This window comes from Euwallacea similis, chromosome 13 (assembly GCF_039881205.1).
Source record: "Euwallacea similis isolate ESF13 chromosome 13, ESF131.1, whole genome shotgun sequence".
Taxonomy (NCBI): Eukaryota; Metazoa; Arthropoda; class Insecta; order Coleoptera; family Curculionidae; genus Euwallacea; species Euwallacea similis.
Genome location: NC_089621.1, coordinates 2,887,458 through 2,959,335, shown reverse-complemented (window position 1 = coordinate 2,959,335; position 71,878 = coordinate 2,887,458). Strand labels below are relative to the sequence as shown.

Below are 71,878 nucleotides of genomic sequence, written 5' to 3'. Positions count from 1 at the left end.
CCTTGCAGCCAATTGGAACCCAGCACTCCTATGTCTGCAGCCAATGGCAATCCGGCTCTCCTACCCCCTTCTACCCTAATATAGGAGATACTAAGGAGTTATGTGAGCTTCTGGAGCAGTGTGCTCTGTACACTTTCTCTGTCTTCAAAGCACTGTTTTCACGGACAACCACCTGAGGAAACGTATTGAGAAACAGGTTTTTCAGTTGGTTCCAGTGGAATAGCAGGAGGGTGAGGAGTGTGGATACGACAGGAAGGGTCTTCTTTGGTTGTACCTCTGAAGGCTCAAACTGAGGGACTGGAATCGGTTATTTGTGCCGAGGTCCGCTGTCTTTGGAGAAGGCTTAAGATTGTGGGATTCGAATGACCTAATAAGGAGAGTGTAGCCATATTGGCCGCCCCTTCCAATGATTCCTCCGTTTTTGTTCCAAAATCGATTGGTTTGCAATGTGTTCTAAGTGTTCCGCATTCCCTTCTCCGTTTATCTTCATAAAATCAAATAAATAAATTCGTTCTTGCACTAACTTTGCTCAGTTTCCAATAATTCTAGGTTTATGACCTGCATTAAAACTCCACTGGTTTTAAATAATCATGATAGCTGTAAACAGCAAATTGTATAGTAAACAGCAACAGTAAAATAACAGTAGTGAATTCCTACATTACTAATACGGTTCTAATTTAGCCTTCTGAATTTTTTAGCTTTTTAATTAAATTAAATCAATAGAAAAGTTCAATAACATCAAAAACCTTCAGGCCTTGCATTCTCAGATAAATCATAATCATTGTAACTCAGTCATAATAACAGTGCTGGAATGTGCATTTATTCCAGATTTGAAATGTATTAGATCAGAGCTGAATTGTATAGCTGAGTGTATCAATATTTATAGTTAGAAACCTTTCAAAAAAACCTATAGGATATTTAAGCACTTCAAATCTGGTTCGCTGCTTTGTCTGATTGATGCCACCACGTTATCTTCGTGCCTTTTCTGGGGTCAGGTCCCCTTTTTCAGGCACGTCACTGATCGTTATCATTTCCAATTTTTTTCGAGTTATTGAACGTCAGTTTGACATAATTCCAATAAAAAATCCTCTTAATAGAATTTAAGAAATAGAAACCTTGCTTTTATCATAAAGTTGCATTCGCCATTTCGTCAAAAAAAAAACAATTGTCAGCGAAGAGAGCTTCCTTGTACCAGCCCTATCACTAAAAATTCAGATGATCTATAATTTTTATAAAAAATTGTTGCTCAATACCATTCGAAGATACTTAAAAATCTGCCTAATTAAGATTATTGTATAACAAGTTTTTAACTGTTATGTAATAAAATTTTTACATTTTTACAAAATTATAATTTAGTTTATTTCACCCATTTTGCTGACAACTTAATGTTCGGACGAGCTTTTTTAGATTACGAGAATTTCTTAAAACGGGAAATGTTAATATTTCAACTCATAATCAATGGAAATTTCTTAATATGTGATATCGTCGGAGTTGTTAATGCCACAAAATCGACTTTTTTTGTTGTGAAAGACGAAGAAATGCCTAAAAATCAGATTCGTCAACATTCCTCCTGAGAATCTAAGAATAAGATGGCATATGATCTGAATTTGTTCTAATTACTCATTGGAACATCATTAAAACTTACGGGGAAAACAAATGTTCGTGTTAAAAACTTGGGATAGTCAGCGATGGCCATTGAAGTAGAGACCTAATTCTCTTCAAAAAGTACTAAAACCAAAGAAGAGATATTTTAATTAACAAATAAATTGAGCATAAATAGCTGCAAAATAAAGATGATTGAAGATATTAAACATTAGCGTTGGTTTGAAAATGTGAGTTAAAGTCAACACGATAGCAATACGTTATCCTGGGACACCCTGTATGTCAAAAACTAAGAGCTTTTCTTCGTATGTTTACGATCAGGACTTCAGGAATGGTGAGAAAAGGACATTTTCAAGTAAACTGACCTTTTTCTTTTAATTTCCGACTGTTTTTTCCCAATTTGAAATGTCCAAATTTTTTTCATAATTCGTCACGAGGAAGAGCAGTGGCGTACCAAGCTTAGCGACAAGTTAATCAGGAGGCAAATCTGACCTGGTAATTCTAATGTAAAGAATTAACATAAAACTGTAAACTTATGCTCCGCGGATTTTTGAAAATAAGTCCAAAGTTCTCTTGTAATGGCATCTAATCTCTTCGACATATACTAAAAGAGATTAACACAAGCCATATGGTTGCTATCTGGCATTAATAAACAACTAATCTTTAAAATGTTAGACATTTTCCCGCATGAAAACCGCAAAATAGGTATAGAAAACATGGATGTGGGTACGCATGGAATGTTTTTTATGCAACTGGCAATACATGAATACATGCAGCTAGGACAACTACCACTTGCGGCGCTGCCATAATGGCATAAATAGTCATTGAAGCTGCCCAGCGGCAATCTCGGCCAATTTGAATTTTCATTAAAAAAGTATATCTATCTTTATTGGTATTTGTAGCAAGTCTTTTTATTAATTGTTAGCTTAGGATAACACCTGACAGATGTCGCTAGGATACATTACATCCCTGCATTATTAATGTTACGTGAGAAGATCCCTAAAGTTCCCAATCATCCCATTTAGTTTGCGGGTCTGCTTCTTTACCTTTCATATTGCTGATAGCACGAAATGGTCAAAAACTAAAGTTTTCTTTTGAATATCTTTATGGGCATTTCCAATAGAATTGAATAATGACTGTGATCTATTATTCAAGATCTCTGTTTTAAGCACCAGAAAAGCTGCGCTGTCGGGCTATTGCTGGGAAAATCCTGAGCATTGTTGTGTTCAATTGGAGGTTAAACGTCGCCGCCCTGAAGCGTGGGATTGGGAACGCTATCAGACAATGCCAAGTGAAAACTCATTGTTTGGCAGGGCGCAAGCCCGGCAGGAACAATAGAGTTTGCAGACAACGGCGGGCGGAGCCTCCTGCTAATAGTATTGTTCATTTGTCGGTCTCGCAGGGCTCCCCGACCAATAACTATCACCAACTTGCATAAACATTGTTCTACCGTATAGGAGGGCTATGTACATTTGTTAATTAAACTCCTGCTGCAAATAGCCGAAGCACAAGTGCAAACCTCGGTTAATGTCTTCGTGCATAAATCTCACTGCATATACAGGTAGCCAATATGTGGTATTAGTGGTGCAATAATTAACGCTGCCTAAAACCTTTTACTTAGGGATTTACGAGAGTTGATATCGACGGGGGGTAATTAATTCTTACTTTTGATAAAGTCTCTACTGTTTGCTGTCCAATCTGGGCAGACACGCAACCGAGTAGAAACCGGCATGAAAACTCTGCCGGCTTTTGCTTTTGTTTTAGGAAGGCCGCTTCTTTGTTTAACATGCAATTAGCCGTCAAGGTTGTCTTCGGTTACATCAACCTTGAAAACAATTTGGGGTGGTAAAAAGAAAGGGAAAGAACAACAATCTCAATCGGAATACCTCATAATCTGAAAGAGTTGCATATAAAATCTTTCAAAATCCAAAATTTTTACATCTCTTGTACCTACTTATTTTGCCCTAAAATTGATAACACAGTTAGGTACTTTTACTGGTCTACAAAATTCTGGAAACAACATACTCAAAACACAGAATTTGATCCACTCTAGTTTAAACAGCTTCTTAATGAAATTACCACAAGTCTCCCGTATCTATTAGTGTATTGTGTGTTGCTGGCTGCAGGAGTGAGTTGCTGTGGGAGGGTGCCAGACAAGGACGGCCTTATCCAAAACTAAACGCGTAAAAGTGAAATCGATTGCAAAGCCTGAAAGTGCAGAATTAAATTACCGGGGGCGTTTAATAAATTTAACGTTGGATTTTCCCGAACTTTGGTAATTTAGCGTCTCTCAATTGAAGGTGATTTTTGCATCAACTACGAAAAATGTCCTTGATATCTTGATTCTTGGAAAAATTGAAAGTTAGTATGCTAGTATTATTGTTATATGTAGTGTTATTTCTTGAATTTTCTGAATTGTCCTAGGTTTCTCTTCCCCTAGCTGGAAAGCTCTTTCAGAAATTTAGGAAATTTCAATGACTTCTCAAGACTGATAGTCTAAATCAGACTTATCGCCACCTTTTATGCAGCCGGAAGATACACAATAAATGGTGCTTTGGGATTCCACAATCGAGAGAAGTAGAAATATTTATTTGAATTCAAAGAAAGAAAATTTCGGAGAGGTGTTTTATAGTATACAAAAAAGAAATGATTTCTTTTTCTTTCACGAATTTTCAAGTTCCTCAAGGACTAGAGACTGAAAAGACAATTTAAGTTAATTAAATTTACCTTCAGCTCTCCTCAAATTTCATCAAGCTCTGGTCAACTCCTGATTCCTTCAGAACTCTTCTGCAGTTTAATCATTTAGGTTTTCTCTAGTCACGGTAAATTTTCAAAATTTTTTTAAACCTCCTTCAGATTATTTACTCTTCAGTTTTCCCGGATGAAATCGCCCTCAAATGTGCGTTTCAAAAACACAGCCGTCTGAACCGGTCTAATTCGAAAAGTGATCTATAGCCTGCCCTCTATAAACAACCCGTCGAACTGCTAAAAAACCCTTAAAGCAGGATGTATGGAGAAGGGTGAATATCCCTATCGATTATCGAAACTGAAGATTTCGATAATCAGTTAGAGCTACACTTGGATGCATGGTAATTCGGATTTTGATGAGAGTTGAGCACACATAAAAACGTATTGCGCTTGTATTATTTATAAGGAATAAATTCGTTTAAAATGATGTTTTTTTCTTGAACGATGTAATGGTAATTAATAGGACTTTTAAATAGGTTGCAGGTTTCGAAAGTCAATCACGTAAAGTAGTGAAGGAAAAAACAATCAATTGGTGATTAACAGCAGTTCCAATTTTTAATTACTTTTTTAACTACCTGTGTTACTTTTTAACTACTTAAAATCAGCAAGATATCATCAAGAAGACATCTGTTATACTAAAAACGATTTATTGGTCGTATATCGATTTATTAATTACTTTCTTTTCTTCTAGACTGAACTTTTGCAGGGATATGTAAGGCCAGAGATAGATAACCCACCATACGTATGTCGATTGAAAGAAATAAAATTTAAATTACGATTCTCCTACCGCCACCTAGGGACGAGAAGTCAAAACTCATTAGCACGATTCACAGAAAGCTTTCATTACATCGATTTGTTTCAGTGGAAACGTATCAGTTTGGCTTCGCGCTGAAAGATGATGGTAAAATATTTCAAAAACTTAAAGAAGTCTATTACGGTATTGAAATTGAGGATGAAGATTGGGGTGAGTTCAAAGTACTCACCACCAATAATTTACGACTATTTCGAGGGGTGGCGCTGTTTGTATCATACTTAAGGGATTGTTTTGGGAAATTTTACTAAATAAAGTATTGGGTATGTACGGATAAGAGGGTATAAAAGGTTTGAAAAAGGAAAGAGAAGTCCTCTTGAGAGTTTCGAAAAATGCAGGGTGGTCCATTAGGAAAATTGACGGGAAAAATATTTAACTTTTTCAAATGTACCAGTTTTCTTGAGGCCATGTTGTTATTATGTAACCTTCAAGATCAGCGCCTCGATTCACTAATGATCATGCATCGAGATTCTTTTTAACGGCCGAAAACGGTGATTTTGCCCTGAAACCACAAAATAATACAAAATATACCTAAATCGCCCGAGCCGATCAACAGTGACCAACGGCGAAAGTTCTGTGTTTACACCAGACACTGAACACCCATCAATATTTAATGCATCTTTCCTTGGTCCGTTTGATTAAAAAAGAAATTGAATCCTTGTTAACATGGGTGGCCCACTACATCTGATTCATCCTTCCATCCGCTTTTCTGCGTCTTCCTCCACGAGCATCCCCACATACCCGGCAATTAAGTATTCAAAACATCCAACTCCTGCATCTGCATACGCATAACATATTTAAATTTTATTCAGGAAGAGTCTTTTAAAACCCAGCAAGCAGGCCAATAAAAGAACCTCCGAAATGATTCCGTATATATATCCACACAGCAATGGGCAAGTGCCCAATATCAGGGCATATATGCGCGGAAGCGGATGGTGAATGCTAAATGTACTGGAACTTTCTCCCAGCCGTAAGTGATTGATGGGAAAATGCCCTTATACCTACTAGTGCAATATGTGTTATTGAAATATGAGATATATGGCCCTGTAGTTGTACAATCAATTATAATATTACGCCACCGATATTATTTGCCTGCAGCATTTGTGCTGTTGTGAACACACGCACTTGGTGGTGCGATCAACCGATACGCTTATTTTCTATTATTTTGACGTTGGGGTCGTAGAAATGTTAACGATAGATGAAATATTAATTTCGATATCATCCAAATTTGACCCCAAAGGGCCACTCGTTAGAACCATCGGCGGAGTCGGAGGAAATTCCCAAGGGCGTGTTCTCAAGTGTTGCCAAGTTCGACAATTGCGGTGTATTGTAAAACATTACCCTAATGATAATAAAGTTGTATTTTATATCGTTAGGATAAGGGTTCTCAAATACTGTCCTTTGTGTGCTGTAAAGGACGCACAGGGGTGGATTTGAGTAATTGGCGTTAAACACGCTCGTTTTTCGAGGTGTTTTGAACTAGCGATTTTTCCTGCTAATAAAAATTTAATGAAATTCTAAATGCGATAATATTCTGGAAAATATAGAGAAAACTGTGCGTTAAATAATTTTTCCTTGCGACTGGCCAATTCCTATTTTCCGGTGATATACAGGATGTCGCGGGAAAAAAACGAGTTTCGACTACTAAAAGGAAATTACGTCAAAAAGTATCATTAAAATTTTTTTTAGCCCCCCCGTCCTTTCGCCCTCCCCTGTTCCAAAACTAAGACGAGAGATGGGTATAGGGATGCGCATATTTATGAATGAACTAATTTTAATGAGCTGCAAATGCAAAAAATCGCATAATATACTGAGTCTTCCATTGTAGAGTTATAGTGACCCGAACGTAGCGAAAACAGTTATCTAAATTATTTATGGCCTCACAAATGCTCAAATTGCTCGAAAGCCTATAGGAACAGATATGGGAAAGTGTGTCAAGGAATTGCCTCTTGTAATTTGTAGGGCCATAATGTTCAATAATATATAGGGCGTTTCATGGGAAAAAGTTGAGTCTCTGCAGTTTAAGCGAATCACGGCAACAACTCCTCTTAAAAGGTATTGAAAAGGAGTTTGCATTTAGCTTAAAATGGTAGGGTATGGGAATTCTATAGGTAAAATAGTTTTAACTGCAGACAAAATAAGTAAATTCAATTATGCAGATTCTACACTAAATAGCGGAGTTTTAGGGTCTCGAACGTGGAGAAAATAGTTTCCCAAAATTTCGAAATTTTCGCCTCACCATTAAGGCTGAAATTACTCGGAAACCGATGACGATGATTGCAGGAAATTTATACGCAAAAGTTCTTCGCGGCTGGTAGGTTCATAATATTTAACGATATATAGGGTGTTTCAGAGAAAAAACTGGAGTTGCAAGCCTCGATTGCTCAGAAACATGCATTAAACAGCATTGAAAAGTGCTCTTATCAATATTTTTATTGCTCGAAAAGTAAGAAAGGAGGGGGGTACAAAGAATTTTATACAGGGTATGCCTAAATATCAGGTGCTTACGGAAGAGAGTAATTCTTTAGCTTATTTCATGATTAAAAATTCATATAAACATAGGCCTGCGAATGCTTCGTTACCTATTACAGGATGTTCAAATTTCAGAACATTTTCAGTTTTTTCTTAATAGCTCCTGCAATTTTTGAGACATTTAATTAAAATTTAGAAAATAGTTTGCGCTGTAAGACTTACATCACTGAGTATATGTTATTGTTTTGATGATCTACAGAGTGATATTTTTTCAGGGGTCATGCCCCCTTACCTCCCCCTGAACTTTTCCGCGGTGCATCGCTAGTAGATTCTAAAATACAAAATGACTCTTTTATTTTGTTTAGAAACTTTTTGATTGCTTGCAGTTTTTTGTATCTACGTCGGTTATCGAAAAAAATATGTAAAAAACTATTTTCTGTAATTCGCCAGATGAAATTAAAATTTATCACGGATGAGCAATTATTTATTGTCGATAATCCTCTATTTTTAAGAATTTTGAGAGTTTATTTGGAATTAATTGTTAAAAATTAGAGGCGGGAGGATCCTAAATAATAATAATAATAACGTTAACAAGGAGGGTACATTACAGCAACTGTTAAAAGTGACCTCCCCCAACCCTTACACGTGCATCCGTCCTCCCTCTCATTGATGTCTGTACTCTTTCGGATACCCCTAGAGTATTTCCTACGATTTCAAATTCATCTAGTACTCGATTTCATAACTCATCAACGGGATTCACTTTTAATTTTTTAAATTTGAACACCCTATAGATAGGTAACGAGGCGTTTGCGGACCTGTGTTTATTTGAACTTTTAGTCGTGAAATGAGCTAAAGAATTACCCCCTTCCGTATGTACGTGACATTTAGGAACACTAGGTAGACCAACAACTTTAAAGAGGAAAAAGGTCGCACGATATTCAGGGTGTTTTATATGAAAAAGAGGCATTTTAGTTGTTGGGAATTTTAAAAATGCGGTCTCGCGAAGGTCGAAACGACCCAAAAACCCATAAGGATGCTGGTTGCCCCGCGGAAAAATTGGAGTTTTGCTTAATGTTGCGTACAGCCGAATTCGCTCAGATCCGTCTAGCAATCTCTCTAGTCCGGGCCTGTCCTTTTCAGATATAAATTGAAGGAGAATGACTAAAGTTTTGCATACATCGAATGAAAAGGGGGTGAAAACATTGAAAACAACATCATTATACAATGGATATAACAAGTTATTTCTCCTGTATTTGATTTATGATTCCCAGTAGCGCTGCCTATGCTAATAGCAACATTTATATCCGTCCGAAATTCGAGTAAGTTATGGCTTTTTGAAGTTAATTTGTTAGTTTGATTTACGGCCGGTCTTAAAAATGGAAAGAACTTTCGAATAAAAATAAACCCCCGGCCCTTTTTTGCTATATGCCGTTCCTTTCGGGAAAGCGAATTAAATTTATGGAAAATGCAAAACAGCTGTTGATTTATGCATCAATCAGCTCATTTCCCAGAGCCGGAAAAAAATAGCGAAGCCAAATCGGATATTCTTAATTGGGGGATGAACATAAGGGAGAATTAATACGACCGCATTTTGCATGAGCTAACCCGAATTTCACATCTGCCAATGATATATCTGCGACTGAATTAAGTAAACTATGGGCAGCCTTAAACGCGTTAACATTCAGGTCCCCCTGAGCGGAAAGGACTTTGTATTGAAAGAGGGCAGAAAACTGTTGAGGGTGGTGTATACGCAATTCCCCGCATGTGTTAGATTACATGCTGGATTAGCTCGGCCTGGACAAAAGTGCATTATTTGATACTTAGATTGCATGTTTTATTGCGGCACTGCATAACCAATTACAGCCTCGCCAATGATTCTGCAATTTAGGTGTGTACATGGAACAATGTAAATCCTATCCAGGACAATTCCGGCTTGGCTGGAATTCCCTGGATTCTCTCTCCATGAGTGAAGGTTAATCGGATTGATTTATATTGCGGAAATGCTCCTGATTAATGGGATTGTGTAATTGCAAATTCTTTATGTTGATGACTATAAATTTCCTAGAGAGTGTTTGAATGATTTTTTTGTTTGTGCGTTTCTATGGTGTTTTATTGTGGGAGCAGTAAAATTTTCGACCATATTCCCGGCCATAACAATCCCGGGGCTTTAATGCCCCACTCACAGAGATTTTTACGGCCGATAACAATAAACTTGTTATTGAAGTCGGGGCTTAATAAAGCGGTCTCAGTGTTTATAGACAACTCGAGCCCCAAAATAGGATTTCGGAAGCAAATATCTTGACATTTCTGACAAATACACAAAACGGGCAGTTATTGGTTTCTAGAGTGGCCTGACCACCCACAATAGGTCGGATTTGGCTCACAATATGCAGCAGACTCTATGCGGTCTCTGACATAGACCTGACAGAGATCTCATTACAGATAGGGCAGATAAGCCCAAACAAAGGCAATACCGATTCTATATAAACAGTGGGTATAGCGGCGATATGCGTCAGGGAAATTACACACAATCCCAAAATCCGCCTCCATATTTATGGGGTTTGTACTTATCTGATTCGGTAGCAAATTGATTTTATATGCTGACCTCTATTAGGCCCTATAAAAATTGCTTCGGGATTGGATTTCTGGGACTGGACGTTTTGAATGAATAACGGTGTGGGGGACTGCTTTCATAAAAAAATACCACGACTGAAGATGGAAGCGCCGCAGATTTTCCGAGCAAAATCAAGATGGATCTTCATTTAAACGTGCACGATTTCATCCCCGGTTCTTCAGATGACCAGCTGAAATTTTACGCCCCACGTAAACGTCCGCCAGGAGCCATTTTTTTCCCGATCGAACCCCCTTTTGCCATTTCAAGCTTTTTATGATACGCCACTGGCCCATGCTTGGAAACCTGAGTTCTCGTCACAACTTAAACGATCTTTGCCCCTTGAGTCTTTTGTGTCGCATTTGTTTCCATTTTTGAGTCATTTGCGTGAGAACGTGGACTTCCCGTTATTAGTCGTTCTTTGCAGCTCTCCCGCTTTCACTCACTTCTCACTGCAATCTCTAGGAATATGATCGATTGAGGAAATTTCGGTTTGCTCCTGAAAATTTAGGGCACATCATTAAAATTCTCTGCTCGCTAATTTAAAAGGTCACGATCTTCCGCAGCAGATTGATGACGCTTTTTCTCACTCTTGGAAATATCTCCAAAAACGATGAGCAAAAAACGCGCCACACCAAAAACTTCCTAAATTTAACAAATAATAAGTGTGGTTTGCAGGATATAAATGGTCAGTGGTCAGAAAAAGTTAACGCGATATGAGGAAGCCGAGCCCCAGAAAAACGCCCTGTAGATTTTTTGTGGGTGTTGTCTCCTTCTTTGAAAGGTGAAATATGTTGTTAGGATTTTGGGATTCGAATGATTGTAGTCGCTTTTAACCTAAAACTATCTATTAACTCCGCAAATAAACTCAACTGCTATTCGCCAACTTTTAATTCACTAATAAATCACTTTAATCAAGTTGATATAAAATTTTTTGCAATCGGTTCGTTTTTATAGCAGTATCAGACTTATGCTATACATAATAAATAAAATAAATAATAAATACATAATATATAATAAAACATAGATAAAAAGAAGCAATAAATCACACGTCTATGAAGCGCCGCGGCAGACACTTTTTTTCCTGCTTTTACCTACGTATGCCACTCGCCATGACAATATGTGGAAAATTTTAGCTTACAATATCTCAAACAAGCGTAGGAGGTATAAAACAAAAATCTGCATTACTCTGTTAACACCCTGTAAATCAGCAAAAAATCATTTGCTAACATCAAATTTCAATGAAAGATCATCTTCCTAAAGAATCTGATTAACCGAGTTTTACTTTTTTTCGGACACTCTACTCTGAGACTGAATATCTGAGACCTTTCGGTTTTTGCTTTTTTTTTACGTTGCTGTGGAATTTTGAGAAACGTGATTTTGGAACCAGTTGAACTTGAGCTTCCTGAAAAACGCCTTACTTCTAAGTTTGGTAGATGTTCCTCTAGCCTTGAGATAATGTGGTTTATACAAGACGATTCTCTTGCGCATTACCCTGTACATGCAAGGGAGTTCTCGAATATCAATTTTCCATATCAGTCAATTGATCAGGGTAGTGAACGTCTATGGCCACCAGGAAACCCCGACTTAAACCCATTAGATTTTTTAAGTATTTTATGGAGACATATTTGACGCAAATTCATTTCGTCCTCATGTACCTCTCAGATTTTCTAGATTACAGGACAACCAAAAAAAATCATTGAATAGGTCTCCTCATGAAATTCTCCGAAACCACTTTTCGCACGTGCACCCTCGAGAAAACCGTCTTATCTAGGTAGAAAAGGGGCGAAGCGGGTGTTTTGATATTCAGTTCACAAGGAAAAGATGAGAAAATATGCTCTATACTTTTAAAAGATTTCGCATTTACTCATGATTGCACTCGAACGGATGGCCCACAAGATCTGGAGGGTGCTGCATTGTCCGTCCATCTGCTTCGCCTTCTCGATTTCGTGCTTTTCGGTTATTTCCGCATCGTGCACTTGAAAAGTCGCCCTGAGAGCAAGATGATGCTGCTCCCGGTTACCAAACCCATCCATCGATCTTCTTGTTAATGCGAACTAAATAAGGGGTAGATGCAAATATCTCAATTACACTGGCTTAACGTTTTTCGGCAATCTGCGTAAGCCGCAACACGTGACTTCACGACCGATTTCCCTCGATTTATTGCCAATTCTGGCAAATGCAAAAATGGCCAGTACTGATGCCGGATTCCAGAGTCGCGTGCCGACGCCATTTTTGCGCGGCGCCGTTTCAACACATCAAAGTCCGAAACACAATAACGGGACACGTGACACTTTGGCGGCCACGTGGACACAATGGCGTCAACCAGACGCGAAATGAAGGTTTTTTAGCACCCGACGTGGAAAAGACGTTAATAAAAATTGATAGTTTGCATGGGTTGCTAACGAGGAGATGGTATGCAAATACCACAAAATTGGGGACTTTTTAGGGGGAAAAACCAGGGAGAAGTGAGACCTTAATCCTTGAAATTTTCTGCTTCGATTGATTTTGGCTTAGTCAACAATTTAGTGGTTTACAAAAACTTCAGATTAGTTCCGTTTCAGGGTTCCTCTTTAGAGTTTTAGCATTCTGCATAGAGGAAAAACTCCTGAAGAATCGTAAGAAATTGATGACTTTACGTGGAATTAAATACCCAAATTGGGTCAGGCTAAAACAGGCAATTGAGGCGGAATCCGCAATTAGTCTCAACAAGAGCTCTTGCAGCACGCGTAACAAGAATAGGCGTCGCAAAGAATTCGATGCCGAAATAAATCGTTGTTTTTTTTTTAAATTTCACCATTCTGAACAGCGGACTGAAAGTGATCAAAAGCAGACAATTTTACTCTAAATGCCCAGAAACCACTACCGAACCACCCGATCGCCCCTGGGCAGCGGGTGTCCCTCACGCATCTCTACTCAAACTTTCCCAACATCACCCAAACTATTACAAAAACTTCTCTTTTTTACATCCCTAAAACAAATTGCACATTTCTCAAAAACCCTCCTATCTCATTCTATTCAGCATTTCCATCGTTAATATAGTGGAGTATCCCATTTAAGGATTACCAGCGGATAATGCGGCAGTCAAGTAGTCGCAGGTTAATTGAAGTTCATGCCCTATTCAGGAGCGTCTAAAGCCAGCAGGTACGCTCGTCATCCTCATTGCTGCACAAAGATAAAGCAGGGCAGGCAATCAGGCGAATTAGCGTGCAGCAGGATTACCGAAGAGAGCAGCGTGAATGCAGCCAAGATTCGCCACAATTCACAACTAGCGATCCGTATACGATTCATCCTGTGTATATTTTCTGTGTTTCCTAATTGGCTACGAAAGGATACTAAAAAGAGCTGCACCGATATTGGGTGATATGACTGGAATTCATGAAACGGGGTGAAGCCGGGGCAAGGGGGAAGTCGCAAATATACACAATTACTAATCGAATCTCTCTACAATATGCACGCACCACTGGCTGGACAAATTGTTTTATAAACTGATTATGGACGTATTATTGTGGCTATCTGCGTTAGAGCTCTTAATCAGGTTTAAGAGCACTTCAAAGATTTATCAAAATATGATTTGTCGAATTTATATTGCTGCTTTATTGCGTGGGGTTGCGTCAGATGGCGAAGTGTCCCCCGAGATGGTTTAGGCTCGTAGACAGGGTGTTCATCATAATTTGTCATCATTTCAAGCGGATCTATGCGTGATTCCAAGCAAAAAAGGTCATGTAAACATACAGCTGTAAATGCTCCGCTACGCAGCTACAGGGTTAAGGCCTTTGCGCCCCACAAACGCTCCGCTGCGTGTCGGGTTTCTGCTTCGCAACCTGTCGCGAGTGCTTTAGAGGCATTTTTCTCTAAAATGCTATGTTCCTCAAAATCAAGCTCGACCATCTTGATTAATGACTTAGGCACTAACACGGGACACCCTGTATAATTGAATAGGAAAATTTCATTCATATCGCATTTTTTAAACGCTCCAACGAGGTGCATTCAGAAGGGCTCAAGTTGCTGATTGGGGAATCTTCAGATTGCTCCAGTCAGTTGAGGGTTTGCAGCAAGAGGGCGCCCGCATTCGGGCCAATACAGGGTGGCGCAAAAAATTCAGTCGAGCCAACTTAAAGTCCCCAAATTGGAGCTAAGTTGTGGTGTGTGCGCTTTAAAAGCCCACTTGATTCATCAAAATACGATTTGCCCAATTTGTGTTGCTGTTCTGTTGCGTGGAGTTGCGTCAGATGGTAAAGGGCCCTTGGGGATGATTTAGGCTCATATACGCGGCACGCATAATAGTATGTAATTATTTAAGACGGTGGATCTATACGTGGTTCTAAACAGAAAAGCTCATACAAATATGTGGCCACAAAGGCTCTGGTACCGAACTGCAGGATGTTGAAATTTCGAAGTACGGTCTGCTTTAGTTCTAATGGTGTTCACGATTAAATGCAGCCGAAAGCTCAATATCTACAGTATCGAAACAAAAATAAACTGTTTCAATTCAATTCGCTTTTCAAAAGAGGCATGGTGGCGTCCTGCAAAAGGGTTCAGGAGGGGGCGGGGGTTGAAAGGGGCCTCCCTCCTAACAAATATCGCTTCCCAAACACTAATTTGTAGATCATAGTGAGTAATTTGTATCCCAAATTTAAGGAAGTTATGTCAAGAAATCCAGAAGCGCTAAGGCAAAACTGGAAAGTTTCGCACACCCTGTAGCTAGGCAGCAAATCGTGAGCCAATTGATTCAAAAAAACTGCTGGTTGCAAATGTTTGATATTTAATTTATACGGGGGTGTCCTCTAGGAACCTCAGTGAACCTTTCGCTCACAAAAATATACAGAGTGTCCACGAAAACTTCATGCCAGCGAGTCTGGGGGCAGAAACTAGAGCAGTTCACCTGAACGTGTTTTACAACAAGGCTGCCATCCGTTTTCCGGGAATTTTGGCGGGGAAGCGCAACCGAGAGCTTTCCCAATCAAGTCAAGAGATGGGGAGACTGATACTCCCATTATTCAAACTCTAAGCAGCTCAAATGATTTCCGGACTCATCACCGACACGTGCGGGCATTTTTCCTCCGCTTCCTGTTTCATTTTCACTGACGCTGCTTAATATTTCTTTGGAATATCACACAGTGACCGCCCAAAAAAATCCCGTCGTTGAATGGACAAAACGGCATTTCAACCACCCCCCAATTCTGTCGATGCGAGGGTCTCTTCTGAAGGGTCTGTCACGAGAAACTGCAGTTCCGGATTATGCTTTAATTGATTTGAGCATGCAGTCTGAGGTCGCTCGCGCGTGAATCTCTATCATTGTGCTCCAATCATTATCTCTTGCCATTCACTCTCCTAGTTAATTGCATGTCTCTTCTCATTGGTAAATTACTTTGTGAAGGTTTCTTTTTGGCCGCAATAAATTCGCAATGAAATCTGGCAGTTCCAGTCAGGGTGGATGTTTAGTTTCGCGTCATTAGCTCGCCAATGCGGTCTCTAAACAGTTTCCTTTCGGCGGATCCAACAGATATTATGGGGTACGAACTTCTGCGTTCTATGACTTTTTGTGTCCGTAATGTTCGTGCCATTGACGTAATAGCTTGTCTTGTTGCGGTAAATTATTACCCTCAGTCCCTGCCGTGCTTCCGGGAGAGGTTTCCTTGATGTATAAAACTGTTCCAAGAGCAGTCAAATACCATAAATATTCATTTAAATCTGAAATTTACCTTCATCTGGTATACCAAAAATTATTATTTCAGTCGCAAAGTTCCGCGAGTTTAATGTTTGCAAAACCCGAGAGGGCCTCGAGTTCAAGTTTGCTTTGTAAAGAAGAAGCTCGGGTATTTAAAATTTCGGTTGGTCCCCTTTAAAATAATTACATTTGCAGAGGGTAAACGTGACCTCAGACCTCTGTTTCAAAGGTGAAGTTGTTATTAAATTAATTCCAGCGGCGCTAACAAATAAAAACTCCATAGACGAGGGCTATTAAAAAGAACTTTTAACTGAATATAAATTATAATTTGGAATAAACCCCAGTCACCCCCTTGTTGGCTCTGGCATTATAAAATCATAACTGACATCATAAGTAGTTGGGGCAAACAAAAGAGCGACAAAAGCCTTTAACGCCCCAAGTTTTAAAGATAGTATCCATGACAGTTAATTCTCTTTCTGACTCCGGAGTCAACCCTCATGCAGGAAGTTTCGCTGCGCTGGACCATTATCTTTTTATCCAATTTATCATAACTGACATCTCGAGGGTGTTAATATGAGGGACCAACTCATACTTCTTTGTGCTAGGAAACGCTTTCAAGTGCGCGTTTCAACCCTTAAAAGGCACCTAATTGTTCATAGTGCATTTAAACACTTACGCTTACTGACGTGATTTCATCTCAATTCAGAGTGATTGAAAGGCAATCGTAAACTTCTGCGGGAAGTAGCCCTGACATGAAAATAACAAAAAGTCTCCGCAAATGGATTCTGCTCTTTACAGCTTCTAAAGCTTATAGGATATTTAGGTCAAGTTTGGGATCAGTCCTGGGAGTAGTGCTCTTATACACGCAAAATCTACAGTTTAATAGATGGTCTAGGGCATAATACGTTCAGGAAAAAAAGGGGCGTCCCGGCCTAAAAGCACCTGTCCCAGGGGCATAGCCAGCTTGAAACGCGAGGAGGTCAACTTTCTCAATTCCGCCTCTTATGTGTTGGGGGGAGTTAATATCGAGCACAAAATTGTCAATAACAGAAGCTAGAACGCCACATTCACTAGAAACAAGTACAGTTTTGCACGGCAACGAGTTCAGGCTTGTCTCCCCTGGATACGCCCTTCCCTTACCCTGTAGATTATCGCCATCAACTGAGGTGTTATCTTTTACCGTTAAAAGTAGTACTCCCCCAAATTGTAACTAAATATCATATAAACTCCAGAAGCTTTAAAGAAAAATTTGAGAACCATTTTCAACGTCTCTGTGAAGAACCTGCTCGTTCACGCCCCGTCTTTCCATAATGGATTTGATGATATAAATAATAACTAAACGCGCACCGATGCTGATAGCTTTTTTTAGTTTTCGTTCAGGTCGGGAACCCGTTATATTTACTTTTGAATCACCCCGTATGCTAATATTGTCTGACAGTCGCGTAAAACTCTGAAGGTCATTACTATGTTAAAGTGATAGTACGCCAATTCTAATAGACTTACAAGTGACAAATTCTGAAACGTGAGCTGCACTGTATTCTCCATTTGGACGGAGCCCCCTGGAATTGAACTCTAGAAGGGAAATTGAAATGGTTGGAAGGAGCCTTCGAAACTTTTTTGTCCATCCCTCAGAGAGATCGCGACACCTGTCGGATGTTATCCTAAGTTACCATGTTTACATGAATTGAAAGAAAACGAGAATATATCGATTTTTAGTCTCGTTGTTTTTTTATGTAAATCGGAGGTATACAGGTTGGCCCAAAAATTGAATATTGAAGTTATTTTAAATTTTTCAAATGACAACGCCACAAAAGGAATTTTTACCCAGGAGAAGTAGCCAAACAAGAACTGACAGCACGCGTCCGTTCCATCACAAATTTGGTGGGCACACCACACAACCGTTATCTGGATCAAACATGTTTAACTTTTCAATATTTTCTGAGTTGAGAGGTTGAACTGTACCATAATGAAGTCTGACGTAAGTAGCTACTTCGTTGTAATCCTTTAATTTACAGCAGTGTTTAAATCCAATAAAGGAAAGCCTGAAAAGTGGTAATATTAGCGATAAATTTTCATCGATTGACTGGACCCGAACAAGCTGTTCGTTGATGTGGCATTCTGAGATTGACCGGTATTAGGCGAGGAACGGACGATCGGACTGTTCTTCATTCACACACCGTTGAGCAAATCCTCCAAACGTCACATGTCTATGGCTCCAACCGGACGACACGTAATACTTTTCCTTCCACTCGGATTTGAATGAAATATTACCCCTTTTTGGGAAATTACGATCATCCCGGTCCTCGTCCATCTATTAGACGTACGGAATGACGCACAAAACACCTCAAAGAAACTAATGAACAGATGGAGATCGTGATGGTCATGGTTAAATGAACATCAAAGCGACTGCGGTATATTTAGCGCTGATTCATTATAAGAGAAGGCATTATGCGGGTGTGGTACCAAGCTAACATCAAAAGTAGGCGGCATATTACAACTTACAACAGTTACAACACATGGGCTTTTTGTACGCGTTAAATGTGCTTATTAGACCGCAAATTTAAATCCTCAAGGCAACAAATCGAGGCTTAATAGTGTCGGTTTCTCCTTGAGGCATAGATATTGAGCTGTAAACAATTGAGCTTAGAGGCTCTGTCATTACTTAATAAAGCATTGACGCTGCGGGTGTCGAAACTCATGCACATTTTGTACCTCTTCTTTCATTCAATTCCTTACACTACCTGGCCCACTTTTGTTCCCTATCACATGATCTGCGGTCATCATTCATGCGTGCACTGATCGAGATTAGTTTTTTGAGACCCTCAGGTATTCTTATCAAAAAACCGTTGCAGCTTTTGTTGCTGAAAATATAACTTTTCATCAACATAGAGTAACAGAGACTTATCCACGTAAGTGGTCTTTATTGATTTGTTCAATGCTGATAGTGTCAAATGAAGACGTCAAAAGAATCGGCGAGTCAAAGACACGTGCCCGGCACGTGCCCGGAATATTAACATTGACGCCGATAGGGGAGATTTCGATTTGACGACTAAGACCCGTCAAATTACGTCGTAGAGCGATTTGATACGAATTAAATCGTTACACGACGCTAAAAATATTTGTTAAATAAGGTCACGTGGCATATTTTTGTTTTAGACCAGTTGGTATGGACCGTGGGAACAGTAACAATTATTAATACGGGGACGATTTCTCCAGCCGGGTGGTCGGCGCTTATTAATATTTTTGTATAATATTAATAATTTTTAAAATTGGCGTGCAAATCGCCCATAAGGAAAAAGAACATCGATGACGATTGCGGAAAATCGAAACGACGGATTTCAAGGGTGACATCGCCAGGTTGTAAAGGAGGAAATGTTACAACGATAAGGTTTCGGTCATTTCGAATCATCTCACCAAATAAGCTGAGGAAAAAATAAAAAGGTTTCTTAAAAATTTAAGTTTTTTTCGTACATCTCCGAAAGTCACCATGATTTTGAAAAATTTGAACCCGCACTTCTTGAGCTCGAAACTTTGTCCCAATTTAACCGACCTCGTATCTTATATGGTGAACGAGATCCTCATCGGTGAGCTCCAATAAATAACACTCTACAAAAAGACCCGCAAACATTTCTTTGAAATTCAGTACAAATTTTCAAAAAATCATAGTGGAATTTTGGGGAAAATTAAAAAAAGCCTCAAAAGCCTTAGTAAATCGATGAAAAATCCTCAAAGTTAGTTGTTAAATAGTCCTTCTGGCACCAGAAAAATGGCCCTAAGTAAATAACTACTAAAACGCTCACTCAATTAATGTTAGATCCTCACATTCGAATCTATGTACAAAAGATTTGACAAGTTTTGAGAAAATCCCTCGGATTTCTTGACTTTAAGGAATTGCCCAAATTGCTTTTCTCTTTCCATAAAAATGTTCATAAAAACCCCAGTAAAATTTATTTGAATATTTACAAAGGGTGAATGGTAAAAGTCTTTCAATGCGCGCACGAAAATCTCTTAAAAATCCCAGAAATCTCCTGTGGTTTCAATAATTAAAAACTTTTACAAAGTTTGTAAAAATAAAATTTCTAAAATATCCTGGAAATACATATTATACATAGATAGACCTCAAGTTCCACTGCAGAAACGCCTCAGAAAACCCTCCAGAAAACTATAGAAACCTCCTGAGATTTAATAAATTTCAAGTCTTTATGAAATTTCATAACGGATTATAAGAAATTTGTTGGAAGTAAACGGAGCCAATTCCCTGGTTAACACCTTTTGAGGGGTTTGGCCGATCCCGACAAAAAGTTTTTCAAACTCTTGGAGGGCTTTGGGCCCATCTTTTGGATTCCGCTAAAGCGTCTTCAGGTATTTGAAGCTTTCTTGAAATGTTTGGACTTTTATTGGATTTTCAAAGTTCCTAGAAGTTTCTCGAACCATAGAGAACTCGCAGTACCATCCTAATTGCTATCTAATTAAGTTGCAGGGCCATACTATTTGCTTATAGTTTATAGGATTTTTATTTCCATAAATCGTTTGAAATTTTTCTCAGTTTTGTATGAACTGAAATTTTGCATGACCAGTGGAAAAAAGTTTGGCAGCAATTTCAAACGAATTACTCACGCTCCACTGCTATTGGCTGGGGTTGTTTGGGGGAATAAAGGGTGGGTAAGGGCCCGTTTTGCGCTCGACGTGTGTCAAGAACAGGCAAGACGCCACTTCCAATACGATGTTTTACGGTAATTGGATTAAAATTTTAATTAATCCAAAAATCGCACCACACTTATTAAGCTCGACAACGCTTCGGCTTGATTGGAGCTTTTCTCCCTTTGTTGATTTCCAGTTCAAATCAAATTTCAATTAGTCTCTACAAACTTTACTAGCATTCACATTAACTTAACATTTTACTGTTTAGGTTTGTTTTTTGGTGAAATAGGTATTGACGAAAGGGACCCAAAATACTTTACCGATATCTGTTGCTCCAGTCTGCTTGACGGCTGAAGCCACGAACTCTGGAACCTCTGCTTGAGGGATCAACCCCTCATTAGTGGAACTGGAGGTATTGTTAAAAACCCCAGAGAGTATAGAGCTCGGTTGTTGGTTCAGGAAGATGGGAGGTAGAATTTTTGGCAAATTGGAGAAGGTCGGGGTAGGTGCGTCAGTCTTGTCGGCAGGACCGGCGTTCTGCTGAAGGGTCGAAGTGGTGTCGTCGACTGATAGGACTGGAGCTGTTAAATCTGCAGGAGCTCCGAGGGCGGTCTACGTATTTAAAAAAAACTTGGAGCAGGTAGGAACTGACTATTTCACTGTTTACTTACTGCTGTAAGGTAGCAAACCAGCAGAGCTGCACCTTTCATGTTCATTCTTGCTTGTGTGTTGAAAAACGTGTTACTTACTAATGATCCGAGGAAACGAGCGTTATATACCCTTTCAAAATATAACAAAATCGGCAATTTGCCATGTTCCTACCCATTATGTGGTTTTACGGTGATTTAAAGCGCTTCCTTACTCACTCAATTTCCCGGAGATTTTCTAATCTCTACACGTTAATGTTTAAAAGTTTCATTTCTGATAACCAAATTACGCATTAATTATACCTTTTCTCGCTGACTTTCTTCGCATCATTATTATTTTCCTTTGTCGGATATCGAGAAATGCCCCGCCCTCGCTATTTCCCTTCCACTGATGCGTGCTTAACGAACGCAAACCGCCCTCCGATCCCGCCCTGCTTTCATATCTTTATACAAAAAGAAACATTCTCCTTTGTGGAGATGCACTCCTTAATATGAATATCTCAGGGGGCGAGTCGAGATTAGGGATGTATCCGTCCTATAGGTAAAGCATGAGAAGATAAAGCTTTGTGTTGAGTTGGGATACAAAGTAAAAAAGAAAAAAAATGTGGTGGATTTTTCCGATTTGATGACTGTTTTTGTGACTTTTTGGATTTGGAAGTCAATTATTGTGCTTGGAGCACCTCATTTACCCCATTCAAGCTCATTATTAGAGAATAGCGGTAATCGAGAATTAGTACCGATCAGTTCCTACAGAGGTGAAGACGGCCTCCAGCTTTTCAGAAGAAAACATGAGGACCATATGTCGTTTGAACATTTTCAGGAACTAAAATAACCTGTCGTTTCGTTGTTTCGAAGCCTCAAAGACGACTTTGCGTAGGAAAAATTGCTGCAAATTTTCCCTTCAATTTTCCATTTTTCTATCGCCAAACAGTCGATTTTTTTCGAATAGATCACCCTGTATATTTCTAAAGATTCAGAAACTGTTACATATCAAACACCAACTCAATCCGAAGAGATGATTTCTGATATATGTGTCTTTAACCAGTTACCGAGGCTCAAAGAAGACCATTCTACAGATTTTTTAACTTCCTCGTTAGTTCTCTCATCTTCTACAATCCAAAAGGCGAGTTTTCAAGCGGAGTACCCTGTATATTTTTGAATATTCGAATAGATCCATTAGAAAGGGTCGTTTTCTGATATGCTTCTCCCTATACTTGGCTCTAACCGTTTCGTAGATCGGAATCATAAAGATGTCCTTTGCATAAAGACAATTGCCACAACCTTTTTCAATTTTCCCTTCTTCCATTGTCCAAAAGTCGACTTTTTCAAATGAAACACCCAGTATATTTTTGGATATTCATAAATCTTAATTTAAAGGAATGATTTCTGTTATGCAAGTCGGTATGCCTTATTGGGGGTTTCACAGAACCTCTACGAAAATGATTGAGTTATTAAACTAAACGTACTTCCTCGAGAGTTATTTTGACGCCCAAGTTGCAGTAAATAGATTTTAGAGCGATTGCCCCGAAATCGATCTACTCTCCCTCTTGAAACTACGCAATTTAAAATAAATTTAAAACAGAGAAATGCGCCCCTCAGGGGGTGAACTCAACCACTATCGGTCTCCACACACAGAAAACGTGGGCACAAGACATATTATTCGACATAGGAAATAAGCCCCGTTTCTGGATTAGGCTGATTGAAAAGTTAACCCCCAGGGCAGGTGAGATAACACGGGGTGGATCCCTCGCCGGATAGGGGGAAATAGATAGGGACGAACAAAGTATTTGTTTATTGACGGTTAAATCTAAAACGCATCGCCAATGCGGCTTTTTATAAACCACAGATGCCATTGTGTGGTTTTGCGGGTAAAATGGCCGCCATTTTATGGGTTTCAGGGGGTGAGAAGGGCAGGTGGTGGGATGCGACCCTATAAGGAGCTTGTTAGTTAATTGATAAAAAGGAAATAGTCCGAATTTTCAAACGCAAATGGCAACGTCACGCTTAGGTTTTGTTTTTAAACGTGTCTGGTTTACAATCGGGGATGCCAGATTGGGCTCGAAATCTCTGATTTAAGGAGTTTTTAAATGCACTAAATCGGCTCAAAATTTTGAACGTTTCGTGTCAATTCACAAAAACAAAAACTGCCGATTTCGAGCTGCGATTAGATTCTTTCCTTCAGAGGATTTCGCTCCTTGTTTTCAAGGGATGTTATTCAAACTGAAAACAAATTCTCAGTAGTTCTAATTTCCTAGAACTCACCCTTTGAAACGAGTAATGACGTCCTTAAAACGAACAATATTGCCACTACTACCGATTAGTAACTTGCAGCAGATTGTCAACGACCCTCGACTATAAACATTTAATTCCGAAAGGGCTTTAAAAGAAAGCAAATGCACTCTCTACGATCAACATACCTAGTAACATCGATAATAGAAATCTACCCATACCGAGGTTGATGAATGAAATATCCAGAGGCGTATCGCATAAAATAGCCTTTATGGGAGACATCTCTCGCTACAAATCACAAAATGTTAATTCTGGAATTTCCTCCTAATCCAGTTTGGAAAAGCAGTTCAGAGGCGCCCCTGTGAGCCGGCACAAGAGCGAATTCGTCCCCCAATTGCAATTAGGCCTTCATGACTTGCGATTGCTATTAACTCAATTTGGTCGCGCGTTATTTGCTTGTATTAAGTGCTTGACTGGCGACCCTTGTAGGTCCTTCTGTCTGCATCAGCCACATCTCGTCGTAGTCTGCACAGAGCATCGGAAAATTAATGGGATTTCGAATTGAAACTGCTCGAATTTTTGTTCAGAGCATTTATTATGTTTTAACAGAAACCAAAGAAACAATGTTTAGCGCTTAGAGTCTAAAAACATGATGATATAGTGATATGATAGTAACAATTTCGCCGAAAATATAACATATATGTCATTCCAATTTATAAAAAATCACGGTTCGATAGGAAAAGCATTCGTCGCAATTTGGTAAATAGTTGAGGTTGGGCCTTCAGCAAACGTTAAATTACCAGTTGCCCACTAAATTTCTGACCTCGCTCGTTCAATCTGCCGAGGTTCTAACCTCACACACTAGTCAAAGCCGGTCGCTGACGCTTGTTTTCAATGGCGAACCGAGATTTTTACTATTTTTGAATAAAATATGCATGTCCAGCAATTGTACTGCTGGCTTGCAAATACACACATTACATCATTATCTTTATTAATATAATTTGACACTGAAATCTAATAATTTTGAACTCTGCTAATGATAAACTTTGAAGCTTCTATTATAGTAACCATGTCTAAACATTAATTTTAAATAATTTACCAATGAGCAACTGCGTCTGTTTTGCTTGATTGCACAGAAAATTTTAATAGGAAAATATCAGAAGTCGACAATGTAAACTAAATTGGGATATAAAAGTAGTTTTATGTCAAATCTAAATACATTGCTCCCCAGTATCAGTATAGATGTTTGAGCATATTATTTGAGAGGGACATCTACATGTAAAAACTATTTAATATCGCCGTGAAGATTTGGTTGCCTCATATTTGATTAATTAAGTGCAGCAACCAAAGCCTCAAAACGATATTCGTTTGCTCTATTATTGCTGAATTATTTACATACCTCAAGGTGGAAAGCGGGGAAATGTTTAGTAAAAAAATTTGGCAGTTGTTTTAGCAAACAGACCTTGGAAAATACTTTTGGACTTGTTCAAAAAATCGTTTTTATAGTCCAATTATTGTATATCATCATAACGTATATCAATATTTATATATTTAGTGTCATTTACACACATATCAAATATGTATATTATATAAGCTAATATCAAGGTTTCAATATGTATTAAATATTTACTTTAATTATTAAAGTTTTAATATATATATATATATATATATATATATTCAAGCTTAATTTTAAAGCGGAATGCTGAGAGATCAACATGTAAATATTGCCACAATACTAATATGCTATTCTTATGTATCTCATTTTGATAAGAGTTCGCATCAACAAGTCATAAAGCTTTTAATTTTAGTCAAGCATACAGGGTGTTTTTGAAAATCCCTCCAACGTGCCTTGTTACCCAACTTTTTTAATTTCGCCAGAAAATTCTGGAAAACGCGAGAACGCCAGTTCTGCTTTACGTTGCCCATTTTAAATGATTGAGGTCGCTTTTTTTTGGATCTGACGCTGACATAAAATTAAAAAAAGTAAATTACCACAATATGGCAACATCGCCACACGTTTGACAACAAATGGCGGTATATTTGTCCAAAGTTGACGACTTTCTACTTCAGGAAAACAGCAACGTCACACCGATTTGGGGGTTGATTCCGATATGGTAATTCAATTTTATTTTCAAAATAAAATTGCCATGTTGCCAAATTTGAAATGCTTCACTTTCTTCTGACACTTCAGACTGCGTACCTTTCATAGAAATGAAAAAGTAAATTTGTCAAAATAGCTCAACGTGGCAACGTCGTCTGCGCTTTGACAACAAATTATTTTACTCCGCCAACTTTAAATTTCGGGACTTACAGTTGATAAAAAATTTCTGGGAAACAGGACATTAACAAAATGCAGCGACATGACCATATTTTAATAGACTCTTATATAATATGTATGTAAGAAAGAAAACTGCTAGGTTGCCAATTCTCATAATGTTAAAATATCGCTGCCATTTTGTGGGTAATTTTAAAAACAAATGAAAACTACAATGTTGCTAAATTTAAATTTCGATTCAATTAAAAATTTCTATTTTAGTTGGGGCTGTTTTCGGGAAACTGGAAACGTGTCCTAACTGAAGGACACCAAGAAGTGATTTAAAAAAATATAATGAGTATGAAGAAAGATTCCAGAGAATAGACTATTTCGAAAGAGATAGAGTGAGAAAAGTGCTTGACAAAAGAGAAATTATCCATCGCGTTAGGACATAAAAATACATTTAAAAACACCCAGTAATAATTGTTATTTTAAAACGCCTTTCCAACGTTTTTCTCATCAAATTTACAGTGAAAATTTAAAACAAAATTTAAAATTACCAATAAGTTTGACTCAATTTTATTTTGGTTTCTCCTTACTTCCAGATTCCGTAATACATCACCATGATTAAAATTTTCACATCTGGTGGTTTTCTTCAATGCTTCCAACCTTTTTAGGATACTTCTTACCTGAATTAAACTTCTCAATGTCACTAAAATGGACCTCATGCTTTTGTGCGTATCATGAATAAATTTGCTTACACTCTCAAATCTACGCACTAATATCGCTACTTACAACCTTAGTTGGCGTCTTGTTCTGGCTGCCAGAACTGGCTGGTTCCACTGCAATGGAGAGCGTCAGCGGCATGATCTTCAATGGGTGTCCGTTCAGCTTCATATCGGCACTTTTCGTCGTCTCCTATATAGAAAATAACAGTGCTGTTACTAGCTAAAAAACTCACTTTATGGACCTTGAAATCCCTGCTGTGGGACGACACTGAACCGGGACTAACTGCGGTCCTACCAGAGTCGCTCTTGGGCTTGCATTTGTTCGTGACGTGATCCCTTAATGCCATCTGATAGGCTAGCTCAAAGGCTTGACCCAATGTTAAGATTATTTCAATGGTATGCTCCTAAAATTGGAATAATTTCATCGAACATAGAGAATATTTAAATGGAACCTTACAGGGCTGAGGGCCTGGAAGACATGGCAGTATTGCAAATCATTATCCTTAGTAATATAAGCGAAATATGATTGTTCTTCGTCGTCTTGGCAGGCGCAGTTTATGTTCACTATTTCATGCTCGCAAATTATGCTCTGGAAAGGCACAAGTTGAGAATTCTAATGAGCCTATCACAGCAGAAACATACTTGATTTGAAGGATTAATGAACTTCACTCCTTTGTAGGAGATGGAAAGGACGATCTCTTCGAGATAATGATCCTTGGATTTTACCACTTTTTGGATCGATTTTTTGGTCGATTCAGTGCCTTTGAATTCTTTTATCGATGTAGAGCCCCAATACTACAATTGCATACGTATTAAAAATATTAATGTTACACATCAGTCAGTTTCAGACATACATTTGCCGCATACTTCACCGCCCCAGTTATAAGCAAAATGGGCTGATGCCGCCACTGGCTTTTGATGGAATTATTGCCCCCCACAAAAATCTCATTTTTCTTCTCCTGTTTAACAGGGGGAGGAGGTGCTGGCCTTGACTTTTTATGTCTATGTCTTATGGTGCCAGTATTACTTGACCCTGAGTGGTTGCTTTGAGCTGAAGGTGAGGGCATCTCCATGTCAGGCTGACTAGTCGCTTTCTATCGCAAACTTTTAACAAACAAAAGTCTCAGAAAAAAATAGTCTTTTTACCAATAGAGTTGCTTCAGTGCTGATATCCTCCATCTTCGGTCCGGCAACAATATTATCGCCTCCACTAACACTGGCCAAAATCCTCTTTCTATGGCCGATTTTATCGATATCCAAAACAGCGGAAAGTTCCACATCCCATATCCTCTTAATCCTCTCCATATCGTGGTACAAGTGCTTGTTGAAAGTGTCAAAATAATGCTCTAAGTGAATCCTCCTCAGCCACAATCTCACAGTATTCTGGTCTTTGTTACTATTCCCAATCTGGTGCACTTTTAGGGGCAGTTGCTTGATAGCTTCCAACATGGTGCTAAGCTCCTCTTTGCTCGTTATTCCCATGTCTGTGAGATCACTTTCTTCTATAACTCCATTCTAGAATTTTATCAGAAGGTTTTTCCACACTCATTTTGTTGTTTGTTACGTACCAAAAACCCAACATTATCGAACCCGTTGGACATAAACAACCCCACATAATCTCCCATCCCAATGCTTTGCAGCCACTTTTCTACAGTCATCTCCGCCACATTAGTCAAACTATTCTGTGAACACGATATGGTCATTAACCTATTTTGAAATTCTTTTTCCAGTTCGGCAACAAAAACAGACTCCCGGACGATTCCGGTCCCGAAGGAGGCCATTATTTCCTGGATTTTGGCCCACTCTTCCTGCTCGTCGAACGGACTTAGAGCCGACATTCTGTCTCCTTTGTTGGCTCGGTTTTCTTTATTATCCGACTCTTTTTCTGAACTCGAAGAGATTTCGTTATCGCTTTTCAAATCATCGCTGGTCGAATTGTCGTAAACGCGTTTCAGCTTTTTCAGAGTTTTAGGGCGTACCGCAGGGATGTTCATGTTGAGACTTTCGAGGACGCCGCTGCCTGAACCTTTGATCAAGCCTGAATAACAGGTAAAAGTGTCGGAATTCCGAAAAAATCACTTATGAGCAAATTCAGCTTTTAGTAGGTACAGGGTGTCATGTAAGAGGACCACTAGATTTTTCTACCTTATGCTGGGATTTTTATAACAAGCAATGTGTCTTCTAGCAGTTTTTCAAGCCACCCAAACATCTTCTCAAAAAAAATAATTGAACACGAATTTTCCTGAATATCCAATGACCCGCTTTCGGGAACATCTTTCGTACATCGTCAGTATCGCCGAAACCGCTAGTTATAATGCCCGGTCAATTATGAAAAGGTCGCCTTTGTGAAGCTTCGTTAAGAAATCGATATTGTAGTTGGGGCAATTTTTCTGATTTTTTTTCTTTTTTTAATCCACCCCTGGCACAGCACTCTTCCATTCGGACTTCAGATATTAGAAAAAGAAACAACTTTAAACCAAGCTGCACTAAAGTCATTGGCGTGGGTTGCTTTGTAGGGTACGTAGGAATTTTCTAATTTCCAATAATTTAGCTGAACCCGCGAATTGGTGCTACCGCAAAAAAAGAAATGGAATTTTTTGGTAATTTTCATATTTCAACCACTCAAAATGGACGCAAAAGTTTCGTTAAAGAAACCTTTCAAAAGACCACTTTTCAAACTTAACCGACATCGTAAAAACTCTTCAAAAGACGCCTGTACCTGCACATTTTTGACTGCCTCTCCTTGAGAAGAAGTCGCATTGATCTTACCTGAGTACGGAGTATCTGAATGATACTCTTCAAGAATATTATCGACACTTCGATCAGAAAGAGAAACACTGCTGGAGAAGCTGCCGCTTGATTCTCTCCCACCGCCCACCAAGAGGTATTCCTCTTCGGTTTCAGTTTCCATATCCCTGGACCTTCTTTTATATTCCTGAACGAGTGATAAAAACGCTCGATAAAGGGTATTTAAAAAATAAATAAATCAAACGGGAAATAATAATCATAAAATCTATTTAATAAAATAACAGTGCGAATAGAAACAAAGAATAATAAATAATACTAACGATACGTTTGAACAACAAAATGCCAACAATGTGCTGCAAAAATAAAATCGTACAATAGAGCAAACTTATCATACATCTTGGTAAAATAAATGCATGCACCTATTTCTCGTTAATAGAGCAACTTAACAACATTAATACAGCTGCGCAATAAAATACTGAATATGAAAAACTGCACTTAATCACAAACTCACCTGACTCAAAGGGCGAATTTTCTCGTAAATGATGCTCTCGGCCTGCATGGCAGAAGGGGGCGGATGCTCCGGAGTCGGGGGTTGATTATAGTGTGTGGGAGAAAGAGGATAACTCTTGTTTTCTTTATTGCTTTTGTATGTCTTCTCCCCATTCTCCGATATCATGATATAAGCACTGGAAACAAAGGTCCGTTCTGGAGCCGAGGGGATTTCATTGCTTTTCTTCAAACTATAATCCTCGTAAGCATCATTGTGTCTGCGCAGCTTTCTTCTGGGATTTTGCTGCTTAATCAGCATATTCTCGTACAAACCCGTAATGGCCACAGGTTCTAATTTCTTCCGACTGTCCAGATCTTCGCTTTTGCCTCTTTGAAGTTCGCTCTTTGGTCTGAAGGAGAAACAAAGGCAATGAAATATCACTGAGGACTTGAAGACCCAAAACAACCTCTCAATGGGATCATCATCCAAAGCGATATTGAACACATTCATCTCCACATACTGATCCATGCTGTGCCCATGGGACAAGGCTCTTCTGCCCTCGAATTCATTCAGATTATTCTGGCTTCTGGTACCGCTGTGTGCTAGAAACAGGTACTCGTAGGCTCCATTGCTGACTCCATCGACTGAACTGGACATTGGTTGCATGTGAGTGGGAGAAAGAGGGACTGATCGTCTTGGAGGCTTCTTCGGAGGAGTGGGCTGGATCACGACTAACTGATTAATGAAAGGAGACTTTTGAGCCCATAGAACCTCACCGAGATTTTACTTCCAGATCCAGGACTGTGGGACCCTTTATTCATAGGAGTATAAAGAGAAGCTCCGCCACTATCAGGTCTTCGACCATAACCTAAACTAGAAGCTGCCGATGAGATGGATATTTGATCGGACTCCTTATTAGAGCAACTAAGGTAGTTCAGATCCTCAGAATGGGCGCTACTATCCATAAACTGTCTAGGGGCCGAAGGCAGATGGTAGAGGCTATTGTCCGAGTCTCTGGAATGGTTTCATTAAGAGGTAGGAGACAAAAAGGAGGAAAGTTGCACACCTAGAGGAATCCGAGTTTATACAACTAAAATTATCATCCATAGGCAAGCATTCGTCACCAAGAAAGCTCCTCTGGGGTAAGCTATCGGCAAAACTAAAAACAATACCGTCTAAAGGTGAGGAGAGTTTGTCTACTTTAACAGGTCGCATGCGTTTACAGGTACCGTTTTGAAGTGAGTGGGGGAGAGGCCTAAAACATGCAGCTGCAGAAGACGGATAATGTGATGACACTCTGTCTGAGCAAAGAAAAATGTATAAAGATCACTTTAGCAGGATGATTTTCATAGAAACGAGGATATTTCTTGGTAACATAAGCATATTCCAGGACAACAGAATGATAAACCTTTAATTCAATAAAAGCACACCCTAAATCAAATAAATTGCCAGCCAAGCCAGAGTGCCATCCTGACAATAACTCAAAAAACTAATAAAATAAACTTAGCTCCTTACATGCCTGAATAATTCATATCCATATAGACATCATGATCATTATTATTTGCACTTGTACTGACACTTCTAGAACTACAATTCGACCGTGTGCTGCTAAAACTTCAGAAAACATAAATCAAAAACTCAAAAACCTACCAGAAAATTAAGAGAGGTGGACTTACATGGAGTGTTGTGAGACGCCCGAGACCCTCCTGTCTTCAAATGCCTCAGGAGGTCGGGCGTATTTCTGGTAATCCCACCTTTGAGGGGATGTGCAGGGCGAAAGCCCTGATAGTACTGACCTAAGGTCAGAATTTTGAGGGTAGTCATTTGCTTTAGCGAATGGAGACAACGTTGTCATACCTTGCATTTTTGGAAGACGGCCTCACGTTTTCATAAGGACTCCCCAAGTCTGAATCCGTGTTTGGCAACGTTGGAAAGGGTTGGTTTACACTCTCCCCGTCACTGTCTACTAAGGGAAGACCGCGTTTGTGACCTGAATGTGTTGGATTATAGCTCAAATCATTGAATTTTCCGCAAAACCTACGCTTCAGCAAATTGATAATTTCCTGAGCTGCCTGGGCGTTATTGAACTGACTCAATATATCCATAACTGTGAGATTATTGGAATCCCTTATTCCAGGATTTACCCCGTGTCCCAATAAAGTGCGAGCTACCTCGACTTTTCCGCAAAGAGCCGCTTCGTGAAGGGCCGTTCCGGATTTCGTACGAATGTTAACGTTGAAACCGGCTCGCAGAAGGACTTCAACGACAGCCCTAATAATAGAAAATTACTTAAAAGTGATTAAAAATCGACTTTTAATTGATATAAAAGATGAACTCAAATACACCTCGTATGAATTTAACTGAATGCGTAATGGCTTGTCCAGGCCGATGTAATATGTAAGTTCTATCATGCGTAAATGAGGCAGATTGCATCTAGATGCCATCAGATGCTCTCTGGAATATCCTATATTGCTGTTTATACACCGTGTGGTAATTAGGACGCAGTGGTTTAGGAATTTGGGAAGTTGCTATACATATTAATGTAATCTGGTACGAATTAAAAGAGAAAATCCGCAGTGTTATTGGTAGATAAAAGGAACACTTTTAGTATAAAATATTTACGTGGTTTTGGAACGATTTTTAATCTTTGAAATCACTTACAAAACCTTGCAAACCAAGCAACACCGCAAGCTCTAATAAAAGAAAAAATTTTATAAATAACAGAAATAATCTGCATGTTTATTTATTAGGGAAATACGTGAAAATCTATTCAGAATATCAATATTTCCACCTCACATTTCGAGGTGGCAATGGATAAATTATTTCCATCATAAGCATTGACACATCACAATGTTTGAACACTGGTGAATTTACATAAGCTTAAAATTGATAAAATGTGAAATTTTACGCGTGCGCAGAAAAAAATTATCTGGCGGGATGTTTATTTCTTTTTTTGTTGGATATTTATGACTCCGCTTATGAAATACTTACCACGTTGCAGAGGGCAAAAATTGGCAATAAAAGTCTGAATTATTTGAAAAGATCTCTATCAATAGGGTTGGGTAACAAGGTAGCACAGTAAAAAGTTTACAAATTTTAAAACAGCATTTTATTAGGCTCTACAATGCGCAATTACCTATTTAATTACCTCTGCACAGCTCCTTATGTGGGGCACTACGGCAAATCTGAACGCTCGACCTCGAAATTGACGTTTCTAAACCGGTACCACCGGGTTCCTTTCCACTTTCTTCTAATATCTGAACTGTGATTTTATGTTACCAGTTAATTCCTCGAAACTACGCAATTCATGCACCCCAAGTGACATATTCAAAATTTTCTTAAATTATTTCACATTCGAATTTCCTAATCTTCTTCCACTCGACGAAAAAGGTAATTAATCCCGCTTGATCAATACGTGCATAAACGCGTAAACTCTAATGGCCTACGTCGTAAAACGTTCCCCAATTAGTAGGGCAAAATGACCATTAATTGATTGAGCCAGTAACCCAAACGCTGAAATGTGCATTCGAATCGCATTAGGCATCCGCATCACGGCACTAAAGCCGTGCACCTTCCTGTATCGAGGGACACAAAGGGGGTGTTTCTGTGCAACAGCTTGTTTGTTGCATACACCTGTGAAATTCATCAATGCGCCGATTCTGGATTTATTCGCTCTGATGATCCCTTACACATCGCTGCCCATGTAACGCCAAAAGCACATGTACATGTACACCGTTATTACCACCTTTTGTTGCGCTATATCAAGCACTTAAGTGAAAAAATTTGAGCTTACTTGTGCCCGTTTCGGCTGGCCAAGTGGAGGGGTGTGTGAGGGAAAACTATGTCCGGGGTTGTTCTTTGGATCAGCATTGGGTCCATTCTCACCAACAGCTCCACAGTCTCCAACCTGCACCAAGAAGTTGCAAATAAAAAATTGATTTTTTTTGCTAGAAGCTTCTATACCTTCCATATTGAGCTGCCAATTCTAAAGCAGTTTCTCCTCTGCAGTTTCTTATGCCAGGGTCGCAATTCTTTTCTAACAAAGCGCTAACTACTCCAGTGTGACCGTATTGGGCTGCACAGTGCAGGGCGGTTTCATCATCTTTGGTCTGAAATCCAAGCAAAACTCCCCTTAAGGCGTGCATTTATACCAAAAGTTCTTCAATCAAGGCACAAACTATATAACAACATATTTCAAAGTTTCAATTTATAACCGAGCACTGCATTCGCATCTTTTCAAACAATTTGAATATACGAAGTTTCCTCTTACATTAGTCCCATAAGAAAGTTTCTTTTCAAGGTGCGGTTATTGGATCCAGGAGAAGTTATTTCTGTTATGTTGCAGTTTCCAGGCAGGAATTAATCTTTAACGAGATAATTAACGAACTCAGACACACGAAAATTGCCCAATCCAGTCCGTTCCGGTACTAAAACGGACTCGCAAACCCACTACATGCAAATGTAATGTTTATCTAATTTAATATCACCTGAGATAAGCCGTCGAAGCACAAAGAGTTAAGGCTGCCTGGAGTTTCCATCTTAAACTTCAAAGTTATCACTCGGTGCGGTATCTTTTGAATTAAACTGAATTTAATATTCCGAGTTTCCTGCTGCGAAACCGGTATGTTTCGTTTTTGTTGCGAGAATCTTATACAAACTTTCCGCAGCTTTTCAACTGATTTTCTTTAGTTGAAAATCATGCCGAGAAGTCATAAGCTTACCGTTAAATTCACATTGCAGCAAACTGGCCCGGAGAGGAGAAGTTTGACGATTTCGAGATGTCCAGACCAAGCTGCTAAATGTAAGGGAGAGGAACCTTTGCTGTCAACTATATTAGGGGATGCATCATGATCCAGAAGGAGGCGGACAATTTCTCTGAGAGAATGAGTATAAATATTAGGTCAAAATATGGAAAATTATAACTTTGATGTTTACGTGTGGCCGTTCAGGGAGGCATGATGTAAGGAGGAATATCCGCTATTGTCTTGGACATTGGCACCCGGCCCTCTTCTTAAGCTGAAACAAGAAGAAATTATTTATTTCAATTAGAGAAATGTAGGAATGTTCTTTCTGTTGAACTCATATATTTAGCCGAATCGATCGACTCGAATTGTTTTCGTCGTTTTGCCACACCCGCAGCTCACGCGAGAAATTTTACTCTTCCTGCCTGTCAGCGAGCAATTTTATGGAATTTAATTAACACAATAATAGAGTTTTGTGTTGAAACTACGGAAAGTTGTTAGCTATGGGTTTATTTACAACGTTAAACGCAATTTTGATTGTGACATCAAGATTTAGGTATTGTTTTATTGTTCGTTTCTTAATCAATTGGTTCCTGTAACTATATAGGCGCCAAATCAAAATGATACAAATCATCTTAAGTAACTATGCAGATTTGCAGTTTGAGGATAAAAAAAAACTCTACCAACAAATCTATATCTACAGGATGCGCGACAATGACAGAAAAGTCGTTACGACTTCAGTTTTGCGGATATGGGGTATTTTAAAAACTGCCTTTTAAAACACGAATTCATCTGTCTCTCACGCGAAGTTTTTCTTTATCTAACTCATTATTCTTTTGCAAATGTTGCAAAGAGTCTTTTTGTTATATGAAATTCAGCTTCTCTAGAAGAGTATAATATGTTGTTTATATAACTTTCTTACACAAGCAAATATCTATATGCAAATAAAATTCATAGGTTAAATTAGATTTAAATATATAAATATTTTTCAAATAATATTTATAATTAACTGTAATAACTTTAATAATTAATAATTATATTATTATATATAATTATATTATATTTAATAAATAAAATTTTTACTACTTCTATACTAAAAACTGTGCTTTACCATACTAACTCTGCTGAGAGAGGGACTAATTAAAGCACCTAGCATGGTAAAATAATTTTTCCACACTTACTGTATCATAATCATTACACAACCACAAAAGATTGTCTTGTCAAATTTTAATCGACATTCTCTGACACCAGCAAAGAAGAAAGTACTTAAGGATGCTGATATGCCACTGCTTTTCGTGTGATATCTACCTTATACCCTATATCTCCTACCCCTTAAACAACTAAATAACTCTCACAGAAATCAAGAAACTGAGTAATACATAAGCAGGATTTAAATGTATCTATGAGAATTATATTTGCAGGTGTGTTCGAGGCTATGATATGTTTATTATGTTCAAATGTAAAAGGATATTCACATAATATTATTCCCAAAGAGCTGGAAACATGTAGTCTTTGAAAGGTTAGTTAAACGCAAAGTAATTGCATAAACAATATACTATAATCGGTGAAGAATTATTAAAATTGTTTAAACCAAAGTCCTCATACCTGTTCCAAGGTTAATGTCTGATTATCTTAGAGGGCAATTTCACCACACATACTTTAAACCTTGATATTGACTAATTATCCATAACGTTAACAGTAACTATAACAATTAATTTAAATAAAATAATAAACCTTAAACCATTTTGGGGCTTCAAAATTTAAAAACAAATACGACTTGACAGCTGATTGTAACCCACCTTGCAAGGGGACCACTCCTTTTTGCCCTTTGTCCCAATATTTTCTCCACTACGATAGTGTTTCCCTTCCTGGCGGCCTCCAACAGTTCCTGGTCCTTCCCCATTGCAGCCCTTCCTGTTAATTTCACGGGAACACCTTCATTTTACACATTTTACACGCGTAGTATTCGGCACTATATGTTCATTGATTACAACAACAACCACCATATTGCGACTGGAGCGCCTCTAGTAGCCACTAGCTGCAAATCAGGATCCGGCGGATCTCCGCCATTATCGATTTTAATTTGGTGAATAAGACCAGGACTAAAGCGAGTGTGTTTCTTCTTTGTTTAGGACTATAGGAACGAAAGTGACAGGTACTGTTTGATTGCGAGAGTGATTGACATTCCTTTTTTGGTCACGTGCCAAAGAAGCTTCTTATAGAAATTCTTCAAATTCGATTAGGGCTTTTCTCTTCTTCTAAATAAATTAAAAGGACAAGGATGTAAACTATAATTCTGTTAGATCCGAATGGCTGTAAACACTAACGTAAGGAGGTACAGTGTTATATGTTATTGAATGTTGCTGAATTTTTTATATTTCATTTGGGTTTTTTGGGTTTATTTTTATGATTATAATAATTTAATGTAAAAAATATAATAAGGTGCAATCTTTGTTACCAATCAACATGCCTGGAATTCCATCTAAATTTAACTGTATAGTGTTTTTTATATTATTTTTCACTGATACTTATATCTCCAGAACTTCTACAGAAGCAATTTGTAAGTTAATATTGTTATAACAGCTCCAGATAAGCAATTAACCCCTGATGAACTCCTATGTGAAATAAAATTGTTCTGCTTATTTTTCCTATATGTATAGGTTAAGTTCTTGAACTTCCCCCATATCATTCAACTTTTGAAAGGGCTTTCTTAACAACCCCGATATCACAGGCAAAAAAGCCCTAAATTGCCCCTAGTTTTAAATTAATTACAATTTTAGACACGCAGATTTCCATCAACCTCAACTATCTCCCTCCAGGAGAATCCATCACAAAGTTTCGACAGCTCACAGACCTCGATTATAATAATATCATTAACATAACAAACATACATCCCAATGTCAGTTTTATGGTAATACAAATCCATACACTTGTAGAGAATTTAACTCTATCTTACATTAACCCTATCGATATAAACTCATTCACCATGGGGAACCACATCGGCTTGGTGTGGAATGATGAGATATCAAAAAAATATGGCTTAAATACTAGAACTAAAGAGGCGTTGTTATATTTATTTCGTCAAATGCCACTATTGGCCCCCGTGGATGTGCTCATCTCAGTTAAAACATACACCAAAGATGGTAAGATTTTTGTGATTTCTTGGAAGAATTAGAACTCAATCTTCATGTTTCTAGATCCAGTCCCTGGGGGTTGCAACTTATCCTTTGAGACTGAAATTGCCCCTTACCAAAAAGTACATCTGAGTACTGCAGTTATTACGATCACATCTCAACCCCCTTCAGTATTTGGGGAGTTTTGCAACCGCAGTACAATTACTACTGAGATGTACTATTTGTTTTTGCCTGAAAATAGTAACAGTAGTGATGAATATTTCCAGAACATTGAAAAAATGATGAGCTTTGAAAATGTCATTAAGTATGGTACCAAAGTGCCTAATGGGATGGGTTTTACTAAATTTAAGCAAATGTATAATAACTATGTTGGGATTGGAAGGGTATTTGCTGTTGTGTCGACGTATCAGGGCAGAAATTCTGTCTATGTGCCCATAGTTTCTTATGGTTGTGATGTTAGCGCTTGGGAGGAAGACTGCTTGAGCTTTAGTAAAATCCATGTGTTGGAACTCAACTGCATACTTAATATATGTGAAATTTTAGGTGGTGTTTACTGGAATATAATAATTGCCTTTTCTGTTATTTGTGGGTTACTAATTTGTTTGGGTGGCCACAGGTTTTTTAAAACTACATTGTTCATTATTGGTTACACTTTTGGGGCTACAATAATGTCCCTTGTGCTAACTATTGATCACAATTTTGCTGACAAAGGTGAGAAGTTAATAATTTTTGTAGATTTTTTATGAAAAGTACAATTTAAGGAAAAGAAATTAATGTCTGCATTATGGGGCTACTCTTGGGCATTATCTGGTTGTTTTTATGGTGGAAATTTGGCGTTCCTGTAGTAGCTGTTGAGTTGACCTTTATATTGGCTGGTGTTCTCGTAGCGTCCACTTTGTTCTTTGTACAATGGGGTATTTATATTGAGTAAAATCATGAAAAACTAATGATTAAAACACATTTCAGGTGAAACAGATATATTTTCAAATGACCTAAACTTTTGGGTGTTATTTGCCTCTATTGTAATGACCGCCCAAATTCCACTTTTGTACCTTAAACCACTGTACCATATCATTGCTTTGGGCTTGTTAGGGTCTTACGCCTTTATCGGGGCAGTAAACTACTACATGGGAGGAAGCTTATACTATATTTTAATCAACACTTACCGCAGGTTAACAGTGAGGAATTTTGGAATGGCTCTCCTTGACCCACCTTATCAGTGTTTAGGTAAACATAATGTTGTTGTATGGTGATAGTTTTTATAGGCGATGTTGCCTTTGCAGAAATTATCTATACTCTTTTGTGGGCGGTTATATTTGTGTTGGGAGTATACGTTCAACACAGATATTCTATTGGAAAACCTCCATTTCCTCCTCATAGGAGAGGGGCGGAATTTACTTATCTAAATGAGAGGACACTTTTGTTGCATGAGGAACGACCTATTGTTTCTATTTAATGTATAGGAAAGGCTGCCATTTGCAGGTGTATAGTGCCTCCTTGACAATAATACTGTTTTTATTATTCTTTACAATTAGTGTGTATAGAGGGTATTTTTTAAACCTATTCAACTGAAGGCAATTTTTCTTGGAAGCAAATGAGAAAAAAGGTTCTTATAAATGTATGTTCAGAATCGCTTAATTTCGGAAATACAGGGGGTTAAAAGCAACCCTGGCACTTATACAAGGGAGTTTCGTGGGAAACTGGATACCCAAGAAATAACACAACTCCACATTGTATTTACTAATTTATTTCACAAACTAATTTTACACATCTACACAGAATACTATGTGCTACACTGAGTGCATTTTAATGTCACTTTTTATTAAAATTAATCACAGCAACAATAACTTACCAACATGTACGATTTACAGCTATCCGCGTATATTACTTTCGGTTCTATTTACAAAGCGCGTTTTTGAAGAAATCTTTGAATTTTTTACGTTAGTACCTTAGTTATTGGGCAGGTTTCTAATCATGCAAAATGACCATCATAGTTGTCTAAAAATGGTCTGTGTGCTGGCCTGTAAAAGATTTAGAGATACCTACTAATTTATACAAGTTCATTATTGCGTTCATCTCTAGCAACTCTACCAAAAATACAACATTGCTTCTGAATTGCTTAGTTATAGTGTTAAATTTTTTACAACATAGAAACAGAGTTAATTTACAATTTTGTATGCACAACTCTCTGCGTGGGAGAATTTTAAGACTGAGATGCTCCGGCGCACGAGCTCAACGTAGTTTACCCTGCTTTTTAATTAAATTACGTTTAGGTAACTTGCCATTTATATACACTGAACATGCTAGTTATTTACAATGCTCTCTTACCTCCAGTTTTAAAAAATTTATCCTGGAAAACGTCCACAAAACTAACACCTAACACTTATCAGTCACTTCACGATTTTCCTAAGAGCTCTCCTGATCGGTGGGCGTGACGCTCTGGACAGGGAGCACTCCGCTGGGGGGAGCAGGAGATGTCATGGGGGCTGGATGGTGCAAATTGGCCACCTGGGCTTCCTGGTGCATGAGTAAACTCGTCGCACTGGGAAACCCAAAGAGTTGAGATCACTGAATTCGAGGCCAGTAGTTCGAAGCCAGATCGGCCGCTTGCGAGGGAATCTGCACCGGCACTGAAACTCCCGCTGATATTACACCTGAAACAATGAAACATGGCTGGAGAATCTTCTCGAAATAATTGCCTTTAAAGCTAGCGAATTTATGGGAAATTCTTTGGCTTCCATAAATCAAACATTGAAACGTTTCCATAAAATCGATTTATCATTCTCGCTAAGCCACCGCGATTGTGAATCCACGGACGTAAATTTTATTCTCCACGATCAGTTTAAAGTGTCGGAGAAGGGTGGTTTCCAATTCTCGGCTCGGCGAACGCTCAATAATGTGCGAACTAAAGCGGGGGTGGAGACGACCGTTGTTTCGGTTGCAAGCTTCGTTTGAGATCTTCTCTCTCGGGAGCCTTCACGTGAAAGTGCATTTAACTTACAACAGGGCTTTGCCACTAAATTGCCCGACTAATAAAATTCTCTTATAATTCACTTTCGCAGTAAAGGGAAAATGTCAAAAAGCAACTTACCGGTGCCCGTGGAGACGGGCGTGCCCCCCGCGGAGCCCCCAGAAGCATACGAGGGATGATGAGTCGTCGGCTGCGAGTGGGCCACTGCAGGATTACAGGCTGCCGCCCTCGAGTTATATGAAGAACTTAAGGAATGCAGGGGGTCGTGGAACATGTAAGGGTAGCCCGTGGTTTCCCTTTGTTGCAGACAGCTGGAGGTTAGGCCACCGGTCATCGGACTGTAAAAGAACAAGAGGTATGCGGTTAGACCGTTTAAAGGGGAATTTTTTGATTCTGGAAAAATGTTCAGTATGTGGCGCTCCGACGGACAAAAATGATCCGTTAAAATGCGCACATTACAGGGAGTGAAAAGTGTGTTTAACCATTTTTAATACGCGAATAACCTAATACCTACATGACGTCTGTTTTTCGAGTTTAAACACGCGGTTTAATATTTGGAGTTGCGAGGTCGGTAAAATAGGATTGATTGCGTTATTTGGAGCTAATGGTTAGTGGTAAGTCCGGATTTGTTACCACTGTTCGTATTGACCTATAACTCAAAGTTAATGTAACCATTGCGCAGCATAGAACCGTCTCTTTCTGGTACATGCCCCGAAATGAAGGCAGAAGGTGTAACATGCGCGTCGGAGTAAGTGGCACTGGATGTGATTTGATAATAGAGGCACAGTGGTGGCAAATAAGAGTTTTAATAGTGAAAAGTTTTCTTACACAAATTCACATTTAAGTACGTTTCTTCCTAGCGGTGCGTTAGCGCACTATACCAGAAAAAATTATTCCATAGTTCTAAATATTATATTCAGGTGCAAATATCGGAATAAATGTACAAATTTAAGTTTTTGCTTTCTGCAATTGGATTTCGAGGTATGCTTAGGCAATATTAATTATATATCGAATTCTAAGAGACATGAAAACTTATATCAACTTTAGTACATATTGTACTCCTAGCGTGCGGTCGCGGCAGGTAAAAGACAGAGGCAAAAAAAGCGTGAAGCGCTCGACCGAGTGATTTATTGCTTCCTTTTATTTTTTTTTTATTTATGTCCAATGTTCTGGTATGTTTGTTTATGTTGATGTTTGCATGTGGGCAAGAAAAGTGTGGAATCTTCAAGTCACGGGATCTTTAGCTATTACGCCCGTTTTACCAGCCCTACCATTGGGGTCTCGATTGTTTTAAAAGAAGGAAATCATTCAAATCCCGAGATCGCAACGATATTTTGCATAGAACGTTCCCTTCACTGCCTACCCATTAGTTGAATTTTAGAAAACTTAATAAGGTCCATAATAATTGCATAGAAAATCAAAGTTTGAAAGAAAATTTCATAGAAACTACAAAACAACATATAAATGATACAAAAAAAAGACAGTGGCAGTGGGAAAAATATCATAGATCCTAGAGAGAAGAGTTAGTGGTTACGTGAAAGTCTGATAATCGCTATTGTTGACTTTAAGGGCTTGAGAAAGAACTGCATTCTTGGAACTTCAGACTCAAACAATGTAGAAACTAAATAAAACTAGTCAATGCAGTGGCTCGCCGAATCCCAAAGTAAAATAGAGATTCGTCCTCCCATTAGTTCAAACTGAGATGTCCATGCTTTACGAACTCGATTTTCGGTCTCATGTATACTATACGCGACAGCTCATAATGACTTTAACCAAAAGAAAATATTCTCACGTGACCATACCCCCTAATAAATTCCCTAATAGGATTTATTAGATTTGAACAGGCTTTACCACCAGATTGTCCCAAACTTATCTCTGGCTATAATACGACAAGCGATATGCATGCCATTCGCGTGAGTGTCACTCTACATAGAAAATTCGTGGAAAAAATCAGTTATAATCATGCAAATCAGCCGAAAAAAATCTAATTAAAAATGCCGCATGTGGCATGTATCCCATCTCATCTTGGCTGTCAGTGGGTAAAGAATGTTTAAATACGAACGGTAGCCCTGCTATGGAATTATGAAGTGACAAGAGGCATTTAAAGATATCAGGCCCCCTGCTGCTGCGCTTATTATCTCTTGAGACCCAGTTTAGTAACAGGCACAAAGGTAGTTTCACGTACCTAAATCGTTGTACGTACCTATAAGAATCAGCCATCGTGGCGATGGGCTGCGGTATCGAAGAATACATAGAATTAAATCCCGAATTGATGGATAATCTGCTGGTGGGTGCTGGAGGGCTGACGGTACCCACTTGGTCCACAGCTCTACGTTGGTTTCGCAGCTTTTCCTCGCGCCTCCATTTCGCTCTTCGGTTGCTGAACCACACCTGTAACGCAAGTCACAACATGTTTCCCTAAGAATAATCCAAATTAACCCCCCAAAAAAATTAATATTTGGAACCTCTATTTGTGTAGGCCGCAGTCGTTATGACATGAAAGATCAGCATTGAGAGGGAGGCAAACAAACTCCGACTTGAAGTAGTCAAACACCATATTGAATGCCCGACAAATTGATGCGTTTATGTTTACTTTTGTTGCCGGTGGGGTTGGGGCGCAATCCCTTTATTATATCAGGGGGCTTAATGATAAGTTAGGGCTTCGATATTGCCCTCTTACGCAAACGAGTGGCCATAAACAAAATTTTGATATTGAGAGGCAGAGAATATGTGCATTAGGTGTGTGCTAACTGTATTAGGTATAAATCTCTGGTCGTGTGTTCGTTTTCTCGGACGCTACCTCCTACTCCCCAAGGGAGAAGAAAGTTCTAAAGTTTAAGAATTTTAGGAATTTTCTAGTCACACAGATTCTGCCGTGTTTACACAGTTTGAGATGTTCCATTAAACCATCTCGTGGGTTTCTGTGTTGGCACCTCTCTATTTTGAAAGTTTTTCCTGAAAATTTCCTAAAAGTCTCCAAAGGGGGAATTGCGTGAATATATCGAAATATGTCTGTGCCAACTGCAGCGAATTCCCCTGGATCTCCTTTCATGTTTGCAAATTTTCTAGGGCTAGGCGGTAATAACCCAAAAGGTACATTATAGGGGCTTTCAGCAAATGAAAAGCCGTGTATGCAGTTTTGAGAAAAGCGGCGCTAACCTTTCGCCTTTCATTCGATGTTACTTATCTAAATTGCAACGTTTGCTATGAAAGAGTTTTCGGCCAAATATAGAGAGATTCCTTCAATGCCTTCGGCTTTTATGGGAATTTTCAGGAGGTAGAGATTTTAGTATATTAAAGACTAATTCTGGAGAGATATAAGACACTGGTTACCACGATGAAAGGCCAGAAATGTAGAGGATTTATGTATAAGCAAATATTAAATTCGTCGATCTTGCTCCTTAATGTATGACAGCATCATATACATGTGCCTACAAAAATTCCATTGTTCGCCACGGATCCTCTACATCTCTCAAGAGTTGTGCTGCATTTTTCCTTAGAAATTTTCGTAAAATCGTGTCAACCAGCAGTTTTTTACATCCTTAACCAGAAATTCCCAATCTTAATATGGAAATTGCAGTCCTGGCCTTGTGGATACTCATCAGGATTCTCCAGGCATAGTTTTCATGGATCTTAAAAAGATTCACACACAACAACCACACGAATCGTTTAGCTTTTGCCCCTAATCAATGTTATTTATTATGCGCCCTTTTGCCTCATGTAAATCGCACTCATTTATTTATAGGGATGGGGCGCGATGACACCCTCAATATTACGGGGATAATTTGATGGATATGCGGAGGTCGCAAAAACCCACTTACAGGGCGTCCCAGAGTCGACTCTCGGCATCGGAATGACGCTATGTGGACCTTGAAGGGTGTCCAATATGAAGAATTCAGTTTTTAGACAGTTAGACAAAATAGTTTAAACTTTGCTGATTTCATTGCTTTCCTCAGCATAAACCCTGCAATGTCTTGAAAACGGGTAGAGACATGTATTGGGCAATGACTTAATTTGAGGCAGTTAAAATACAGAGTGTCTAATAAGATAAATTAATTTTTGTAAAGTTAAACAAAGCAGGACAAATTCAGCAAATTTCATTGACTTTCTCAATGCAATCAGGCCTTTGCTGCAATAAGCTAGAAACCGATAGAGGTGCATATAAGGACGTTCTTCTCGTATAGTATCACTTTTCTTGCATTTAATCGACTCTGTAATGGTTTTGGAAATCCTCATTTTGACAATCGAATTTGGGACACCCTGTACATATAGAGAGAGGTAGAGAAAGAATTTTTCCGGCTCGAATATGAAAATGGTTCGCAATTTTCCTACTTATTTGCAAAAAAATTGTTACCTGGATACGTGCCTCAGGCAATCCAATTTTCTCGGCCAGCCTTTCCCTCGCGAAGACGTCCGGATAATGGGTGCGCTCAAATTCTGGAACATGGAGATGGGGATGTGTATTTTATTTGACGGAGCAATTTGCAAGATCCAACGTAATGGGAACTGGGAAAAACCCCCTAATATCAGGCGAAAACAATACCTTTTTCTAGACTGTCGATTTGCTCGTTGGTAAATGAAGTTCGGTTTCTTTGAAGTTTCCTTTTCAGCCTTAATCTAAGCTGGGAATCTTCGTCGCCGGAGGAGTTGTGCTCAGAGTTCCCGTCTGATGTGTTCTCATGGATGGCGTCTGGAACAAATCCCGTTTTCAGTATGCTGATTGCGTTAATACCCATTTTACAATATAAAACCCACAGCGAAATGTTTCCCTGAAATTGCCGAACAAAATGGAAAGAGCTTTCAATAGTTCAAACAGTTTCAAATTAACGTCGCAAAATACTTTCGGTCTCATTCATATATAATTCCGAAGCGCAAACAAAGGGCTTTACAATTTGTTCTGCTGGTAATAACATTTTGAACTGCGCCCGCTCTGAAACCAAATTAAGTCGATAGAGGCTCATTAATGTATTAAATAAATTACAGGAGCTTTTTTGGACCAATAGATTCATGTTACTGCAGCTCGCATTTGTCACAAAACGAACGACTTTTCAATAAAACCCGGTACAAAGTAATATAAGCTAAAAATTTCAAGAACCTGAAATTATGCAAAGTCCTGAATAGAGATTTAGCCGGCAGAAAATAAAAACAACGAGCGGCTGCGTTCCCCACGGCTGTTGGGGTAGAGCTTGGGGTAGGGGGAGAACGGGGGTGAGGCGACGGGAGAAAACCGGGGGGACCGGGGAAAAGGATCAGAAGATGAAATAAAACAAGGAGAATGAAATAGCGAGGGTGGATACAAAATAGGGTGGAGTTTACAGAAGCGGAAGTAAATAGGGACGCGCAGAAACAGGGTGGGAAATATATAGAGATGCCAACTTCTCTGGTTCTGACTGCTTGCTCGTTCGCCTCCATATGACGCACATGTTACTGCCTTGTTTTCCACCAATTCCGCGATATTTCGAATAAAAACGTCGTATATTGCCCTGGAAATGCGGTAGCGATTCTGTTTTCTGATGGAAATGATTGCCCGGAGAATGTTTCCATGAAATTGGAATTTGGAAAGTAAAATTTTGTTTTGTTCCATATTTCCAGCACTCTGTTACGAGAGATCTATTGGGTTTGGGATTGTTCTGGAAACGCAAATGGGGTTGAATGCTGATTGCTTTCTGCAGAATGTGCTCCAACTAACCTAGACCAATATGATGTGGATGGGCAACTGGAAAGTGTGCATTGCTGTGCCCGAGGACCCATTTACCTCTTGATCCACCACTGAGTGTGATAGAGGACTCTCACTAAGGACAACGGTATTTAAAATGCAAGTTTCAGGTAATAATCATCAATCAGAAACAAAATTAGGATCTTAATGGAATGGGTTAAAAAAAAGAGAAGCACATCATCCAAAATTGTAAAGACTCGTAGAGATTCTGAGAAACGAAATACGCCACTGTTATTCATAGATATTGGAATCTCATAATTTTGAATTTGATATTTTATTAACTTAAAACTCGACAATTCGACTCCCTAATTTTTGCTGTATATGGCACTGATTTGATGGAAGATATTATGAACTTCCATTGTTTATGAAAGACAGTGGCGTACTGAGGTTCTGAGAGACTTCACACATATGTATTCCAAAGTGCAAGAAAACGCTGACTCCTGATGTTATCTCGTTTGGAAATCCCAAATGAGTTAACTTCAAGAGTAACCGTTTCTCCTATTATTACCTTTTTCTTCAGCCCTCCTGCCCTGATATTTATAATATCACCTAAAACTTTACAGATTTTATGGAAAACTCTTTGGGTTTTTATAGCCTGCGGAAAACAGTGGCGTACCTGGTTGTTACAACTTCTACAAATTTGCCAAAATGCAGGACATGAATAGCGGATGTTTTCCGCATTTTTTGTCTCCCGCTTTTGGTACGGCCCTGATATTTTTAAGTAGCCATAAAATCGGCGAAAAATTCTTATGCCTATAACCTTCTAGAGCCCATGCAAAGCCATAATGTACCCGGTTACTTATAATTTTTTAAATCAAATAGCCTTATTCCTGACGAATATCAGAGTCTCTTGCTACTACGGTTTTACCAGTATATCATAAAAAGCAGATTTTCCGCATTTCAACCCCAATTCGCAAAACAAATCTCAATGGATTATTTAGTCAGCATTCTCCATTAGGAAACGAAATCATAAATCCTAGATGTGCTGACATCTAAACAAATAGGCCACATTCGCGTGATTTATCATCACCCTTACCTCGTTTCTGGATATCATCCCTGGTAATTTGCGTGGCTAGAGTGGGAGCTGGATGCAATCCAAGATGGGGAGCAGTGGGGGTCCCCGGGTACCAGGCCCAGCTGGGCGCCTGGCCGTTAAACATCCGCAGTTTATCGTAAACGGACTCGTTTTGGGCCGAGGCCTGCTGTTCCTTTTGACTGGCCAAGTTCCGAAGCACTCGATTTATCGAGGAAACCTGAAAAGAAGAAAATGATGTCGGTATCAACAATGTAGAAAAACGAAATTGGCTTGTGGGAATGTTCGAGGCCAGACAAAAGAGAAGCCAGATGCAATTCACGCAAAACATAACTGGCTTATCCCTATCCCTATGAAAGGGCGTTATTACGCCCTTATTCTTCGGGTTAAATCAAGTGGAAGTAAAACACCTCGTCACTGTACGTCAGCGACACGCATTCGCCTACGAAATATTCCCTAAGCTTTTTTAACGCATGGGAGACTTAAATTAGCATATGATTTATATTGCAGGGAATTTCCAATATTAAAGAGTTTTCTGATTCAGACACACATGAAGCAGGTACTTGAAAACCCCAAAAATTGCCAGTAAATTTCACTTTTAATTCAAAACAATAAAACTGTAAAGAAACCTGAATTTTCATCAAATTCACAACTGAAAAAGTCCTGTACCTTAATGCCTCAAGGGTCTTGACATTATTTTAAAAGTCCTGATTGTGTGATCAATGTCCAGACACGTTGAGAACACACTCACACCGGGTGCAAAAATCCTGAACACGGCTCCGTCGGAACATGTGCGGTTTTAACCGCTAAAAATTAGGAGCAAATTGGAAAGGCCCTAATTTTAGAATTCGGTTCCGGACTTTATTCCACGCGGTTGTAGACAGCGTAGGAAAAAGTTTATTTTGGGGTTAAAATCAATTTATTTGTTAAAATTTAAAGCACTGAATTGTTCGAAATTTCGAAAGCAAATTAAGCAAAATACGCTATTTGCACTCGCTATTTTAAAGGTCTTTATTTTATTGCTGACAGCAGAGGCGCGTTCAGTTTATTACACAGTCCCTGGGAGAATGTTCTCAGGGAGTTTCAGCAGAAATACGAATCCAATAATTACTCCAGGTGTAACACATTTTCCTTCTCGACACTCCAGGGTATAAATCATGAATACAGAATTTCAAAAAATTATTATGTAGAATATAGGAAATGCAGAAAATTGTTTTTTCCATGAGAAGAAATACAAATCCAATGAGATCGAGATGTAACTTATTTACTTCAGGTGTAAACACCCCAAACCCAACTCCATCGAAAATATACTGTCAAATGTCAAAAATAGAGGTTTTCAAGCAACTAGGTAGTGTTCGGCAACTCTAGAATTTGCTGCATTTAGACGGAAGTAGGTATAATGAATATCAATACGAACGAAATAGAAATTGGCAAACAAATCTGTTTTGCGGGCCAATGGTAAGAGTGCAATCAATGCCTTAAATTTGCAAGACGTTAAAAACACATGAGGGGTATAAACCCAACCCCGTCGGAGCAAGTGCAGCTTTCAGTGGTTTTATAAAATAGGGACCCTCAATTAATTCGGTTCCAGGTGTAATTCCGTGTGGATTATAAACGATGTAGATCATAGTTTATTTTGGTGTAAAACCATTTTATCTGGCACAATTGAAGGCACTGAATTGACCTACATTTAAAAAGAAAATTGTTTTTTTAGGACAGTCCCGGTTCAGTAGATTACATAAGAAAAAATACAAATACATCAATATGTGACATTTATACCTATTTACTCCCGGTGAATAAAATTCTGATCCCAGCTGGAACGAAAATTTACTGTCAAGTGTCAGCAATAGAGGTTTTCAAGCAACTAGTTTCAATTTTAATTTCAACAAGTCTGCTTGAAACTTTCATGCCTAATTACATATTATGTACTTGTAGACAATATAGAAAGTAGTTCAACAAGCAATAATTGCTTTTAGAAGCTAAACTCTTGCAAAATTTCTTAGTAATTAAAGTCTTGACATTATTTTAAAACTCTTGATTTGAGACGAGTGCAATCAACGTTTTGAATGAGACGCGTTGAGGAAACACTCACACTACGTGTATGAATCCTGAACGCCGTTTCATCAAAAGATGAGCAGTTTGGGAGCTTTCAATTAACTTAGTTTCCGGCTTAATTTCATATTGAGTTTTTCTGCGCGTTGATGCCGTGGAATTTGCCCGAATGAGTCCAAATGGGTTTTTTAATTCGAGGAGCGAAATTAACTTAATGTGATCTTATGCGACTTGTAGAAGGCTTTTGATTGTGTGTCTCATTACAATTTTCTCTGAAGATAGTTGTAAGCTCTTGCACTTGTATCTAGAACACAGGCAACAGCACATTGCGATTAACGGTAACTCTTTAATCATCAGGGATATTTAACATGAAGTTTCGCAAGGTTTGGGCCTCTCCTGTTTGTTTCGGGTATCGCCACTGCATTGTTGCCGACAATACGGCTTTTAGAGCATCTGAGAAGGAATTGAAAGCCCTTTTGAGTGCTAAATGTATAGTCCGGGGCATCTGTTTGGTGTCAATCAAACAATTTTAATGAAGAAAAACCGAGATTTTTAGCAAGTGCAAAACCGATTCCCCAGTTAACATCAAATATGTCAATTGCTGAGAAGTTCATTTGGATCCGGTTCAAACATTATACCGGGCGTCTAGGCGAATCCTGAACATAGGAGATTAACGTGGGAAATCGTTTTTTTTGCGCCTGCACGGATTATCCAGTGAAAAACTTTTACATGGAGGTCATAGTGCTCAAGTCCGGCCATCATTCCGCAATTTTTTCAATTTTCCAATTAGAGCCGTTTTGGCTCAAAACATCTCTAAATTTCAAATATTTGAATGTCCCGCGTAATCGTTCGAGGCCACGATTGATCAGAGTCAAAATCAGAATTAAACAAACACAAAGTTGCCAACAAGATTAATGTAAAAAAACAATGTTAAATGGATTTTCTTTTTTTCTTAATTTCTAAGCAATTTGTAACTTATTTACGAGTTAATTCAGTGAAAAATCAATGGAAAACCTGAGGATAATTATCATGTGGCCTGCTTTTTGTTGTGTTTATTTAATTCTAGCTTTGACTTTGACCAGTCGTGGCCTCAAACGGCTACGCGGGACATTCAAATTTTTGAAATTTGGAGGCGTTCTGAGCCAAAACGGCTCTGATTAGAAGACTAAAAAAATTGCGGAATGATGGCCGGACTTGAGCACTATGACCTCCATGTAAAAGTTTTCTAATCGAATAATCCGTGCAAGCGCAAAAAAATAAAAACCGATTTCCCATGTTAATCTTCTATGTCTCGCATGTCTCCTATGTTAATGTCCTATGTCGCCTGCACTCCTGGTATAAATCATACGAATCACGTAAATTATTCTTGAAGCTGGCCGCGAAACATTCAACACATTATCGATTGAGCTGTATGCCTAAAGCATTCGGACATATTCTCTTTTTCACAACTGGCAAAATATGACGACTTTCGCGCCTCTAGATCAGGGTCCAAAGCGACTCTTTTCGTCGTCGTTAGGTGCCAATTTTTCAGGTTCCGCATAGCGGCGTGCGCGAAGCAAAAACGACGGAGCAGGAAGTGGTCAATTCGCGCACTATCATTTCGAGGACGTGCATTCAAATTTTAGTTTTCCCCATTAGTTTTGTCTCCCGCGCATTTGCACCGACCTGCACAGTTTAGGTCCTGTGGAGAGGTGACAACTCTAAATCATCAATATTCATGTTTTACCCCCGAATTCCAAATATTTAAACCCCCCTGGTATATTCCTATATTGACGCAAAGCCAACTCCAGTTGATGCAAGAGCGACTCGCAAATCTGTTCGATTTATCAGTTTTCCCGATCTCCGGCTGTCAGGAGCAGAGAGGGCTCGACAAGCCGATGACATGTGTGGCTATAACAATACCGCATGCTCTACATACATTTACATTAATTTAATTACCATTGTCGATTGTTCAACGAATTAGTCGGGGGGTGGATGATTAAAAAACTGACTTATGCAGAAATCACTAGCTCGACTAATGGCCGCGGCAACTCAAAGGTGAAACCTCCATATCTAAAACTAATTTAATTCTGCTTACCTCCAGAGACATCTGTCTCTAAATACACATTTAGAGCGCCCTATAGCGAGGTACGTTCTCCCGGAATCGAAAGGTAAACACACCTCTATAATTTCGTAGATCTTAAACGAGATCTCTTCAGTCTAATAACGAGTGTTTATGTAACATGTCGTATGTCAACGCTAAAGCAAACTCTATTAGTGACAATATCTTACCTGTGTTTGCTCGTATGCCTCGGGCGCAGGTAGCGAAGAAAAGGGGCCGGAGTGATACTCCAGCACGACAAGAGTCTATTTTCACAACGTATTACTACAAATGTCCCTGTCGACACATTAAAGAGATTTATGCGAGTCCTCGAGCAGTTTGATAAAGGCACTTTTCAAGCAAAAATTGCATTCACTGCCTCAAAGGGGCCGATGAAAAGAGGGCTACTATTGGAGATCGAAAAAATTGCTGTTTCCAAAGATTTTTGTTGGCCGGAATGTTTTTGGTAAGGGACCTGAAGAAAGGATGATTAATTGGATTTATTTCGGAGCAAAATAGAGTTGTCAAAAGAATACTAAATATACAGGAGCCATTGTGGAATTATAATAAATACAAATCTGTGAAATGTGTTGTCAATGGGGCTGCGCCCCATTGACAATACTGAAACATGCGGGGATTCATCAAGAGAAATAAACTGGCCAACGAACAATTCTATTCAATTCAATTTCAAGCGTCATTTTCGATAATAAAAAAAATATTGATTGCCTTAGCACTGATACGCAAAGTATCTTCTATTTTTTTCTAGATTTCTTCTAGATTCTAGATGCTACAGAGAACTCCAAATATCTGTACTAGACAGGGTAACTTTGATTTTCGCTACAAAAAACTTAGAGGAATGTGTCAGGAGCATAAATTAATTAGTTTTGTAAGAGCCTAATTATTAATATGCTGTTAACTTTAACGTCCAGCTGGTTTCCATGCAATCTGGCCGATACCAAGGCTCTATTTGAGCGTTTCTATGCCATTAGCTTGCAGCTAAAGCTACCATTACATTAATAATTTGGACGTTAATGATATGAGCTCAAACTTATCATTATCCCTTTATGTTCTATGAGTCATTCCATGCCATTGCTTTCTCGGGTTTTCCATACACTTTTGCTGCTACCTAGACATTTCTCAAGCAATCATTTTTAACTTTCGACTATAGTGTCTTTTCTTATGAGCGCCCATTTAACGATTTTATATGCGCTCTGGCCAATGGCAGGACTAAAGGTAACAAAAGGCACAACCAGTTATTTAGGCTCAAGGCAATTGCTTCGCGATTCTTTGAAATCCAGGAAATTTCTCAAAAAACTGTTGCAATTCTAGAAAATTTTAAAATACGCCTCTTTTTGAAAAACCCATAGAAACCCTTAGAAGCATTGAACATCACTGACAAAATCCGAAAATTAAAATTCTCTCTTAATATTTCTTCTAAAATTTCTCATATTCAGGTAGGCTCATTTGAGGTGTGTTCAGTTCAAGTTCGTTCCAAAAAATCCGGAAAATTGCCTGAAAACTGCTGGAAATCCTTTAAGGACCCTCGAAAATATTAAACGTTACTTAGAAGTTTGACGAAATCAAAACTCACTTATCTGTTTAAGTTTGGAATTTTTAGTGTTCACGCAGAAGTATATAGATACAATAAATATGAAGCAAAAAGGATAAAATTGTGCATAAATAACTACAGAATAAAGCAGGTGATTTAAGAAATTAAGCAAAAAATAAGATTTAGACTTGAAATGAGTTTTTAAGTAATTTTAGATTAGTGAGGTCTATATGTCGATTTCCAAGAAACCCGGGAAAATGTCCAAATCTGCTGGAAATCCCGTAAAGACCCTTAATTATTCGCACTTCCGGATAAACTCCTAAAGCTTTAGGTAGATAAGTCTTAATAGGAATGTATTAATTAAGACTTTTAATAGAAATGTAAGACTTTTAAAAGAAATAATGAACATTATTTTCAAAACATCCTATATGCTGACTTCTTTCAAGGTAGAGTTAATTCAAGTCACTTAAGACCAAATCAAAACAAAGTCATTTTAGGTTAGTTAAGTTTATGTCACTCCCAAAAAATCATGGAAAATTTTTGGCACGCCTGGAAATCCCTGAGGCTTTCAGTAATATTCAATATCTCTTAAAAATTTGGAAAATTCTACTTCTACTTTGATCAATGCCATATGGCCATCTGATGTATATAAAATCTGCTATGTTTTATGAAAAAAACTGATCAATTATTGGGGTTGTTCTCAATCATCATGTTCTTGTCGATCTTCTCTTCCACTTCTCTCCGAAATTGGCGTATATCCAATCAGCCCTCCTCAATTCTCAAAACTACGTTTTCCTTCCATTCTCCTTCAGAATCCAGAAAACTAAATTACGAAGTTGCAAATTAAAGTTTTTCATGGCACTTTTAAAGAATTAGGTCTTGATGGGGGGCCACAGCACCCAATGCAATTAATTTCCCACATAGTTCTTTGCAAATACACACAATAAAGTGTGTATCATATTATTTAAAGTTATGCAGAGGAGATAACCGATCAACGAAGTTGATGCTTTTCTACTTGATATGAGGGACGTAGTAGAAAAACATTTTCCAACCCCCCGTATGCAGGGTAAAGGGCGTTCGGGGTTCGTGAAACTTTTTGAATGAGATCAGTTAAGCGTGTGTCACAATTCGGGTGCGGTCATATGTGAAATAGCCGGGCAGAGCCCATCAGAGGGGGTATAGTTCGATAATAATGCGAATTTCAAAACGAACCTGAAAGAAATTCCTCCTCCTAAGCCGCGGTCGAATTATTGTGTATTAAATTGTCCAATTTATAAAGCCACTATGATTTGCTTTAGGTAAAGGAGAGCTATTTTCTTTCCGGCCGCAAGGGACAAAAGCCCGTAATGGTAATGATACGTTGGGATTTTAATGATTTTGAATATTTAATGTTAAGGCAAATCGGTTTAAATTCAGCAAGGGGAGTTTTGCTGCTGAAACAGATATAGAAAGACTTTCAAGTGCTTAACACAGGAGCCCATGTAACCGGACACTGATGTTTAATGCAAACAACAATCAACCCTTTAGGGTGCATGATGACTGAAGTGCATCGTATAGCTTCGCCTAGAGGATTAGAAAAGCGACGCAAAATTTCGGGCCAAAGTTCGAAAACCTACATATCCGGCAAGAAACACTTTGGAACTAATCCGACCCTTAACCTTCACGTAAATAATCGAATCGAGGATAAAAGATAGTGGAAACAGTGGAGAGTGGGCCCATGATAGGTCGAACAATTCGAGTTCAGTCGGATGTGAACAGGAAATGCCAATGTAAGGAGGAGAATGCCTGTAAATAGGGCCGTTTCGACGCTGCTAGATGACCAGCTCTTCTCATCGGATGCCCGGGAAAAAAATCGGAAAAGTTATTTTATATTTGCTTTGTCCGGAGATGGAGTTTTCGATAGATATTGCTATGTTTCCGTTCGCCTTTTGTTCCCATTTTCTTAGCCCTTTATAGAGAAACTTATTGTTGCTACTAATATAACGAACCCTCCCATGAGACTGCGCCAGGTGAGGACATCCTCGATGGGTCTTGCGGTTAAATATTATCTGGAGATTTTAGATGGGGCCCATTTTGCGAATAAAGACACCACTTATGGTATTAAAGTGGTGTGGTTTGGTCTATTATAAAGGGAATTAGGTGCACCGGATGTCGAGGGGGCTCAACTGAATATCGAGTCAGGCTCATAACGATGAGTCAATAATGAAGTAATTTTGGGCGAATTTTTGTCATTGTGATTCTCTTTTATATTGAAAGTGGCGCCTAAATGATCTTCAGTATATCATGGGGACCACATTCTAAACAAGGTAAAATTAGGTGGATTACACCATTAAAAAGAAATAGTATTACGAACAATTTTCTAAAGTATTTTTCCTTTGATATTTCAGACAGTGACGACTCTTCGAAGATGAAACATCCGGCATTGGAGAGTAGCACTAACCCTCGTATTCGTATTCTCTGTAAGCCCACAAGCCGAGCTTGGGCCTAAGCCTGGCTACACTTCTACATGCAAAACTGTCAGTTTAAGCCACACTTAAACTAAAGCAGGGCTTGTGGAGCTAAAGCTTGGGGATCTATGGAGAATATGGGCGTAAGTATCTTAAAAATATCTATTTAAGTGGGGTTAAAAGCGAATAAAACTAGGTTTCTCAAGTTTCATTTTTTTTCGGATATATCTGGAACCGCTGGATTTTTTTTAATCCGAAAAAAAAAACAGGTTTTTTTGAGGACGAAATTGTGCATTTTCGCTATTAACAAGATCCCTTTTTGCGACGTTTTTTGAGTCGTTAATGTTGCGAACTTAATGGGTTGGACGAAGACAGACTTATAAGGATTGTAGTGAGCAAGACGAAGATACATTGATGATCTGCATTTCTTGCAATTTGTCCGAATTCATTAAACTCTTAAAAGATGAAATGTCTAACATGGAAAGTGTTACTAATTCAAAAATACCTGCTCAAACATGACTTGAAGCAAACAATGGTTATTTATCTAACAAGTGCAAAAAGTGATACTTTTCCGAACTGACTGTGACGCGGTTGAGTCCGATTTTAGAATGAAAATTCATTTCTCTGACAATGGCAACAAGGTGCCATGTGACTGTGGTCATACTTTGTCACGTTGCCAGTGTTTATATAGCAGTAATTATCAGTTTCACTGAATATCTAGCTTATGAATAATGCGATTTTTCCTCTCTATTTCAACACATAACCCCAAAAAGTGGGCTGACCAAATCCGGCGAAGATTCCGTCGTTAAAACGCAGTCTAAACCCTCCCAAAATTCATATTCAATAATTAATTTTGCCGTTCACCCCTACATGGACCGATGATAGGAAAATTTCACGCATGCGTGCGTCCGCTCATCGATACGACGTGCGATACGCATTGCGTTCCAATACACTCGTCATGGCGGATTTTCCCTTGTCCAAGGGTTGAAACTCAGGAGAAAATTGTACCAAAAACGACCCTTAACTCATATATATTATCCGGTTAATACTGTTAGAGCCCTATGTGAAAGGGCTGCTTAGAATTAAATTTAGTACAAACAACTTTTGATTTTAGTACAATTATTTGATCATAAACGGTAACCTTGTCTGAAAAAAATCATCCCTATTCCCTGTCAGCGGAGCTTCGCGGATTAAACTGGCAACGAGGGATGTTCAGGACAAATGAATAATAAAATGGCGGCCGATAAAGGGCCGCCATTGGACCGTTGGGCCGCCGTTTGTTTTTATCACAATAGGGCGGGATGCATCAAGTTATTATCAAGTAAATTGGGCGCCAGGTGACGGCCAACGTGAACGCATTGTATTCTGCGGTATTATTTAGGGTTTTTGATTAAAGGGATGGGCCCTACAGTTTCTGCTCGGATTCACGCATGAATATCACGCTGAATACGTAACTACTCTTCCTATTATGTTCGGCATATGGAAAAAAAGCGACGGGGTTGGTGGCGATGAGCTTGCATTGTTAATCCACATCGGAGGGGGAGAAGAAATTGCATAAAAAGAGAGGAGCCTCAAATTGAACTATTGAAAATGCCCTTAGATACCTCCATAGTTCTTTGTGCCATAGATGGAGTCTTGGGAATCTTTGGATGCAAGGGAAACAGGACTGGGTGCCTTGAGAAAAAAAAATCAAGAGGAAAATGATGTTTCCATCATCACAACAATAATAATGTAAGAACAAATGAAGGGCGCATTGCTGCCAGTTCGTTCCCTCACATTTTGCTGCGTGGTTATGGCCGTATCTCGTATCTATTTTGACAATTTTCCAAACTTTGAGTTTTTCGTTTTGGTATCTCGACCGCTAGGGCTTTTTTAGACTTGAAAATAGCGTGTTGTTTAGGACGAAAAGTTCCAATCTGGAATGATAAGAACCTGAAAAAAAATCCGAAAAATCGTAATTTTTCTTGGATAATTTGTGTTTTTAATTTTCATTGAAAACAAAAATTGAGAAGTTTGCTGTGAAAACAATCTATCAAGCTAAAAACGTTAAAAATGAACTGCTTTGAACTGGGTGTCCCAGGTTATATAAACAAAACCTCAAAAACGACTAGAAAACGGCATTCTAAAGTGAATTGTAAACACTTAAATGACTACGTAACATGAACAAACACTGAATATCCGAAAACTCTTTCGTCGCTTGACGTAAATTAGAAAACATATAATGTGCGAAGCTTTTCAGTTCCGTTCATCCACGTAAAATTTTACAATTTCCCTTAATCCCCGCTTATTTTTATGATCCCCAACATTCCGTCGTTCTCGCCCTTTTCCTGCTTCAGCGGTTGCCATGACTACAGTCTGCTCCCCAAAGATTTTTGCGACGTTCCGATTTACCCGAGCAAAGCCTCCTTTCGTCCTTTGTTTTGTAAATATTTGCTATTTGGGCCCCCTCCTTAATATTTCTAGCTTTAGGTACTTACGCTAGGAATGTTGTCGTTGTTGCAGACGCCTTCGCTGAGCAGCCTGTCCCGGATTTCCCACGCGAATATCGAAGGGCACTCCCTCTTGAAATCGGCGATTTTCTGCACTACCGGCTGGGTGGCTACTCTCGGCTTGGAACCCCCTATGGCCCTAGGTTTGATCGATCCCGTCTCGTAGTACCTGCAATCGAACCTCCAGAAGTTGTCAATTGGATTTTAAACCTGGGGAGCACTAGTTACCTTCCGAGTATCTTGGAGACGCATCCATTGGAGACTTGCAGGATGCGGGAGATGTCACAGGGCCGCGCTCCGGAATGAGCCAATTCTACGATTTTCTGCCTGGTAGAGTCGGGCAAGGGCCTACCGTTGACGTAGACGCCTCCCAATTGGTTGATTCCACTGTGGCCAGCTGCTGAACACCCGAAAATTGCATTCTGGCTCATGGAATGGTGCATGAGGTCTTCTTCTGGAAAAAATAGAGGTGCCATTACATTTATTTAGTGACAAACAGATCATCGTAAGAGCCGATGAATCCGACGATTACAATTGACCACAGAGTCAATGGGTCGTGAATTAAATCGTAATTCAAATTTGACAAAAAAAGTGATGATTAATTGATAAAAAAAAAACAAATCTTCTGGTTACTGCCACGGCGTTAAAAAAATTTTGTTTATTCATCTTGCATGAAGATGCATAGGTGAGAACAGTAGGTTAAGACGTCTTTAGGTTATTTTTGACTATAGTTCCCTAGCTGAAGAGATGGTCGTTAATCAAAAAAGTCGCCTTGAAACGGACAAAAAACTTACCAGATTTGAGGAAAAACAGGATTTAAGAAAAAATTTATTGTTACTCTTGACAAACGAAAGGTCACGCAGTGAAACCAAACCGTCATGTCAAACTTTAAAAAGTGCCTTTAGTCTTCATCTATGTCTCTCGCCATGGCCCAGGTAAAAATAAAAAAGGAAAATAAAAAAATAAAAAGTAGAAAATTTCGATTTTTTCCAAATAAGGAAGAAAAACAAAAAATAACTGTAATTTCAGATGCACGCAGTAACTGTTCCTTTGAATACGCAACTTTACTTCCATGTAATCAATTCTGCGTCTCACCGTTTACGAAATCCCCATTCTGGACATCCTTATTTTGGACGTACAGCATAGGACGTTCTACATAAAAAAAACTCGCATTTTAGTATCCCAAACATGGCAAAAATAGTGTTCCGAATTTAGTTCATCAGGAAACAAATTGGGTTAACAACAGGACGTTAAGCATGAGCATATGGCGCGTACTAACAGTAGTTAACAACTTCGCTACATCCGTTGTACGAGGGCCCACTGAATATCCCTAATGCAAGCAGGCAACTTCCATTTTCCCTAATGCATTAAGGATTATAACGCACCTAAATGTTGGCTTTTATCAAATCCGGGAAATCCTCTTTATAAAGTGGCGCGACTGCATGCATTTTCGAAAATAGATTCTCTCCCGCTTCTGTTCTCACATCATCATCACGCTGTTATTATTAGTTGTCGGTTTGAAAGGACTACTGATTTGTCAAGTCCTTGTCCTTTTGAGTGGTTAACCCGCTTAATCGCACCCCCCAATTATTGTATAGGCTGCGGTCTTTAATCAAGCAGCAGCAGTTAACTGAAGTTTTTCCCATTCACCCCTTCCTGTAACGATCCAGTTAATACACAGGGCACGGCATCTCGATCGAATGCTGCTGCGGTTCTCGATCAAGGACCGATCCCGCTGCTAAAAAGCAGGAAAATTACTCGACTAATTGACTTTTCTAAAGGAGTTCGGTGGTCAGGGCCCTTTTTTCCATTCGGTCATTATTTTCTATAAACGCTTGATTAGGGCCGAATAAAAGGGCAGAAATTTACAACTCAATTTATCTCCCTACAAACCGAACTGGCGAAAATGGCGTTTCTTTGTTGACTCGGTAACCGGAGGTTGGCGCAGCCCGCGTCTCAAATTGCATTAACCTTAACATTACATGGAGAATTGAGGACGTAGCCAGACGTGAACGCTTGCAAAGGCCTCTTTAAGCGGAAGATGGCGACAGCTTGTTCCCGATTGTTTTATACGCGACTTTGAAACCCGAAATTTATACTTCTAATGCTCGCAGCATTTTAACTTCAAATTACCACTTACTTCACATACAAACAAAAAAAAAAGGGGTTTTTCTACTTCCTTCGTAAAAAATTAAACTTTCCTTCATCGTTTGAGGGAAAAAAATAGCACTTTTGCTCTCTAGGGAGTAAAGAACTTTTACTGTCTAGGAAAGAAAATTAAGAAAACAGCACTGTTACCCTCTAGGAAGGAAAGAATGTTTACTCCCTAGAGAGCTCCCTCTTGCCCCTCAGGAGCAAAAGTATTTTTCTGCCTAGGGGATAAAAATTCTCTCCTTCCTAAAGAAAAAAGTGCTGTTTTTTCGCTTAAATGATGGAGGAAAGTTTTACTTCTTAGCTACTCTAACTACATATTTCTAACCTACACATAACAAATTCAAAATAGTTTCTCATACAGAACACCCAATAGATAATGCGATTTTTGTGTTTATCTTTAGACATTTCTGTACTCATCTTTCTTAGTTTTCAATTGATATAAGTATTAATAAGAGCACATTTTCAATGCTTAATTGCTTTTTAGTGAGAGTTCTTGACATGATTCTGTCTGTGGTGCAAAGACAAATTTAAAATCTTTCTCCTGTTGCGCCCATGAAGAGGTACCTTCCCCATGGAGACATGTAAGGGAAGCTGAAACGTTCCCTTCAGGCAATTTAAAAAAACTGAGTATGTTGTTTTTATACATTACAATATGTCTAGAAAAGTAGACTTTCCTAAATGACAACGCAGCATTATTTCATTGCTTTTCAAAGCTGTGAATACTCCTTGTGTTGCCAAACCTCCAAAGAGCAATCAGGAGAATTGTAATCTGACATTTGATGATTCATGTAGTAATAAAATGGGGTTGTAAAATGTCCGGTCAAGAAAATATATTTTACTTGTTCGCTATTTGACCGTTCAATTTCATTTTAGATGTTAAAAGTGTCAACTGTCGTTGTCATCTACATCACATATTCCACTCGTTCTGTCGTTATTGAAGTTGACGGTCAAATTCAAAAATGTCCAGACAAACTCAATTTGACATACCCTTCTAGGTTAAATATTTCTGCGATAATTTATATATCCTATTTTTAAATCTATTCAGGTAACTCATTTTTTTCCAACTGCCTGCGGTACTTCGTTAATTGTGGCAAGGAAAAAGAAAGTGGCAACACTGCGCTCTTCTGTTGTTTCTGAACGCTATGTGTATTCAGGATGTTGCCACATGTTTTCAAAACCTCTTATTTTAGGTATTTAAATGAAGTTCGTTGATTTAAAATATGGTTACTCGCTAAGTTAGATCCAAAAAAGGAAGCAAACCATCGTTAATCTGATATTCGTGGAAAGAATTTATCCTTAAAACGGTATACAAATTTTAGCATAAAATGATCCAATCTGGATTAGATTTATATCAAATTGTAATGAGTAATTAAGCAGTACACCTCTCGTGTGGCGTACTCTTCCTGTGGTCTGATAACATAAATTGAGACGACTAATTATGTGTTATTTCAACGATTACTGACCTTTGTGTGGCATTTTCCAAAGACTCTCAGCACAGGATGATTCCCGTAGGGAAAGCGTTTTTGCGGCTGAAATAACTGGTGAAAACCCGCCCGGAGTCGGGACGGGTCCGGACGTGGCTCCCAGGTTGGACTTTTAGAGAAACCTGAAACGAAATGGTTTATTAAAAATTAATTCATTTATCCAATAACAGGATGAAGTATATACATCTCTAATCCGCTTTCAGCACCTTTCCCAGCCGCGTTTCCAACGGATTTGGGTTATAAGAAACTGGTCGTTTTAAGGAGCTTAGACGCTAACGGAGTTGGGATTTCTGTTTACGTCTTATTTAGCGGTCTAGATTTAGTTTCCTACATGCGATTTACATTATTTACTTATTATTAACAAACCACGGGATTATTAGAAGACAGTCAATGATAAACGGCAACGTTGCAAGTAGCATTAGCACACAGACTTAGGCAACCAGGGATACCCTCTCTATGCTTTGTGCAGGTGACGTTGCTTTTCTTCTCACGAAGCGTTCCCCGGCAAATTTCTGAACCAAAAAGCTTCTGATTTATCATTAAACCCACTAAAGCGTGATACTGACAGGTCGCGGCACCAATCACCTGACCATTTCACTTCTTAATCATCATCAACAATTTAATTAAACATAAACAATACCGTTTTGAAAGCTTGGGCGTAACTGAGACCGTCGTTAGTGCGGTTCTTAGCCCATCAATTACAATCAATGCAAGTATTTGATATCTTGATAGTACCGAGTCAATTGTTTCTAATTCAGATGTCCGTTGGCAATCAAACATAATCAGCGGGCGACTAAAAAGAGAAGAAAACCCGGGGCGAAAATTTGTCTTCATTACCTTTACGGTGGTTACTGGCCGCCCGTCGTGAACAATGGAGATTGCCCAGTCATGGTACCTTGCTACTCATGTTCATATATCACCAAGAACATTCTCTGTTTTATTTCGTTTTTGTGTGGTGAATAAGCGGCATGGTAGCTGTGGATCTCTGATTGACGCCAACGAAGGTTTTATGAGTGATTTATGATTTTGAGTGGTTTGATTTCTCGTATGAACTAATAATAATAATGAGCTATAGTGGCCATTGTGAATCCAGGGTTGATACGCTACTGTTTGTTGCTTTTTTTACTGAAAAATTCGAGTCCAACAATGAACGAAACCTCGTCGAGAAATGCCGCTTAATTTAAGCTAAAACAAGCAACAAACTCTGAATTGTTGCTTGATACGCCGCTCTTAATAGCATAATTGAACACCAACGTTCGGGGAAATTGGGGATCTAAAGGAACGCATTTTTGACCTCAGATTTTTCCAAAATTTGACTTCAAATTTAACTTGGTTCATAGCCGAAACAGTAAACTACGCATACGGGCTTGGTACGCCACTGGTTACAGCTTAATTTTAAGCACCACTTTGAGACCTTATTAAGGACATTTCAGGCTAAAAAACCGTTGAGAAATTCGGATTATTTCGCCTCAGAATATTTCTTAAAATTTTAATTCGTGTTTTTCCTTGCTTAGACGTGACCACTCAGAATTTGAGTTTGATGCACCATTATTAATGGCCCACTTTAAGCACCAACTTGGAATATTGTTACAAATATACAGGGCGTCCCGGAATGATGGTCAAATTTTTTGACAAGGTACTCTACTAACCAGTTTAGGGGGGATTGTCGTAAGAAATTTTCCGATTTGGGTTCTTCATGTCGAGATATTCGAGTCTCGAAATGACGGAAAGTAACCGTTTTTTTCTTTTTTCTTACAATCGGTTACACTCAGAAATTTCAATTTTGGTATACATTATCAACTAATCGAATGCTATTTTGTGGTGGTGTCGATTCTCTGACTCATGTTTCTGGAGGGTGGGACTCAGCAATCCCTAATTTTATTTCTTTCAGAAATTTTTCCTTCAGTAGCGGACTTCAATAAAACCTTTTTTTTAATGCTACACATAATTTTAAAACCGTTTTCACTCTTGTCACTTTTTCATATAATTTATTCGCTAATATTCATATCGTAGAATAATTTGTTTACAAATATTTTTATAATAATAGACCTAATGACGATTTGTTTAACAACAAAAGAACAGAAAAACATCAACATAACAATAGTCTATTGGGTTTGTCAGTAATCGGTGACCAAAAGATACTTAATAAGGTAAGAAAAACTATTTTTATTTTTTCCCACGTGAACTGCTGGTTGTATGAAAAAATGAAAAGAGTGACAAAACTTTTAAAATGATGTGTGGTATTAAAAAAAAGTCGAAACCAGCTATTGCAAGAAAAAGTTCTGAAAGAAATAAAATTAGGGATTGCTGAGTTCCACCCTCCAGAAACATGAGTCAGAGAATGGACACCACCACAAAATAATATTCGACTAGCTGATAATGTGTACCAAAATTGAAATTTCTAAGTGTAACCGTTTTTCAGAAAAAAGAAAAAAAACGTACTTTTCCGCCATTTCGAAATTCAAATATCTCGACAGGGAAAATTTAAAAATTTTTAGATTTGAGTTAAAGATTTGGCCAACATTCTGGAACACCCCATATAAGGCCATAAATCCACCAAAGTTCGTTACGAAGTTTTGATCATTTCGTCTTTGGGACGTGTCCGAAATTTAATTTATTGTTAATCTTAGCTTACATCAAATGCCCACCACCTGAATTTGATATGCCTGGGTTTATTACATAGTTGAAGCACTAATTGCAGAGATTAAGGGGGATATAGGAAGCCAGAAATTGGCCACAGCTAATCCAGAAATTTCATTTACCGTATTTTTCAAAAGTTGAACTGCGTATCCTAGTTTAATGAACAAGTGACCGCTCTGAATTTGGATTTGATATGCTTCTGTTTATAGCTTAATTGAAGCACCAATTTGAGAGATTTATGGAGATATATCAGGCCACTACCCTGCGCAAACTCGTTTTAAAAAATTGTGTTTTTTCTACGAAAAATTAAAAAAAAATTTTTTGCTGCTCATTTAGGTGGATGCAAATTTAACTACTGCATATCTGGGTTTGGTACGCCTCTGTCTGCAGCATATTTGGAGCCGTTATTCAGGATACCTATGAAGCCCTAAACCTGCCAGCCCTCATCCATAAATTCTTATTATTTCACGTCTCAGATTTTTTCTGGATTTCTATTTAACCTAGTTTCGAGGGTGCTCCATTTGTAACACTTGCAGATACGCCCTTGATTTGTAGTGTGTATTTTTAAGAAAATTTATTTTCCGACATTCTGCAGTGTCTGGCAATTTTTCTGGCCGATATCGAGCTTCTCAGTGGAGTACTGAGTAATAAAAAATTTCGTCGAAGGTTTATTTCACACTTGCAGCCCTCGTGTAAACGACTCGGGGTGTGATATGTTAACGAAATTTAATTTCAGAGACTTTGAGCCACATGGCAATTGTTCTGGTTGAAATCGAGGTGATCAGTGGCGTACAAAGTAGCGAAAAGTTTCGTTAAAAGCTTTACAACCTCGAAGCAAGGGTAATACGTCTGGTTCCACATCTGCAGCCTCTATAGAGAGCGAATAAGCTTCGAATGGAATTAATGCAGATAATTTTGCTAATGCAGCAGGAAGCCAATTAGCATCACGATGCACTGCCCGATCAATTGGCATTCTGCCTTTCTTGCAAGGACAAACACCACCCTGTTTTCCCACATTCGGCAAGTTTAGTTTTCCGTTTTCGTAATTAAATCTAAGCGCCATGAGAATAAGGGTTTTAAATGGACCCACGCAGTCATCGATCGAGCCCTCGAAACTCAAAGACCGCCTCTGGTCGGCATAGAAATCGGCAAAGCACTGACGCACCACTCGACAAATAATTAAGAGTCAAGTTTTTTTCGAAATGATTTAGACTTAACGACGTACGTTTATATAATTGTGAGAGGCAGAGAAGATCAAAGGGCAGCAGGCAAAAGGGTAAAGTACCCGCACAGCCATAGACGACAAATAAACATGAAACGAGTAAGAAGAAAATTGTACGGGCGACTCGTCTACATAGTGGAGAACTCGAGGATTTCTGATGTATTTCTTTTATGAGAGACTTTTAGGTGCTTTGCGAACCGTTATGAAATTGTAACATTACGTAACTTTTAGGTTGTCAAGGAAAAGGCCGAATGGAAGTCGCTGGATGGCGGCTTTGACCGGTGAAGATGAAAGAAACGCGACGGATGGGGATTAAGCTCTAGAAGGAGCCCTGAATTTCTATTGAATACCAAGGTAATGTTCGTTTAATTACTGTGAGAACACGGCGATTTGTAAATGTGCATCCAATTATTTTGACGTTATTGGTCATTAGGTAGTCGATAGTGGCTTTTCAATGTGACTATGAAGTCGTTTCGAGTTTTTGAACAAAACCTAAAAGCAGTTTTCAGGTAATTTCCCTCACAGAGCTGCTATCAATTTGTCCAAAAGTTCATCCACTTCATTACTTCCACTAGAACCCTCTCTTCCCTCTCCACATATAGATGCACAAAGTAAAATGATCTTTTCTCAGTGTACTTTGCCTCCACCTGCCCAATCGATTGTCCCTACCTAGTTATAGCAAAAGTATCTCTTGTACTCGCATATTAATGCTTCCAAGATATTAATAAATTTTGATGCTTTAAGTTGATATTTCTTTTTCCATAAAAAAATATCTTCTTGATAAAGTTACCAGGTCATTGATATATTAACCCTAAGGGGATGAAAATCAGCCAAAGAAAGCAGTAATGAGGAAATTGAAAAATCTGGAAACTTTTTCCCTTTTTCCATTCTTTACATTTTTTTTTGGTACAAAAATTCAAATGAGCCTCAGGAGGTAATAATGAAGAAACGTTGGCATTGGTTAATGCCTCTATTAACTATAAACCAAAAACCAAGAAGATCGATTTTACACGGAAATTATAACGGTTACTAGTTTGAGCAACTGACCAAAATACACAGACGTAACCTGAAGTAAAGGAGTTTTCGCAACTTTTGATCTAAAGAACGCCAACTAACAAAAATTTTAAAACAAGGAACCCAAATGACCCTGAACCAATCCGCTGGTTAAAAACCTGTAATTATTATTATTTTTCAGTACAAAGAGCACAGTTAAACTTACTGAGAAAAGAGGCACGCACAGCCTAAATTAACCTAGAATAAATAACTATATAGGCATTTTTAAGTACTTTTAAGTTATCGAAAAAAATATCCTGGACTAACTTAAAAAGAGGAAATGCCACAAAGTTTGTCGTATTTTGAATATTCGTTTTCAAACAAAAAGTAACTGGTTAACTATTTCAGATAACCGACTAAATTAAACTTCAAGTAACCTGAATTTGCTTTAACTAGAGAACTATTTTCGCAACTTTTGAACTTCAGAAACTACCTAAAATGTGTTTAAAGGGAGCAACTAAGAGGAACCTAGACAGACTCAATTTTGATTTTTTAACTACAGACTCCCGATTAATTATGTGAAAAATAGGTGGATTTTAAATTCTAGAAAATATATCAAAAGGTTGAAAAAACTGGATTAACCTGAATTTAGTCCGAAGAAAGTTAAAAAGGAAAGGAAACAAACCTTATGTCCCTGGACCAACCCTAGAAGAGTTTATTTGTATCGCAACATTTTCATATACAAAAACAATGAACAGTAACCTCGTAAAAAATCAAATGAAAAAAATAGATTTCAGGAAACATAACCTAACGTGAAAGAAACGTGAAGAGAAGTCAGACAAGAAAACAAACATTAAGTTAAATCAAGCAGAAAAACATAAATATTTCAAAGCGGACATAAGCTAACTTAAAACAACAGAAACAAAACTATCCTAACCTGAACTAACCTGAACTAATTTAAAACAACAGAAACACAACAGAATTCACTTTAAAAATTAGAGAAGTGCCACATTGTTCTTCAATGCGAATAAGTTATGTGGTTTTGAGGAGAAATGAAGAAAAAGAAATGGTGAAATTAGCCTAGATATTTTTTCAAACACTGGTTGAAGATCTCTGGAATGCAAAAAAAATAGATGTACAAGTGGTACAGGTTATCAAAGGGGTTACAGATCATTTCGAATTAAGTTTTGATTTAAGAAAAAAATTCTAACAGACATCACAAAAAAGACATGAGAATTCTAGCTAAAACTAGAGGACACGAGGCACGCATGCATATTTGAAATTCAAGAGATTACGTTTGAATTGCACACATTTCTCCTCGATCTCAATTCAGTATTATCACTTTTTTAACGAGCAAAAAATCTACTTTTCCAAGACTTTGAGGCCAAATTTCTTTTCTCTCATCTTCTTTGGATATAAAGACGGAACATCGGAAAGCAGAAGTTAAAAATTTGGAAAAACTACAGTTATATTGAAAACTTGTGAAGGTCTCTCAAATTTTGGTCTCTGATTTACTCAAATTTCCTTTTAAAATCCTTCAAAAATCCTCTTAAATCTTGTATCTGATTATGAAGTAATTTTTGTGAAAATATATTGTTTTTTTATTTATTTTTCATGACATTCTATTGGGAATCCTGCAGAAACACATACATAGAATATACCCTAATCACATCTAATCAATATTTATTTTTTATTTTGTTCTAAACCGAGGTTTATTCATTATCAATAAAGATGTCGTGCAGATGCGAATTTTCCTAAATTTTCACGCAATTTTTAAAAACTCGAAAAAAATAGCTATTGTGATGTGACATCATTTGGACCTAAATTGATTCAGCTTAGTCACTATTTTTGGTGAATTTTTAAAATTGAGGAAAAACTCTGCCAAAATAATGTCATTTACTCGCTCACGATTTTCGAAATTTTGAAAACTGAATGAAAGAATTTTTCTCAGATGATGTGAACAAAATATTTGCTACATGAAATTTTTCAATATAAGTTTTTTTTTTTCTAATTTTTCGCTCTTAAAAGAAAAAATCTGTATACGGTGACGAAACTCAGATACGAATTTTTGAAGACCTCAAGAGCCTTTTCTAATTTTTAAAAGCCGAAACGATTGCTATTTTCTTTATTCCTGGCTCAGAAATGAGCGAACGAGTACTCGAACCTCAGAAATTAGTGCTTTATATTTAACTCGCTTTTAGAATGTTAAAAAAATATATATTTGTCTTCACAGCTCTGACAGTTTTTGAGATATTTATTTCAAATTTTGGGTACGTAATATATTCTTAATAAAGATTCACATGATATAATGTAGTGGTGCTGATGCAAGTGTTAGGAAAAATGCTTGAAGTGGTGATCTAAATGTATACCAATCAGTCTATAGATTTTCGCCATCAACACTTTGGGTGCTCTCAAATTCAAGCATAAATAGATAAACTTTTGACATTTTTATTAATTATTTTATCTCAAAAACGAAATGTGTCACCCTCTATATTTTTCGCATTATTTATAACACCTCCCTGTATATTAACTTGCAATTTAATGGTACCTGAATGTCATGTACCTCACATATAATTCACGTATTAGAACTTAAACAGTAATATGTACCTCTCGGGCCAATCTAAAAACAGACTACGCTCCATTTAGACCAATCAACCATCATCATACAGGGTGGCACAAAAACGTCAAAGCCACCGTCGGAAAGTTAGTTTCTTCTGTGGCTAAAATTCGAATTACCGCGGCGGGAAAACAAAAGGAAAACGCATCCGGCCAGCGCGAACTATACTTGATTAAATCGCGGGCGTGCACCAATTCCGCTTGATTTGACGAATTTAATTTCGCGTTTGCTCGAGTGATCTTTCGGCCTAGTCAAGCACGTGTCCCCAAGATCAGCCCCGATGAAACTTATGCTGCTGAGCCACGCGAAGTGTACAGAAGACTGGCTTTACCATCATGTCAGTCTGTTGTTCAAGGGTGACTTCATCCTAGGTACACAAGGGAGGGCCTTAAAAATGGACACGCCCACATCGAACAGTCACGGACAGCTAAAGCCACAGCTACAGCACTCTTACAATTCTCCGAGATACCGGATGCACTAGCACCAACTCTTTTGATATGTGTCAGTTTCGTCTTCTATTAAAACAACTATAGAACAATGTCATTTGTCACCGCTTGCGGTCGGTTATAGGGAAAGATAGTCTTGGCGAAAACCGCCTCAGCCTCCGGTGCCCTGACAAAGACTGAAGATTGACCACATGACCATAATATGGGTGATTTCTGGGCTAAAGGTGTTAAAAACTGGTAAAATGCAATCAAGAGGCGTACCGAGGGAATCGAGTGTTACTTTCGCCTGAATGGTCGCGTAAATCTGTGAATTCGATTGGCCGAGGGAGCGGCGCCATTGTTCGAACGTATCGCGACGACGGCGCATTCGAGCGCGACGCTTTTCCAATGTTCCGACGCTGATGTCGCGGCGGCGACACTTCCGTCCCGACGCCTGAAACTTCACGACGTTTCGCCACCAGAAAAAATCACAGTTTTGTGTCAGCCTGCCCGTATAGTTTCCTTGGGGAGTGTCATATTGTAGTTCGGTGCGTTCCAGTTCTCATTTTTACTCAGTTTTACAACCGTGAGGGCCCAATTGTTAATGTGCTTTTAACTGTATCATTATCATCAAGTTCTGCAGTTATTTCCTCCCTTCCAACCGAACTTAGTTAAAGTTCAATTTTTCTCTGACATGTTTAATTCATACAGAGTCTACAGTGAATATCTCGGTTCTGGAAATACAGACAGAGCTTAGGTAACATTGAAAAAACTCATGAATCACGAACGTGATGTTTCTCAAAATTTTGGGACAAACACGCTCTACTTTATGACGGTCAAAGCCAAAGAAGTTTCATAAAATGATGATGATGAATGGTGAAAAAGATGATGTCGCTTTCATGTTTTAAGGCCAACGAATCTGCTACGAACTAACCTGAACAACAATTCTCGAAACTGTATGCACACATTAAAACTTAAGGTCAGCTAGAGGCGATTTCGGCCCGTGTTTAGTAGGCATCTCTCGCACCTCAAATTGGTATATTTTTCTTAGTTTCAGTCATGGGCTTAAATAAAGATTAAACATACTGATATGAGGTAACAAATGTATGCTACTTGCCAGCCGAAATCGACTGAAATTTTTCTAAAACAGCTCAACTAGCCGTGAGTTTCGTAAAGTTCCTGAAAATGAACATTTCTAATGAGTCTTAAGGATTCACCCAATTTGCGGAAATTTCTTTACCTGTTTCTCAAAAACTACATAGACAAGATTTATAACATTTTTTCAACACTATATATCAGAAACTAAGCAAGGAGCATTCGATGAATTTCAAAGAGGTGCAATTGCACACCTTCAATATTCAAAAGCTCCAGTAGAAAAGAGGTATTTTTTCAAAGCCTTTGAAGAAAAAGAGGAAGTTTGAAGTTTAAGAAAATTGGCTTCTGTGGGAAGTCACTGAATACAATTCTTTTTGGTTAGGATTGTTCAGTTTTGAAAATTACTCAGAGAATGTTCAGTTGGAAAAACCGCATCTGGATGACGTCTTTTCGATACAGCTTCTTTTCCATGTTTGAAAATTACAAATATTGCGATTAAGTTGTATCTATAATACACCACGACAGGTCTGTGTAATCTGTAATGTACCTTACACTATATTTACAAAGCTGTGGAACCCCGATTGATCTACCTATTTAAGCGATCTCGAAAAATAGTAGAGATATACAGCTGCTTAAATGAGGAAACAATTATAGTTTTAGTTCAAAAATTTTAATATGTTTGTTATGGGTTTTAAAGGAGCATAGATGAGTTCATAAAAAAAATCCTGCCTTGAGATCCATTATATCTTTAAGGACTTCGAAGATGTCCAGGGATGTCTCGTTGCACGTTCTTACTTTCGAAAGTTTTTTCACCACAAAAACGAAGCGAAATTTTTATTAAAAAGATTCTTACCATTTTATAAATCATCCCTGGCATGATACTTATCAATTTTGATCTATAAAGGTTGCAAACTCAATTTTAACGTGTTAAAAGAAATCAACTGATGCTTTCTTTTATTAAAGAGTCAAATCACCACGTTTTTCCTTCTAAAATTGTCTAAACTAACCTTACCCTGTGGATTGAACATCAGTTTTATTGTCTGATCCAATTTCTAGAGTTTCAATTACCATCAGTGACAGATAGATCATCATGATTTATTGGGTTTTCGTGGCGACGTCCGAATGAAACTCCCTTTTTTTAATTTCTTGGAATCATTTCGAGCACTAACCCAAAACCATTATCAATCCTTCATAAAAAATATTTTTCAATATACTAGCTGTTTTTCGACAGGAATTTATGTCACTCCGGATAAGAGAAATTGTAGCTTTTACTGTCAATACCCTCATTTGCCACCACTGTGCCAACGTTAAAATCCGTCAACACGTATGGAATCATCCTTGTTTATTGTACAGACTTAGACAAAGACGACAGCTACGACATTG

At 38.4% G+C, this 71,878-nt stretch overlaps 3 protein-coding genes and 1 long non-coding RNA gene across 10 annotated transcripts; 1 reads left to right on the top strand and 3 right to left on the bottom strand.

Moving 5' to 3' along the window:
- Nucleotides 1–20,769: 20,769 nt before the first annotated feature.
- Nucleotides 20,770–21,305, bottom strand: LOC136413160 (uncharacterized). The gene is made up of 2 exons (XR_010752457.1): nt 21,228–21,305; nt 20,770–21,168 (listed from the first exon to the last, which is right to left on the bottom strand). It is a non-coding gene; the product is annotated as an uncharacterized lncRNA (long non-coding RNA).
- A 5,133-nt stretch (nt 21,306–26,438) lies between these two features.
- On the bottom strand, nt 26,439–36,427 carry LOC136413003 (ankyrin repeat and SAM domain-containing protein 1A-like). Of its 3 annotated transcripts, XM_066396304.1 has the most exons (21): nt 36,194–36,426; nt 34,588–34,668; nt 34,374–34,527; nt 33,616–33,761; nt 33,446–33,559; nt 31,694–31,923; nt 31,510–31,642; nt 31,329–31,448; nt 31,168–31,266; nt 30,719–30,907; nt 30,429–30,666; nt 30,119–30,372; nt 29,674–30,061; nt 29,184–29,349; nt 27,983–28,452; nt 27,561–27,929; nt 27,269–27,508; nt 27,057–27,209; nt 26,872–27,003; nt 26,657–26,818; nt 26,440–26,604 (listed from the first exon to the last, which is right to left on the bottom strand). In XM_066396304.1, exons 1-21 carry the CDS (start codon nt 36,295–36,297, stop codon nt 26,458–26,460), a joined length of 4,089 nt encoding a protein of 1,362 aa, XP_066252401.1. In that variant the 5' UTR covers nt 36,298–36,426; the 3' UTR covers nt 26,440–26,457. The 3 variants fall into 3 exon arrangements, with proteins under 3 accessions (XP_066252403.1, XP_066252401.1, XP_066252402.1); XM_066396305.1 differs by lacking the exon at nt 30,719–30,907; XM_066396306.1 differs by lacking the exons at nt 30,719–30,907; nt 31,168–31,266 and having other exon boundaries at nt 26,439–26,604; nt 36,194–36,427.
- A 341-nt stretch (nt 36,428–36,768) lies between these two features.
- LOC136412865 (transmembrane 7 superfamily member 3-like) lies at nt 36,769–39,004 on the top strand. The gene is made up of 7 exons (XM_066396067.1): nt 36,769–36,954; nt 37,175–37,537; nt 37,592–38,017; nt 38,072–38,239; nt 38,290–38,442; nt 38,495–38,755; nt 38,812–39,004. The coding sequence occupies exons 1-7, from the start codon at nt 36,861–36,863 to the stop codon at nt 38,982–38,984; spliced, it is 1,638 nt and encodes a 545-aa protein (XP_066252164.1). The 5' UTR covers nt 36,769–36,860; the 3' UTR covers nt 38,985–39,004.
- Nucleotides 39,005–39,259: 255 nt separating this feature from the next.
- Nucleotides 39,260–69,279, bottom strand: toy (twin of eyeless). Of its 5 annotated transcripts, none has more exons than XM_066396191.1 (10): nt 68,966–69,279; nt 61,483–61,625; nt 58,094–58,319; nt 57,854–58,046; nt 47,252–47,468; nt 45,043–45,189; nt 44,854–44,936; nt 42,703–42,890; nt 40,620–40,837; nt 39,260–40,182 (listed from the first exon to the last, which is right to left on the bottom strand). In XM_066396191.1, the coding sequence occupies exons 2-10, from the start codon at nt 61,493–61,495 to the stop codon at nt 40,094–40,096; spliced, it is 1,374 nt and encodes a 457-aa protein (XP_066252288.1). In that variant the 5' UTR covers nt 61,496–61,625; nt 68,966–69,279; the 3' UTR covers nt 39,260–40,093. The 5 variants fall into 5 exon arrangements, with proteins under 5 accessions (XP_066252288.1, XP_066252292.1, XP_066252290.1 ...); XM_066396195.1 differs by having other exon boundaries at nt 44,866–44,936; XM_066396193.1 differs by having other exon boundaries at nt 57,854–58,034.
- Between the last annotated feature and the right edge of the window lie 2,599 nt (nt 69,280–71,878).

Bases quoted from the DNA above. Each gene is read 5' to 3' on its own strand.
- toy (XM_066396191.1), bottom strand. The intron at 47,469-57,853 runs GTAAGTACCTAA...TCTTCTTTTCAG, and splicing joins ACAACGACAACATTCCTAGC to GTTTCCTCGATAAATCGAGT. The intron at 40,183-40,619 runs GTAAGTTGCTTT...TCATTGTTTCAG, and splicing joins GCCCGTCTCCACGGGCACCG to GTGTAATATCAGCGGGAGTT.
- LOC136412865 (XM_066396067.1), top strand. From the start codon at position 36,861: ATGCCTGGAATTCCATCTAAATTTAACTGTATAGTGTTTTTTATATTA. The intron at 37,538-37,591 runs GTAAGATTTTTG...TCATGTTTCTAG, and splicing joins TAAAACATACACCAAAGATG to ATCCAGTCCCTGGGGGTTGC. The intron at 38,240-38,289 runs GTGAGAAGTTAA...GTACAATTTAAG, and splicing joins TCACAATTTTGCTGACAAAG to GAAAAGAAATTAATGTCTGC.
- LOC136413003 (XM_066396304.1), bottom strand. From the start codon at position 36,297: ATGGGGAAGGACCAGGAACTGTTGGAGGCCGCCAGGAAGGGAAACACT. The intron at 34,669-36,193 runs GTGGGTTACAAT...TTCTTGTTTCAG, and splicing joins AGGAGTGGTCCCCTTGCAAG to CTTAAGAAGAGGGCCGGGTG. The intron at 31,449-31,509 runs GTATGACAACGT...TTCTGACCTTAG, and splicing joins CCGTCTTCCAAAAATGCAAG to GTCAGTACTATCAGGGCTTT.